At 42.7% G+C, this 72,089-nt stretch overlaps 1 protein-coding gene across 3 annotated transcripts; it reads left to right on the top strand.

The window, feature by feature from the left end:
• The first annotated feature begins 34,142 nt into the window (after positions 1-34,142).
• Positions 34,143-43,999, top strand: lhx2b (LIM homeobox 2b). 3 transcript variants are annotated; one of them, XM_086112353.1, is made up of 6 exons: positions 34,143-34,614; positions 34,947-35,109; positions 36,144-36,346; positions 37,211-37,581; positions 39,680-39,885; positions 43,306-43,999. In XM_086112353.1, exons 2-6 carry the CDS (start codon positions 34,990-34,992, stop codon positions 43,594-43,596), a joined length of 1,191 nt encoding a protein of 396 aa, XP_085968479.1. In that variant the 5' UTR covers positions 34,143-34,614; positions 34,947-34,989; the 3' UTR covers positions 43,597-43,999. The 3 variants fall into 3 exon arrangements, with proteins under 3 accessions (XP_085968479.1, XP_085968476.1, XP_085968475.1); XM_086112350.1 differs by having other exon boundaries at positions 34,143-35,109; positions 37,214-37,581; XM_086112349.1 differs by having other exon boundaries at positions 34,143-35,109.
• The last annotated feature ends 28,090 nt before the right edge of the window (positions 44,000-72,089 follow it).

Here is a 72,089-nt window from a genome sequence, read left to right as displayed (position 1 = left end):
TACCATATGCTGCCATTTGTTTAGTCAAATCTCATTTAAGTGCTGCAGATCTACCGCTCGGAGGCAGTGCTTTGCTACAACTTGGACCACTCTCCACAGACACATGGGCTGCTCATATCCCTCATGGCCCGTGTCACCCGACCAGCTAGAAGAGTCTCCAGGGAGTGGCTTTTTATTGGTTTTCCACATCATTTGTCTGGTGATTACTGCTATCCTCTCCTGAACCAGGGGAATAATCACAATATTTCAATTTAAAGAGAGAAGGCAGTAGGGGTAGGAGCTTGGAGACTAATGCTGTGAGGTGGGGATAATAGTGAAGCACCTTCTGGCAGATGTGATATTTGAAAAAAAAAACAGTCCCGAGAGGTACTGTATGTCAGAAAAGTTCCAGGATTGGTCTCACAAAGGATATATTTCAAATCCATACAACAAACAGCAAACTTTGCCCTTCGCACTTATCTCCTTGGTGTCTAACGCATCTTCCAAGTCATCTCTACCATGTCTTCATACATACATAAGAATTCTTCCAGGATCCTCCACAGCTCTGACATCACTGCCATTTTGATACTGTCCCCTCCTTAAAAATTGGTCTCCTGGATGACCACCATGAGCTTGGGAAAGAGAGGGAGGGAAAAAAATCACATGGAGCCTGTTCAGGTGATTTAGGAGGTAGCTGCAGCACAGATATATTCCATTTGCTAAGGAACTATTGAATGATCAGTGTAATGTAAGCACTTTGTCACGGGCTGTGCTGAAACAATTCTCGTCAAAGCAAGTGGTGTAGAACAAGTGAACTCCGGTTCCTCCAAAGCACAAGTGTCAAACTGAGATCCTGGAGGGCCGCTGTCCTGCGTGTTTTCCAAGTCTCGCTGTTGCAATACACCTAATTCAAATGATCAGATCATCAGCAAGCTCTGGGGAAGCCTGACATTGAACCTGTTCATTTGAATCAGGTGTGTTGCAACAGGGAGACTTAGAAAACATGCAGGACAGCGGCCCTCAAGGACCTGAGTTTGACACCTATGCTCCAGAGCCATAACCTGCCTGGTTTAGAGCTCCCCCTACTCCGACACACCTGATTCAATTGATCATGATCGTTTCAGGCTCCGACAGAGCTTGTTGATGAGCTGTTCATTTGAATCAGGTTGTTGAGGTTGTTGAGTTCCCGACCCCCGGTGAAGAATATCGGAGATGTTTTGGTTTATCCTTTAGGTCTGTGGCAAGCAGTCGCTGTGTGGACGATGCCCCTCACATCGAAGATACAATCAATATAACTTTGACTCGAGACTATCTTGCTGTATTCGGCCTTGGCAATTTCCGACTTTTTCAATGAATTCTTTTGTTCTCTGGGGTGGAGGAGATCGTCATTTTGGAAGACTCATGACACATCACTGGTGATGACTCTCCTAAGCAAGTCTAGTCTCATTAGTTTCATCGTCACTCGCTTTGCTCATTGCTTGACAACCTGACACAGAGGATATGGACATAAAAGCATGTGGGAGGTGGGGCTCTATGGAATCAGAAAACTGTGCTCACAGTTATATACAGGCTGATTGTTTTGAAGGGCAAAATTCATGGTTTGTAGTTTGGGTTTGGAATACAGTACAGTAAATATTCTCTAGTACGGACTCGTGTTTGCGCTGTCCAATTTGTCCTGATAACAGAAATTCCTCATTTGGGAAATGAGCATGGTACATGTCCTTTATGAACCCGCAGGTATGTTGACAAAATGCACGTGTAACAAAACAATCAATAAAATACAAAAATATACTGTCCAAAAACTGTTTATATAACAAAAACTGCAATACAGGTGTATCCCAAAAAAATCACAACAGTAAAATACATACAGTATTTTAATGTTTATTTTTTTCTGTCTTGGGAAAAAAAATGTGTATTTTGGATTGTTTTGTTGGAGGCATTCTTTGCCTTATTACTTTATTTTGATTTTGTACCCTACCTACTTCCAGCATGGCATACGGGAGACGATGGTTCGAATCCCGCTTGGGGCAAAAGATGAGCACATAACACCATCCAGTGTGGGTCCTTGGGCAAGATCCTTCACGCTAATGCCTACCTCATACAATGATGAGAGAGAGTAAAATGAATGACATGCCGGCTCAGACGTCGCCCGGCAAAACAAGGTCTGCGTCAGGTGCTGGGGAACCAGAGCACCTTGATGAAAAATGGGCTACTGGAACAAAGCGGAGATGGGCGAGATGCGATAACATGGCTCTGTTGGAATGCTACTACTCAAGCAACCCTAGTCAGAGGGGTTACATGCAGAGAATGTCGGCTAAATGGTTACTTCGAAACCGACAGTCACGGTTGACCACGAAAAAACTAGTAGCTCAGTGTTCCAACATCCACAAATGGCAACTGCTGTCACAACTTGAGATTGATGAGGTACAAGGCAGGTTCCATGGTGAAGGGCCCCAGGCTGCCAGATCAGAGGAGGAGGTCATACCAGAGATTGGGAGGCAAGCCCCAATGAATGCAGATGATGAGATTGGGAGGCCAGCCCCAATGAATGAAATGCTGAGCGAGGCAGCAACTGACCTGAAAGCTAAGATCATGGCGAGAATGAAACCGATTAGGTTTCTAGGTTCAGACAATGGGGAACAGAGGATGAGGTGCTGGAAGAGAGACCATCATGGGAGGACAAGGCCCTACACGGGATGTACCACCGGACCATAACTGAAGTGGCCGATCTCAAGAAGTCCTATCAGTGGCTAGAGAGGGCTGGCCTGAAGGACAGCACAAAGGCACTCATCCTGGCTGCTCAGGAGCAGGCCCTGAGCACCAGAGCCATTGAGGCCCAGATATACCACACCAGACAAGACCCAAGGTGTAGGTTGTGCAAAGAGGCACCTGAGACGATCCAACACATAACTGCAGGGTGTAAGATGCTGGCAGGGAAAGCCTACATGGAACGCCATAACCAGGTGGCTGGCATAGTCTACCGAAACATCTGTGCGGAGTATGGACTGGAAACCCCAAGGTCAAAATGGGAAACACCTCCGAAGGTGGTGGAGAATGACAGAGCGAAGATCCTGTGGGACTTCCAGATCCAGACTGACAAGATGGTAATGGCGAACCAACCAGATATTGTGATCATAGATAAAGGGCAGAGGAAAGCCGTTGCAGTGGATGTAGCGGTCCCAAGTGATGGAAACATCAGAAAGAAGGAACACGAGAAACTCGAGAAATACCAAGGGCTCAGAGAGGAGCTGGAGAGAGCCTGGAAGGTAAAGGTGACAGTCGTGCCTGTGGTGGTCGGAGCACTCGGGGCAGTGACCCCCAAACTAGATGAGTGGTTGCAACAGATCCCGGGAACAACATCGGACATCTCAGTCCAGAAATGTGCAGTGTTGGGAACAGCAAGGATACTGCGCAGAACCCTCAAGCTTCCTGGCCTCTGGTAGAGGACCCAAGCTGAATGAGGGACGGACACCACCCGAGGGGGGGTGAGACGAGGAATTTTTTTAAATATATATATATATATATGTAGCCGGGTCTTTGGAAAGACTGGACTGAACACAAAATAATTTTTATATGGGCTTTATTCCCGACTGAACAATAAAAGATTGTACAGCATTAGGATGACAGACTGAGATGTAAATTGAATTTTAAAAGAGTTCGAAAAAGGAAATGTATCTAACAGATTGAAGACCATAATAAACAACAGCAGTGGCTTGTCGACACTTTCCGGCATGTTGGGTGCATACAAAACACATGGAAAAACACAAATGATCTCCCCTGCTATACAGCTGTTCACACGACTCACTCGCGGCAGATTTCAAACTCCAAACCCCAATATTTTGCTCTGAATATCGCCACGGTTACAACGACAATCATGGGTGTATTAAGTGGGGACGAGCGGCATACACAGTTCAGTGACTATCTTCCTTCACATGACTGTCATCCTCCCCTCACTTGCTGGTCTAATTCTCGCTCGCGCTATATGTTCCCGCGTGTTTTTATCAAGCGTGCTCTTAAAGTGACAGTGCTACATTTGTTAAAAAAGGCAGCCTTCACTACAAAAGTCCAAGTATGGCTCACCTGGTTAAAAAAAAAAATGTATATATATATATATATATATATATATATATATATATATATATATACACACACACACACACACACACACACACACACACACACACAGTGAAACTCCTCTACAACGAAACCTACATGTCTTAAAATACCCACTAGTGTGAAAAAAATCATACATTGTTTTCTGCTTTCGCCCTACATCGAAAAGTCCCCGTTGCATAATATGAAATCCTTTTCACCACCCTTGCCTCGCAATGAGGTTCACAACAACGAAAACAAGCCTTCCGCAAAAGTCTAATCCAACCTCAGCCTGCCACAGCCACCGCTACTGTTAAACTCAGAAACGGCAACAGCAAGCACCACACTGGCTTACATATGCGCAGTCGTACAGGAAGTATTTGTTATTGTTATCACGTGGTTAGAAATGTCACTCGTAGTTTCAGACACAGTGCGGATATTTTATTGCTTGGTATAAAATGGCTACAAAATGGACCTTTGCAGACCAAGGCTCTTCACAAGGAGTTAAGAAAAGAAAAGCTTTTGAAGACGGGATAAAAGTAATAAAGATGAAAGATGGAGGAAGCAAAGTAAAAGACATTGTGCAAAAATTCATGTAAGTGAAAGTGAATGCTGATCCTAAATTTCGCAATTCTTTCCTTTTTTTTCTTTCGACGCTGGCTAAATGAAGTGTCAAATAAGTGTATGCTCATACTTATGCGCTACTGGAATAAAAATTAAAAGTACAGTACATATATACATTTCTTTGTGTGTGTTTGTGTTTATGTCTGAGATAACATTTTCTATAGTGAAAGTCCTCTGTTGTGAAAAATGTCTGGCTGCAAACATGATTTCGTTGTCGAGGAGCTTTACTGGATATGCACGCAACAGGCCTAGATACCAGCGAAAGGCTAACAACACTAGTTATTTGGACATAGTGATATACAGTGGTTTCAACGACACAAGGATGATACAATCTGATCAAAAAGAAGTACTCACCAGAAAGTTGAGTTGGCATTGAGTAATTGTCTCTGGCCCCTGGGCTGCGAGAGCCAATGATGAGAGGTTTAACAGGGTCGCCTTACCGGTAGCCGACTAGCTTTTGTAGTGAACAGGGACTGCAATTTGTAGATAACTGGGCCGCTTTCTGGGGCCGACCTGACCTACTGAGGCTGGACGGCCTTCACCCTAACTGGGAAGGTGCCATCACTCTTTCTATAAACATAGGTCACTGTTTGAGCTTTCCATGACAGTCTACATTAGAGCAGGCCGGGTTACAGGTGATTAGCGAGCCTGCAAGAACAGGTGTGGAGTCTGTAAGGCTAGAGCTAACTAGAATTATGATAGACTTTAACCACATACAGATTAGATTAGATTAAATAAGAGCAACAATCGGGTCCCCGAAACGTATATTTATTGTTCAGCGAAAAGGTCGGTGCTGATGGACAGTCTGCGGCTGGATGGATGCATGGATTAAGGAGCCGACGGTGAGAAGAAAGGAGCGTCAGCGCAGAGCGCCGATGCGTATGTGGAACTGGGAGTCGCGGCTTGGAATTGAAGCGGACTTACATGAGACAGGAGAAGAGAGCCAATCTCTCTTTTCCGTTAATGGATGCGACAGCTTCTTGTTGCTTTCAAGCTTAGCTTGTAGCAGACGTGTGCACATTGCAGCATGACATCTTTGATCCACTGGTGAAAAGGACACTTTGATTCGCTCCTCTTTCATCTATAACTGCTTCAGACAACAAAGTGTATGCAGGAAAGTAGTTAAGATTGCACGGTTGTATGTGTCTCATGTGTTGTCTTGTATTATTTTGTCATTTTTTTTGTGCTGCCCCACAAAAGAGTATTTGCTCCAGAGCAAATTTTTAAACCACCTCCTTGAGCAGGGTTAAATTTGGGTTTAAATTTAAAGTGCTGAAGTTTTTTTCTCGGACTCAAAGCATGTCCACACTTTAGGAGAATGGTTGGAGTCTGTCAATTTTTTTCCCCCTCTTCTTCCATTTTGTTTTCCATTCACATCTAACAGCAAAGCGCCAGGCTCCCACTCCTGTCTCCGCCTGGTCATTGTTTGGCTTATGTTCCTCTGGACTGATTGTAACTGGGAAAGTAAATTCCTTGTGGGTTATTTACATACTTGACCAATAAATTTGATTCAACATGTATCCTCCCAGCGACCTGACTCATTTAATTGCTGGCCAACAAAAAACTTAGGTCGGACAAACTATATTGTAGAGTTATCCACCTACTGTAACTGGGGGAAATCTTGTTTGGCCAACAGGTTTTGAGCGGTGAGGACTCGACTATACGAAGCCCCGGACGTGCCAAAGCAAAAAAAAAAAATCAAATAAATTTGTGCACATGCTGTAACTATTATGTATGCACGAGGAACTACTTTGTGCGCATGAATATATTTTATATATAATATATTTTGTGCACAAAAATAGAAAGTGTGCACAAAGTAGTTGTTCATGCTCATGAAGTAGTGGTGGCTCCTTGCAGGTCAATTGAACAAGAAAATCGAACGCACCTTCGTTCGAATTTGAAAGGTCGAAGGAAAGCTACATAATCCACGAGGACAGAATGATCAAATTTTATTTTTACGAGGAAGTTGTGAAAAGCTTGGGATTGCAAGGAATCATTATCACAGAGAGACTGGGAATAGGCTGTTGACAATCAGCTTGCTTTCCCGGCAGAGGTATAATTTGGATGTGGGGATCGATTTAATCGTTCAGCAACTGCAACACTCTGGGCGGGAACATGGAGATCGGTGGATGTACTGTATTCGAAATGAATTTTTTTGTCATACTATCATGACTGATTGCTTGTATAAAATAAAATGTCAGATGCAAATATTTGTAGCGTTTTGAAGACACCATTTAGGTCAGTGAGAAGAGAGTGTTGAATGTGTGCTCGATTTATTTAACTTCTTGTACAATAAAATATCAGCACTACTTCATGTGCACGCTGTAACTATTTTGTTTGAGGGTCTAACTACTTCATGTACACGAAGTAATACATGAAGTAGTTAGACCCTGCAAACAAAATACTTCGTGTACACGAAGTAGTAATTGGTGTGCATGAAAAAGTAATTAGTGTGAACAAAAAAGTAGCTTGTGCGCACAAAATAGTTTTATTTTTTAAATGGAATGTGTGGGGCTCCGTACGACTATGCCGTTGCTCTCCCCGCATTTAAAATGTAATCCTGCAAAAGAATCGACATTTTAATTGAATGTACCCTCACTCTCATTCCATGTTTTTTTTTCCGGAAAAGTAAAAGAATACAGTTACTTTTTTTTTTTTTTTTTAAATTCCAAATATGTAGTGTACTGTAGTCTGTTACTCCCAAAATGGCCATGGGCAAAACCTTGTGGAACTGTATGGAGGAAGTGGTCAGAGAGAGGAAACACATACCTAAAACTTACCTGCCAGGAGTGCTGCCCCTGCAACCCACAACCATATTTTTTAAGTTGTTGTGGTCTATCAGAATATGAATGCAAAATGCTACTCTAAATAACTCGTATAAGAAGTATTGTACAACATCCTCTGTTTAACAGGATTTAAATGTTTTTTTTCATTAACTAATAACCTGGACGAATGATTTAAAGGCAAACCAGAAAACACAAAAAGATCAAAACGAATATTGAAGGACGACAAATCTATTTAAAGAGGAATGTCTGGAACTTATGCATTGACTTGTAAATCCCATTGCACCATTTCAAGGAGTTTTAGCCAGAAGAGCTTATCCTCAGCATCTATCCTCTCTCATACCCTACTTGGCAAGAGTGGAAACAGACTGCAATAAACCAGGGAATTGATGGGAAAGTTCCCAAGGACTGTTGAAGTCCCATGGAGTTTACTAATTAAATCTCTCAACCAAATTGCACAATGTAATGTGCTTCCGAGTAGCTTACCTTTTGGCAGACACGGTGCTAAATTTCCTGTTGCCTGTTAAATGGAATTATTTCTACATAGGTTTATATATGTTGTATGTTTACACTTTAGTGATGTCATTTCAAGTTTACAATGAATATTTTAAATGACGTTAAATGAATGGTCAGATCACTTAAAAGAGAGAAAAATGGTAACTTCTGCAAAGGGCATTTCATGCAATTTATGACCTGAACTGAGTTTAGAATTGACTTCCAAGTCGATTCTCTTCCGGGGCTAGGGAAACATGATATTGTTAAAAATAATAACAATTCAATTTCGAAGTGAAAAAAAGTTTATTTGCAAATTCATATACTGTAATGAATTTACGTTGTGCCTTTCATCTGCATTACAAGCATTTATTTTTGGAGTGAAATTTGGCCCTCCAAGTGCTGGTGGAAATCGAGGGGATACAGCAGCAAAAGGGATGCAATTATATAGTCACGAAATAATGATTAGACCACTGATGTTTCTTCAGTGTTTTGCACAATTTTAATTGCCTGGTACAGCTGAAATTTGTTTGGGCAAATACAGTATAGTGATGACCACAAACATAGCACAAAAAGTTTAATTTAAGAGCTGATATCTAGCATAGACATGTACTGCCTGGCAAGCGGTCTCCAAGTGCCCACTTCCCAGTGGTGATCTGTGATGGCCAACTTCAGGTCTGCTTGCTGTTTTTTATTCACATACTTTGCACACTTCGACCTTAACTCCAGAGCGTATCTGCGTCCGCATGTCACAAACTCAGTCTCTCACACACGATTTTAAAAGGTATGAGAAGAGAGCGACTCTTCCATGATAGAAAATAAAGAAACTCCAAATACATAAACGATAAAATAATCAACAAATGAATAAGTAAAGGGCGGCCCGGTGCTTGACTTGTTAGCACATTGGTCTGCGCGAATATTAAAATGTAGTCTACCCATCCTTGCGCAGAATTATTGCGCATCCTGCCAGACTTGTACTGGGCGCGAAAATAGAGCCCGAATAGATAAAACATGGGGGAAAAGTACGAATAAAGGAGAATGTTAGAAGAGCTATTTTAACAGTCTGTTCGCACGCAGGTGCCTGTTTGAAATGTCAACTTTAATTTGTAATTTGATTTGATTTGATTTTTGCTCATAAAGTGTGTCAAGTTGCTGCAACCACATAATGCTCAATCTCCAGTGCAAAAGCTGTCAAATGGCAGGCTATGCATTTCGATTTGTCTTCATTCCAAGAGAGGACTGGAGTGTGTCAGCCTATGGACCAGAGGGAGGAATGCTGTTGTGATCCACTCATAGCCTTTGATCCCTGGGATGACCTGCGCCACTGGCTGGACTCTGAAAATGAACACACCAGAGACATGTGGGGCCCAATCCATCACTATTGAGTGCAGCAGTCTAGCACTGTTGTTGTGTCCTTGTGCATGTGCTCTCAGAAACACACATGGGCACAGGACCGCAGTCTTACTTGTCAAATAAGCCACATAAATGGATGGTTTTGCGACCTACTAATAACCTACTGTGGATGTGATGAAAGAGTTGTGTATGGAGCACCCCCCCAAAAACAAACAAACAAGAAAAATAAACTATACACAGGTTATACCAGCTTGGACAAGCCAAATAATACAAATGTGACAACTCACAAACAACTACACTGACAAAAACTAGTATATAGATTTTGTTTTTCATTTTGTTGACTGGTTACTGATAGAGAAATCTACGAACAAAATTGTATCATGTTTAAAGTTTCGGTTAATTTGGGCATGTCTGGACATACTCAGTGCAGAGGCGTCGGCCGTTTGGGCGGAGGGCCTTTTCTTGAGTAATCACGTCAAAGCAAGGGGGGCGAACAGATGGAAGAAGACTAGATTCAATCACAGAGTGGGAATGAACAAATTGGGAACAAAGAGTTGTTGAATACCAAAAGACAGTTTGGGAACAGCTGTCACGCCCAGGTGATCATTTGTCATCAGCAAAGTCTGTGACTTGTGTATTCGGGTAGATCAGATCATTACCGAGAGGCCGGCCCGGGGGGCGCGGTATGCAAATCTCAGGGGCAGTGTTTTTCTTGTATTTTGCAATAAAAGTTCGAACCGGCGGAGAGGGAGCCGAGTGTGTATCATCGGAGCAACTGAATTCTCTCTCAGAGATCCGCTCCCGGCGATATTGAAGACAATTCTCCTGTGTGCCAAGTCATTTCTTTAACTTTGTCCGAGAAAATCTCTGACAGAAACTTGGCGTTGTCAGCAGGATGATGCGCTTGTTCGAACGGATTTGAGCTTGTTTGTTGGACTCTCCGATTTCCTCCGGTGGACGATCCGTGGCTGATAACGCATTTTGCGCCGTCGAAGCCGACCAGACTCCGTGGAAACTTCTTCCCTGAAGGAGCCAGCCCCGCACCGGACACCGTGAGGAGCGAGCAAGCGCCATCATCCAACGGACCTGGGTTCAGCTCGGCATCGGGACAATTGTCGGAAAAAATAAGGTCAGTCGGCCTGGTGGAGAAACCGTTGCGTAGTCAGTTATCTCCACTGAATGACGGAATTAGATGAGTTAATGCCGAAAAGGAGTAGGCTAGCTCGAGTACCGTTTTGTGGTTAGCGGTACAGGGGAAGTTCGATTCCCGTGGACACAAAGCCCAAGCACATCTGTGAGAGCATCAGCTCATTTAGATATCGTTTCTCGCTAAGCGTAAACAGTAAGGAAGCGTTGCCTTCCTGCAGAGGCTGACCACCTCGGCGTATGTTTGTGTCTAACGTTGTATGTGTATATTGTTTTGTGTTCGTGCGTAAGTGTGATTGGGGATCACTCTATAGTGGTAATGTATCCCATATAAACCTCAGTGTGGGTACGTACTGTTTCAGTTCGAAATAATAGTCATTGTTTGCTTCGGCGCGGGTACGTTTCGTTTCGAAAAACAACCCAGAACTAGATCGCGACTTTCGGTAAAATACCCGTAACACGTCTGGTGGTTGCTAGGCAACAACATGGCTATGCGGAAGCTCTATGGCTGCTGGCGATGGCCGCTTCCACCTTGGCTCACATATAAAGACTATCTGATCAGAAAGAGATGCATAGGCACAATGACCTGCCAGCATGTTCTGCTCCACAGACTTGCCAGGTCCAAATTGGAGACTGGTCTTCTTCAAGGTGCTGAAAAAGACTTTTCTGGGACAGTGAACGCTGGAATGGCCCCTTTCAAGTGATTGCAGCAACAAAAACTGCGGTCAAGGGCGAAGGACGCAACGGCTGCATCCACCAGTCGCAGTGCAAGCTCCGTTGGTTCAAGGTTGAGGGGCCTAGCGATGCCAGTCCCAGGAAGGAAAATCAGCACCCAAACACCAGTGCACTGACCTTGCGGGCCGCCGAAAGACCACATGAAGGAAGTCACGCGTTGCCTGTGCATCATCAGCATCATCATCATCATCGACCTAGGTGCACTCACCGTGGGCACACAGGCCCACGAATGGAGTAACTTGCCTCATGGGATTCGACGCTGGGAGGCAGGAGGCAACAAACTGACAGGACGATGATTGGTTTACTAGAACCTTATGTAAGCCCGTATGACGACTTCACAGAAAGGCATTGCAGATGTGAATGTTTGATGTTTTGGGTTGGGTTACTCTGTTTGATGTTTAGATTAGATTTCGATTTTCATTTAATGTATAGCCATTGCCCGGGAAGGGTTTTCTGTCCTGATTTTGTCACCCCCCCAAGGACAGTTTTTCTTTCCACTCGTGCAATTGCATCTCAATGTCACCTGGGCATTTGACGAAACTTTAATTATGATAAAGAGGTGGGAATGATAGAGAAATCTATGAACAAGCTTGTATCATGTTTAAAGTTTCGGTTAATTTGGGCATGTCTGGACATACTCAGCGCAGAGGCGTCGGCCGTTTGGGCGGAGGGCCTTTTCTTGAGTAATCACGTGAAAGCAAGGGGGCGAACAGATGGAAGAAGACTAGATTCAATCACAGAGTGGGAATGAACAAATTGGGAACAAAGAGTTGTTGATTACCAAAAGACAGTTTGGGAACAGCTGTCACGCTCAGGTGATCATTTGTCATCAGCAAAGTCTGTGACTTGTGTATTCGGGTAGATCAGATCATTACCGAGAGGCCGGCCCGGGGGGCGCGGTATGCAAATCTCGGGGACAGTGTTTTTCTTGTATTTTGCAATAAAAGTTCGAACCGCCGGAGAGGGAGCCGAGTGTTTATCATCGGAGCAACTGAACCGTCGTTCGCTCTCAGAGATCCGCTCCCGCCGATATTGAAGACAATTCTCCTGTGTGCCGAGTCATTTCTTTAACTTTGTCCGAGAAAATCTCTGACAGTTACACAGAAAAAAAAAATCTGGATTCATTTTATAAGTAGATCACTACTCTTCCTAAAGATCTATACAGTATTTGGATCCAGATGGGTTTAATTCATGCAACAACTTGATGAATTAACATTGAGTAAATTCAAACCCCCCGCCCCTCCCATTTTTTTTCACTGTATGAATTCAGCAGGAATTGCAGCGACAGAAAGCGATACAGGATCCACAAAGTTATAAACAGGGGAAACGTTTTAAACAGAGGAAACAATTTGTATTTCTATTGGGTGTTTGTTGATAAAAGTGCAGCAATAAATCTCATTAGACAGAGCAATACCCAGAGCAAATTCAACCATTAGCCTCCGACATGTTTAAAGGAACACTTTAAGATCACTTCCTATTAAGGCTTGCCAGTAAACAGGCCTTTGAAATGAAGCCCTCAACTCAGAGCGAAGCAGCGTTGCAGACATCTGCCATGCCCAGCCAAGCCCACAGTAAACTGCAAGGAAATGCCTCCTCTGCTGCACGTCACACTGGATAACACTCTACACGTACATTGGGGCAAAACAGGCCCTTGGGATGGATGGTCTTGTACGGTTGAACACATGAAAATGAGATTTCGCAGTTAGGGTCTGTTGACTACATTTACAAGTAATAAATAACCCAACATACTTAATTTGTAGGAAGTGACTTGTCCCGCCTTAAATAATGATTGGATTACTTGATGTCAAACATCTACTTGCTTTACACTAATGTTCACATAAATTGACATACAGTATTACCCCATTATTATAATTATCAAGAGCACAGAGACAATGGAAGGATTTGTACATCTTTTTTGCAAATACCGGAACATGAACTTGAGCTAAACCGCTCATTGTCTAAAAAAAAAGAGTAGTTAGACTCGAATGCATTTATTGATGATGAAACTTAAAAGTGCCATGATTGGCTATTGACCAGTCCAGGCCCAAAGTCACCTGGATTAGGGTGCAGCTCACCCATGACCCGAATGAGGATAAATCATAAACCCAACGGATTGGCCACCCTTAGGAGCGGGTTTTTTCTTCATTGAAAAGAAAGATGAATCATTGCGCTTGTGCGTGCATTATCATCGTGTCAATGACATTACTATCCATCCATCCGTCCATCCATCCGTCCATCCATCCATCCATCCATTTTCCAACCCGCTTTATTCTCACAAGGGTCGCTGGGAGTGCTGGAGCCTATCCCTGCTGTCTTCGGGCAGTAGGCGGGGGACACCCTGAACCAGTTGCCAGCCATTCGCAGCGCACACATAGACAACCATTCGCGCTCACACCTACGGACAATTTAGAGTATTCCATCAACATGCCACACGTTTTTGGAATGTCAGGAAATCGGAGAATCCAGAGAAAAATCACGCAGGCACAGAGAGAACCTGCAAAATCCACTCAAGGAGGTCCGGAGCCGGAATTGAGGCCTGCACCACTGCACTGCAAAGTAAATATCCGCTTCCATTGCTCAACTTTGCCTTTGCACCACTGCAGTCTGCAACCATTTTCACAAAACTAGATTTCCACAGCGCTTACCATCTCGTCGGAATTCGAGAAGGTGATGAGTGGAAGGCAGCCTTCAAAACACCGTTAGGACACTTTGAATACCTTGTCCATGCCATTCGGTCTCACTAATGCCCCAGCAACATTCCCAAGTTTCATTCACGATGTTCTTCGCGATTTATTTAATTTTTGGGGTTTATGATTGAACGGAGTAAGCTCAGGCCCCCGGGCCTTGACTTTGACACTTGTGATTTACACAGACCCAAAAGGACCTTGCATACATATGAGCAGCCAAGAGACTGAATTCCGGACAAGCATGTTGGGTGATGCTTTTTACCAGATAAAACTTCGTATTGACCTATCGCAAGGGATCCAAGAACATGAAGCCCGACATCTTGTCTTGAGTACACCACCCTGCGGAGGAGACCCAAAGAACATCTTACCGCACAACTGCATTGTGGAGGCTTTGTGGTGGGAGATAGAGATGAAGGTCATGGAGTCTCAGGACAGAACCCAAATCCCGACTGGAGGCTCTGTCCTTCTCACCGTTGTAGATCGCTTCTCCAACTTGTCCACTTCAGGGAGAAAATGCAAACTCCACACGGAAAGGCGAGAGCCCTGATGACAAACCCCTACCTCTGTGAGGTGGATCCTTTGTGTTCTTCATTTTCTACCAGTGAGATGGAGTAGCACTAGATGTGCATGATGATGACAGTGTAATTTTGGAAACGGAATAATAAGATAAGATATCCTTTATTTGTCCCACACTGGGGAAATTTACAGCCTCCAGCAGCAAGAATGTAGGCAGAAAGAAGAAGAAAAAACAAACAAACACCGTTCAATTAAGTGCAATATAAATACAAAATGGATAAATCGCAGTGCTATTTACAGTTGTTTTCCACATCATTTAATTATTATTAATATTATTGTTGCTATTTTTATTCAGCAGCCTGACAGCAGTTGGTAGGAACGAGCGTCGGTATCTCTCCTTCTTGCAGCGCGGGTGTAACAGTCTCTGGCTGAAGGAGCTACCTAGTGCTGTCAGGGCGGGCTGGAGAGGGTGGGAGGGACTGTCCATCATAGCTTTTAGCTTAGTTAGCATCCTTCTGTTGCCCACCTCCTCCAGAGTGTCAAGGGAGCAGCCCAGGACAGAACTGGCCTTCCTGACCAGTCGCTCCAGTCTCTTTCTGTCCCGGGCTGAGATGCTGCCTGACCAGCAGACAATGCCATAATGGATGGCCGAGGCCACCACCGAGTTATAGAAAGTCTTAAAGAGCGACCCCTGAACCCCAAAAGACCTCAGTTTCCTGAGTAGGAAGAGTCGGCTCTGTCCTTTCCTAATCAGGGTGTCCGTGTTTGTAGACCAGTCCGTTTGTTGTTCAGAAGAACACCTAGGTACTTGTAGGAGGTCACCCTCTCTATGTCCATACCCCTGATGTTCATCGGTGCTGGTGAGGACTGTTTCCTGCAGAAATCCACAACCAACTCCTTAGTTTTCCTAGGGTTGATCTGGAGGAGATTCTGCTGGCACCAGTCCACAAAGTCCTTCGTCATTCCCTTGTACTCCCGATCGTCCCCCTCTGTAATGAGGCCAACAATCGCAGAGTCATCGGAGAATTTCTGAAGGTGGCAGTTTGGAGTGGTGTGTCTGAAGTCCGAGGTGTAGAGGATGACAGGCATAGCTTTCTTTTTACACTTTTTTAAAAGCAAAGTCAGTTATCTTTCCACGTATTTTCATTTTATGAGACTAAATCAACCTGTCTGCAAAAAAACATGTAAAGATTTGTTTGAAAAATAACTTCATCATGACTACATGGTCACATACACATCACCTTGCCACAAGGCACAGGAATGACAGTTTGCAACAAGTAGATGTAATCCAAAATTGACAAATTATCTTTGGTGGATTTATTGCAAGTTACCCTCTGCCAAATAAACTGTTTCAGACAACCATTTATTCATGAAGAGGACACAAATTACAAATGTCAACCTTGTCTTTGTACTTTGAAAGTGGATTTTCATAACTCCCCCCCAATAAATGGCTGATTAAAAAGACCGTGAAACATCAAAGCGGTTCACCCTCCAACAGAAAGGTTAAAAGTTGAGCCTGAACAGTGTTTCGCTTGCATTATCCCTGGCTCGATTCTCATTAGCCGCTTGTTTTAATCAGATGTGCCATCAATTAGTTTGACTTCTCAGTGTGTTTGATGCTTAAAAGTTAGATCTCAAGGACACAGATCCCCCCTATACCGTACTCACGTTAAAAGCAGACGATGTGTAGATCCTTTCTGCACTCCAGATTCTGTTGTTTTTGTCACACTCAGCCAGAATGTGATTAAAGGTCAAAAATGAAAATGGGGATCGAACATGAATGTCTTCTTTTTTGTTACAAATGACTGATCATGACTCCTTATTGCCCAGGTATTTCAAGAAATATTTATTTTCAAGGAATACATCTTATTAAATTAAATTTTGTATTGATCAATAAACCGCAGAGGTCGTGGGTTCGATTCCGGCTACGGCCTCCCTGTGTGGACTTTGCATGTTCTCCCCGAACCTGCGTGGGTTTTCTCCAGGTACTCCAGTTTCCTCCCCCATTCCCAAAATATACATGGCAGGCTAATTGAATACTCGAAATCGTCCTTCGGTGTGAGTGTGAGCAGAGATGGTTGTTCATGTATGTGTGCGCTGCGATTGGCTGGCAACCAGTTCAAGGTGTGCCCCGCCTACTGCCCGAAGACAGCTGGGATAGGCTCCGGCACCCCCCGCGACCCTTGCGTTGACAAACCGGACTAGAAAATGGATGGATGGATGGAAAAGATACAGTAGGTAGCATGACACTCGGCTGTGGGTTATCTTCATCGGAAGACTTGGTTTTACACTGAGACTGCAATTTTCATGTGTGCAATTTGGACTAAATGCTAGCTTTTACTCCAGTGCTGAGATTGCGTTTGGCGGTTTTCTGTTGCCCTGCCACCCTATTAAAACCTATTTAATCATCAAGACTGTAACAACTGATGCTCGAATCAAAATCCGACAATCTTAGAATACGTCAATTACATTGTATAATTAATCTTACAGCTACAGTCTTTGAAAATGTGAGATTTCATCCATCCATCCATCTTATCTGGGGCCGGGTCGCGGGGGCAGCAGCTTTAGCAGGGAAGCCCAGACTTCCCTCTCCCTAGCTACTTCTTCCAGCTCTCCCCGGGGGATCCCGAGGCGTTCCCAGGCCAGCTGGGTGACATAGTCTCTCCAGCGTGTCCTGGGTCGTCCTCTGGGTCTCTTCCCGGTGGGACATGAGCACCAGGGAGGCGTTCAGGAGGCATCCGAATCAGATGCCCAAGCCACCTTATCTGGCTCCTCTCGATGTGGAGGCGAAGCGGCTCTACTCTGAGCCTCTCCCGGATGACCGAGCTTCTCACCTTATCTCTAAGAGAAAACTCATTTCGGCCGCTTGTATCCGTGATCTCGTTCTTTCGGTCACGACCCATAGCTCGTGACCATAGATGAGGATTGGAACGTAGATCGACCGGTAAATTGAGAGCTTCGCCCTTTGGCTCAGCTCCTTCTTTACCACGACAGACCGATACAACGTCCGCATCACAGTATACGCTGCACCGATCCGCCTGTCGATCTCTCGCATGTGAGATTTCAAAAGGGACAATGGGTGAGGGGGGGCAACATTTTTGATCAATTTGTTTCTGACAGCATGTTGATGTCTTTCCAAAATCCACTCATTTAGTACTGTATGTTAATGTGTATAGATATCTACAAAAAGTTGAAATTGATTCTCGATTAGTGCCTCTTGAACCTTTTAAATAAGAGGCAGAGATGCTTACCACTATTTCACTGTGCAACCAACATACCTGAAATCATATACAGTACATTATATAGGCTATTATACAGAATTCTCTTTGTGGTTGAAATGTGCATTCCACATTGAGTAGGAGACATGGATAGTAATTCTGAATTCCCAAAGTGAGTTGGAGGTCGTGCTTTGAAAGAACTGGAGGGTATGTTCCAATGATAAGGGGCTCACACTCCTTTCGCCTACCTGGAAGGAGAGTTGGACTATTGTTTAACCCATCAGATTGAGAAAGAACAGTGAGGTTTGGCCTCTCTGCTAGTCAATGGGCCTTCTGTTTATCTCAAAAGAGTTGTCATCACCAAATAAATTCAGCTGGTGTCACCAAACAAATTCAGCTGGTGACTCTCGCTACCGCTGTATTTGTAGACAAGCAATGAAAAATAAAGTCAATTTCCATAATATGCCCTGCAACTCTGGGCTCGTCCCTCCAGCGATGGCCACAGAAAGTCACTAGCATGATTTGTTTGGCACAGTTTTTACACCAGATGCCCTTCTTGACACAACCCACACCTTTTTTATGCAGACTTGGCTCGCCATAGCTGGGTATTGCAACACTGGCTGGAAATCAAACACACACAGTCTGCATGAGAGTCAGTGCAGCTGTAGAGCCAGTGAAATATGTTGTCCTTTAAAAAAAAAAGTTTTAAATGTGTAACTCATTACATTATCACATGCTAACAACAATAATAATGGTTTAAGGTAGTGGAGGCAAGGGAACCTGCTATCGGAGACAATGCCGTTAGTAACGCACATAAACAAGATGTGAAGTCCAGGTGAGCCAGGGTGCCAACAATGACAAGGGATACAGAAAATGCTTTAACACAGAGCTAAAGAGGAAGGAGGTATCTTCAAAAAATCAGCTGACAATTAACGTCAAAGAATAATTGATCAACCACAGTCCACATTTTTATGAAAAGGATATTTAAAATGCCTTGTTTTAGCAATGTGAGAAAAAGGTTCCCTGACAGTATGCTGATTGAATGTTCCTTAGCTTGGTAGCAGAGGCCAGAGAAAAGCCATCTGAGAGTTGAGGGAGCCGAAGGCTGTGCTGTCAAAGCCTTGTGATGCCTGGTGTCTTACACCCCAAGCAACTCTACTGTGATCACACCCAGCCACCGACTTACAGGCTTTCAATGAGAACAGGAATTGGTGAAGGATGATAGCAAGTGTACATGAGATTGTGTGTGTGTGTGTGTGTGTGTGTGTGTGTGTGTGTGTGTGTGTGTGTGTGTGTGTGTCGCAGAGGGTGCAAAGGAGAGCGCAGGAGGTACTTGGTTGGGAATAAAGGTCGAAATCCTTGACTGTGAAAACTGTCATAGCAGGGGACGTGCAGAATCCGTTTGCCTAATAATATATGATTGGAGTTCTCTGGAGCATATAATTTAACACCTCAATGCCAAGGGAGATGAGTGAGAATTGAAGGGAGTACACCTTGACAAAGGCCATTCTCTTGGTTTCACACTGGCAGAAAGCTACCGAGCAGGGTGCTGATGCTAATGTTAAGGGTGGATCAGCGACCAGGCCTTTGAATCAAAAGCTGTACAAAAAGCACAAAGTCACATTCAAAGCCAGTTAATTTTATCTACCTCTACATATGTATACTGCTGGAGGTTGTCCATCTCTGGCTGACTTGAGAATTTCAGTTCACGAATCTTTTAGCATGTTTTTTTTTTTTGTTGGTTGAGTCGATGAGGCAGAGTACGAGCTGTCATTTTTTTTTACAATTAAGCAGACTATACATAAGTGAGGTTTAATATTATAAATGTGGCTGAAGATCTATACATGCAATCAGACTGCTGATATGACACAATTCTAAAAGTCCCTGTGCTACAAAGCTAGCATTTGTAATGTAGAAATTATTTTTAATTTTTTTCCATAAAATTTGCAGAAATTTGTCAAGCCCAACTTCGGACTCCCGATATTTATTTACGTTTAAATAAATGTTCACAAGTTCACAAGTAATAGCCATTCCGTTCCAATGCAAATGCTGTTTCCATGTTTGTGCTGCAGCTTTACTGCGTGTCTGTTTGTGAGGGCATGGAAGGGTGGGGTGAGTGTTTCAGTTATGTGCACATGGCTTGTTCACAAATAATCTCTGAGCATGCAGTAGTTCACTCCGACCGTTTGGAAAGCAAAAATAAATAAGTAAATAAATAAATTAAAGACTTGCAAACAAAGCCAATATATCCAAAAAGTGCAGATTTCGTTGGCATGAAAAATGTTATTGTGAAACTATAACATTTCTTTGCGTATTCCGATTTTTTTGGTTGCAAATTTTAAAAATGTGTTTGCATTTTCAGAAAGTTTTAAAATTTTTGTTACATGTTCTAAATGTGGCGGCCCAGTGGTCCAGTGGTTAGTGCGTCAACCTCACAGTGCAGCGGTACCGGGTTCAATTCCTGCTCCGGCTTCCCTGTGTGGAGTTTGCATGTTCTCCCCGGGCCTGCGTGGGTTTTCTCCGGGTACTGAGGTTTCCTCCCACATTCCAAAAACATGCATGGCAGGCTGAGTGAACACTGTAAATTGTCCCATGGTTTGAGTGGGAGCGCGGATGGTTGTTTGTCTCTGTGTGCCCTGCGATTGGTTGTCAACCGGTTCAGGGTGTCCTGTCATGAACAGTTTGAGAAGAAGACCCCAAACGACTCAAGGAGAAAAAGGGTTCCAAAAACACACTATTAAATGAAGAAGTTGGGTTCAATACACAAGTACAACAAAATGTCGACAAGGCACAATGAGACATGAGGTTAAATGCACGAGGTAATCGGGTGTGACCAGACACAGGAGTGGGAAAGAAAAATCGGGGCAGGTCAAACACATCCGCACGCACACATGACATTAGCAGAGAGTGATTTTGATTTTTTTTTCCAGTTTGCCGGGAACTGTTGTCCAGCGCAACTGTAGGAAATTTCCTGAAAAGCAAATACTGGCAGTGTTCTAGAGCAGCTTAACTCATTCTTATTCATAAGGTCGACTGGGCACACAGCTCTTGACTGGCTCCAACCCAAGTCATTCACTCCGTTCAGTCATGGGGTTTTGGAGGACTTTTGCTGCTGGGATTGCATTCGAAACAAAACTGCTGCTTTCTTTTGTCTCCTTTCTTCCCTTCCTTGTACTGCGTCTGAATCTATCCCGCATCTGCAAGACGGATTAGGCCGATAGGATGAAGGTTGCATTATGTCCTGGGGGGGCTTTACTGTAAGGTTCGCCACCAGTTCTCTTTCCCCTCTCTCTTTTCCCACTTAATATACTGCTTCACTCAAAAGGAGCTAAATCTTTGTTAATAGAGAAACGACGAACTCACTGGGAGTTAATCAGAGTCAGTGCAGAGCAAACAATTTGCATATGAATTGGCTGTGGCTGTATACCGGGTCTTTTTATGTCGTTCAATCCACAATGCCTCAGGCCTCTGTCTTGCAAGGCGTCACGCTGCCGTAGGTACATAATTCTGGAAAAATATCTGTACATTCTCAGGGGGAGGAAAAAAAAACGAAACAGTCAACAAATGTAAAATTGATCTTGATTTTAATGCGGTAAAATCATGACAGATCTTGCATGCATGCATTGTTATCAATCGCAATCTAATCTATCATTTAAACATTTGCTCTTGGATATGACCCTACGTTTAACAAAGCTTTGTGCTTCTCAATGTGAGATGATTGTTGTATTAAAAAAAAGACCTGAGTTTAATGTGGAATGCTAAAAGATGTCCAGATATGGTGCCAGGCTACATAGTGGTGTGCTAATAAATTGGTTACTTTGGATAGTGGTATTGAGAGTGGGAGGTGAAATGACCTTCAGAAGAGTGTGAATCTGATGTGGAAATGTAGTCTTAGTTGGGTTTATCTATTTGAGAAAAGACCTTTTCACTTGTTTTGTTGGTTTATCCCCTAAACCCCATCTCACCCCCCAGCCTAAAAGCTTTTGACATCTTCATCTTGTTCACAGTGGGCAGCCTTTGTTTGTTCTGCTTGAAAAAGCGACTGGGGCTCAGACCCCCCCCCCCCCCCGCCCCTCTCTGTGGCACAAGTGTAGGACTTTGCCATGGCAAAGGGGGGGGGGATTTCTCTTTCCTCCTACCCCCTCCTTTTTCACATAACTACAATATGGTCATTGTCTACCAGTGAATAATGTGGCCACTCGGGCAGCATGGACTGCTCCTCGGGCTTTGACTGTGAACCAGCTCTTTTCTTCAGCGTGAAAGGATTCTAATCCATGTAAATATAAGACTCCGGGTACAGCTTGGCCACGGTGAGGAGAGTGAGAGGGAGGAATGGAGGGGAGGGTCAGCAATTTAACCTTTGACCCAACAAATAAGAGGCATGTAAGTTTTAGAATTACTCTCCAAAGAGGGGCTCCTGTGGCAGAATGAGCTTCTTTTGTAATGCTCGCAGTCTGGGGCTGATTGCAGGGGCTTGCATGGGAGCATGGTGCAAAGCAAAACCAGGGCACAAACAGTTGTGCAAAACTTAACAGCGACAAAAAGACAATGCTAATTGTTTATATAGGGATGAAGTATGATTATTTGCCTTCCGGGATATAGCGCTGATCAGGGAAGAGTCTTGATTCATCATGTCAAAAATGAGGAACTGTGAAATCGAAAATATATTCCCATTTTGAGTTTCGTTGCACTGAACTGGCTTCGGTCAATTTCTTGTGTTTTCTTGCTCGTTCTAATGCCATAAAATATGAAGGAAGTTAAGGAGTCAGGCTAGTTAGATGCAGCGGAGTCAGAAAAAGAGAATTAGAAAAGAGACTCAATAGTTTTCATTAGTTAGAATAAAAATGATTTGGCCCTTTGTAACGATTCCCTTTTGTCCGAAAAGCCAAAATTAAAAATATTCTATGACATTTGTAATAAATATGCGTCACCTTCAACATCATTTTTGTGCGAGTGTTTACATGAGTCAGTAAGTCACCTTGAATGCAACGCAGTGGACTGCAGTCGACTTTGGGCACCGATTTCTGTCGATTTTTTGGGACCTTGTCCTCAGCTAATCATATGTTTCTTATGCACTTTCAATAGTGTTTAGTTCATAATATGCAACAATAGGGGTGGGGCTCCCGCTATTAGGAAAATAGTAATACATTTCAAGGATGTTGAACAGACATCCTTGAAATGTACAAGGACATACATTTTAATTGAGAGACGAATGTTTTATGTCGTTATTCTCAACTCTCAACTCAACTGTATTTATAGAGCACTTTCAAACAGCCATCACTATTGACTATCTTCATGTTTTTGCTCTGCTGAAATCAAGTTAACAAAATACAGTGGTCTCATTCTTGTTTGTCAACTTGTATTTTGGAATGCGGCAACACACATGCCGGCATCCTCACACATTTTTTTTTTTTTTTTGCGAGACCTGCAAAACCTTTTTTTACCTCTTGCCCCATTCTCTCATATCTTCCCAAACTGTCCATTGAAAAAATATTGAATAGGCAAACAAACATTAGCACCAAAAAGTCATCCAAAGCCGGGAAGACATGTCATAGCTTAAAGCCTCTGAAAACAGAGGCAGAGCAATTAAGGCAGGGGTGTCAAAGTCAAATGGACGGAAGGCCAGATAAAAAATTTTGCTGCAAGCCGAGGGCCGGACTGATCGAATGTTCATTGAAAATTTTTTAAATGACCACATATAGTTTATTGAACCAAAGTTAATTGACTGAAAACCTAACAAATACATTCCAATATGATCAGATAAATAAAGCAACATTTTCTTATGGCTCCGTCAGTAAACTTTAATTTACAACTGGCACAAAAACAAATTTCCTTTGTATAAAAATACCCATAACATGAATGAAAGAAGCCGGTATTATTCAAGGCACCATCAGTAGCCCATATTTTCTCTTTTAGCAAAAGTAGGCTAAATTTACATACAAGAAAAACAAATAATAGCAATTTTTGATCATTTACTTGAATAAAACATTTTTAAAACATAATTGGATTTAAATACAATAAAATAAAGTGCAAAAATGTATTAACCAAAAACAACACTTCAAGGAGAAGTAACATACAGTGAAAGCCAATATTATACTTTAATTTTTAAACTTGAAGTGAGTAAAAACTCTTAATATGTGATTGCACAGTAATATTCACTTCCTTGAGGCTGAGGCCGATACTCGGTGGTGTCTTATCTTTTCTACAAGGTCATCAATATTTGGGGTCAGGCTCTGAGCTGAGCAAATCCTCAAAATTGAGTGAAGGTGTTCAGCAGTAAGTCGACTTCTGTGTGATGTTTTGTTCAGCTTCATCAAAGAAAGTAGTTGTTCACACAGGTATGTGCTGCCAAACTTTCGACAACGTTTGATCAGCCTGGATGTGCAGCGGGGCCACTGTGTCGGGGAGGAAACGGGCAAACTGCGCAGCACCCACTGCCGTATCTTTTTCATGCATAGGATGTAAAGCCAAAAACTCCTGTCACGCTTAGGCTGGAGTCCACTCCGCGGATGAAAATTGACAACTGGGCAACATCAGAAACTTCAGCGTTCTCATCCACAGCCAAGGAATATGCGATGACATATTTTCCGTTTTTCACAAGCTGCTCTTTTAGATAAATGGACAACTGCTCTACTCGCTCGGCAATTGCGTTTCTGCTCATGCTCAGGTTTAAAAAGAGTTGCTTTTTTTCGGGGCAAACTTCGTCACAAACTTTAAGTATACAGTTTTTAATGAAATCCCCCTCTCCCGTCCATGTCCATATTCTTGTTTTTGTTCGCGTGTTTCGTTTCACGATGTCGTCTCAGATTACACTCTTTCAATACCGCCACACTTTCTCCGCACAGAAGACACACAGGTTTTCCAGCTACGTCCATGAACATGTACTCCGACTCCCGCCTTGTTTGAAACCCCCAGTTCTCAGTGTCCACCTTCCGTTTTGCCGTTTTTGAAAGCTAACGTCACTGCTATGCGAACGACTGCTGCACTAATAAATATTGAAAGCCGACTGCTACACCGTTGCATTGTGGGAAATGTAATACTGGTGCATGTAAAAGACCTGCGGGCTCCTGGCTTGCTGCGGTCCGCGGGCCGGTTCTAATAATAAAGGAAGATCATCCCAGGGGCCACTGAAAACATTCTGGCGGGCCGGATCTGGCCCGCAGGCCGGCAATTTGACATATGGGAATTAAGGGGTTTAAAACAAGAAAAGTGACAAATGAAGGTTGTATTGTACACACCTATGCATATGTATGTACACAGTACGCATGTAACATCCATCTATTCATTGATCCTCTTATCTTCACGAGGGTCACGGGGCGTGCTGGAGCCTATCCCGGCTACTTTTTGGCAATAGGCGGGGGGGACACCCTGAGCCGGTTGCCATTCAATGATGATAATATTTAAAATAAATCTTACTCATCCAAACAAATTGAAAGAGAAGCAAGATTTATTCCAAGAGACTGATCGCGTTTGTTTCGGTTTTGAAACAATGGTTCCAGTTTTGTACAATATTAATTAATTCCAGGTTCAAACTGTCTATAAACATTAGACCAAAATTCTGGTGGCAAAATTCAAGTAACATTTTATAGTCGCAACAGAAATTTAAAAACAGGGTCACCAATTTCAGAATCAATACTCTTATATAGATATAAAGTTAATACAACGATGACCATATTCACCTCCACAAAATAAAAAAATATTGTACCAATCGTTTTTATACATTTATAGGGGAGAAGAGTAGGATTGGGCATATGAATTTTGTTGGTGATTGGTGAGAGGTTTTAGAAATTTAGAGATGCAAAACTTTCTTGGATTCTATAGGCAAGCACTCAGTGGCCGCCCGCAGCTCGAAGGCTACCACCACTGCTGCTGTCAGGGCAGCAATTAGTGTTCGGCCGCTGATATGGCCAAGGTTAGTGGTAAGATTATTTTGTACGTTAACATCGGCTGTCCCTGATCAAAAAGAAGATTATTCAAGTTTACGACAAACTTTGTTTACACTAAAATGTGATTCAGTGTGCTTTAAATGTACTTTTTAAGTACTATATTTGTATAAACTTTAAAGATGTATGCTTAACTATATTCATTCAGTCATTCATTTTCCAAACTGCTTAACCTCACTAGGGTCGTGGGGGGTGCTGGAGCCTATCCCAGCTGTCTTCGGGCAGTAGGCGGGTACACCCTGAACTGGTTGCCAGCCAATCGCAGGGCACAGATAGACAAACGACCAATTACGCTCACAATTACACCTTGGGACGATTTAAAGTGTTCCGTTAACCTGCCATGCATGTTTTTGGAATATGGGAGGAAACCGGAGTACCCGGAGAAAACACACACAAGCACGGGGAGAACATGCAAACTCCACACAGGAAGGCCGGAGCTGGAATTGAACCCAGTACCTCTGCACTGTAAAGTCGACGTGCTAACCACTCGACTACTGGGCCGCCCCGCCTAAGTATACTTGGCCTATAAAAGTATGCAGAGAGATACTTGTAGTATACTTTTAAAACTTAATTTGTTCCAATTTACAATGAAAAAGTACACTTTATATACCATACTTATTCTAGATTATACTTTATAAAGCATATATACAACTTTTTCATAACAGGCATCAATGAACAAACAGTAATTCTGAATAATCCAACCAATCGCTATCAAAATTTATATGCACATCCTTACTCTTGTCCACTTAAACTTATAAAAACATAAAAACAATCGGCACAATACACCAGGGGCTCCACGTTGCAGTTACCCTCTTAACTCCATGTTGTGCATGCCCGACTCTCAGGTCCGGCCGTTCATGCAGCCGTAGCAGGCCAAACACAAATTCTGTCCGGTTGTCATGAAACTGAGAAACAGCTCCAGAACACCCGCACGTGGCCCAACAGAGGACATGTGGTGCAAAAAATGGATGGATGGATATACAGTATGGATGGATGGACAAGGAGGCTGCAACTATGGAGATGCTAATCCATGTGATATTTTCAGAGGTTGAAGTGAGCATGTACAGATGTCCACATAAATGCTGGTGCCGATTTGTTGCCGTTTTTGGAAATTATTTTGAATGGACAAATATAGTCCAGTTCTTCCCGTTACTCTCACCAAGACACGTGGGAAGAGGGAGTGGGGGTGCGGCTGTATTACTGACTAGAAAGGGGTGTTTTGAGAGTAGTTGGTTATTTACTGATTTCTCTGTAACTAATCGCTGAAACTGAAAATGCACGCTAATATGTTCCTGAGCAAACAATATAAATCCCTTTAAGATCACAATTTTTTTCAGGTAATTTAGCTAGAAGCCCAAACTGAATGATTTCAGAGACATTCCTATTCCTATAGCTGCAGGTGGCAGGCAAAAGAGGAACGCATTCCTGGAGTCTGTGAAAATTAGCAAAAGAACACACTGAATCTGGTCCAAATTTTTTAAATTATTTAAAAAAATGTTATCTGAAGAGAATTGGCATGGGAGAGAAGGAATATTGCACAGGAATCTAGACCTGCAATGCATGGACACTAATGAGTGGAAAATTGAGAGTAGTCAGGCTAATACCACCCCTGTTTTTATTTAACTTTATATTCCCATATTCTCAGTCATAGACAATACATTTGCTCATAGTCTACCACTCAGAGGATAACAACTGAACTGTGATAGTGTCGGGGCGCCATCTGCCTCGACCACTTGAATTCAGTCAAAGAGAGAGCCTTGGACAGAGCGATACAACAGATCAGTGGAATGGAAGAATGCACATAGCAGTCGTTCCAATAATAGTTCCAACGGCGACATGCAAACGTGATGTTGTGCTACAATCAGTGGGAATAAAATAATATTAATAATATGGACAATTACGATAAATGCAACCTTGTCGGCTGCTGCTCTGTAGCCTGGAGCAGTGAACACATTCTCCTGGGAATCGTCTTTGACTTTTGATATAGTAAGCAGCAGGGCATCAAAACGCTTTATTATAAAGGAATTAATTGTGGTGTAACAGGAATTTTGATAATGGAAGAAGCAGTGGCAAGTGCTGAGGGACATTACTGCTTTTGCTTTGGAAGTCTCTTCACAACTCAATTTTGGTGTAAATTAGTTTTCAAACTTGTTTACTGATTTCGACGTGTTTTTATTTTAAGACCTACGGTGCGCCATGGCTCTGTGGTACAGTGGTGGTCTCCTCACCCAAAGGTTGTAGGATCGATCTTCAACACGTGCGACCAGGTGGAATTGTCCGTGAGCGAGATACTGAACCCCCAGTTGCTGCTGATGCTGCATCATCGGTTGGTAAATGAGGAAGCAGTGTTGAAGCGCTTTGAGTACTTCAGGTAGAAAAGCGCAATACAAGAAAAAAGCCCATTTTCCATTGTACAATGAGCAACCTGCGGCGCGCTTTCGCGACACTGCAAGGTCAATTTATGATTCTATGATCATCATCGAACCTTTCCTCTTTGGCCTTAATGATACCCTGGAGACATCACACAAAAAAGTATGTTTTTATACACTCAGGGTTAATATCTGGTTGGATCCCAAAGCAGGGAAGCATTGGATGCAGAAGTCTCAAATTGAATTTATTTAACCAAACAAAAATGGCACACGAAGCACAGAAACGAACCAGAAATACAGGTACTAATTTAAGTACAACAAATCTGAATTGAAAGTAATAAATAACAAAATAAACACACTCAGCACTGGTGATGGGTCCTGCGCATCGACAAGTCGCGCATGCGTCGAGTTAATAAAAGCGAAGCTGCCATGGTGGTGCGCATATCATTTGGAGAAAGTCATGTGACCAATGCAACTGCTGTGACGCTCAATCGCTACCTGTTACTGAGGCACTTTAAGGAAGCGCATCTGTCAGCGGGGACCGTCTCTGTCTAATGAATCACACATCTTTTGAAGTTCAATTCGTCCCTTCAAGTCAGTGTGATACGGATCCCAAAAGAAGAAGAAATAATTCCATCTTATGGTAACATTTTGATCTCATATCAGCGGCTGTTTCACTTGGCGCGCCTTCTACAGGGTGCAAGTGGTTTACATTTATTTACGAGACGTTTAGCTCAGTGGTGAACATGCTGCACAGTTTTGTTACCAATGGCATTGTGAGTTAAAAACGGCTGAGATATCAGAAGTTAAATTTACAATGGTCTGCCTTCAAATTATAGGATTATTTTTTCGCTTCAATTTTGGAACATCAAACTTCCACGCATTGGATTAAGTCAGGGGTCGGCAAAATGTTGAGCCATATTGGACCCAAATAAATAAAAAACAAATATGTCTGGAGCCTCAAAAAATAAAAAGCCTTATAATGAAGGCAACACATGCTGTATGTATCAATTTGAGCTATATTAGCCTGCTATCAACATGACTTAGTTGGCTACAAATACACAACGAGCATTCATGATTAAAAGTTTTTTCCCCTGCAGTTCATCCTGTAGAGGAGGGTGCTCAAACTTTTTTGACGGAAGATCTACTTTTCAAACAACCAACCTCCCGCGATCAACCCGTTACCGCACATGCGCACATATGCACACACTTACACACTCATGCTGTAATGCAGCAACAGCCATAACAGCCGCTAAGATTAACAAAGCACGGGACGCACTTTCGCAGCGTGCTAACTATCGTAGCTCACGTGTACCGTTTAAAAATGCTTCTCTTGACCGCCCAGATTCCCATTCTTAGCAAGTACCCTCAGTGAATTGTATATAAAAGGCAACTGCTTTTTTTGTTTGTAGTTTTTTTTTTTTTAACAACAGCCCCCTGACTGACATCTCGCCCTGCTAATAGAAACATGTGTCGCAGGCTATGATGCAAATATTCGTTGACGAAATGTTGACATTTAAAATTTATTTGACACATTTTTACAGCATTGGAAAACGTTAAGAATGTTTGTGTCATGTTTGTCCTCTGGCAGAAACCATATTAAAACAAAAAATATATATTTCCCTCCCATCTTTTTCCATTTTCAAGCATTTTTTATAAAGCTCCAGGGAGCCACGAGATGGCGCTAAAGAGCCGCATGCCGCTCTGGAGCTGTGTGTTGGATTGGATTGGCCTTTATTGTCATTTGCAGCTGTAAATTGGGAATTTCTCCATTGTGAAATGAATAAACGTTTTCTTATTCTTATTCTTAGAAAATAAAACCAAAACAAACCAGAATCTATGAATAAGGAGTGCGACTATGGAGAGTATTGAGAGGTCTAGAAAACAACACTCGAAGTACTGCAGCAAGCAAGGTCAATAATCCAACGGTGACTAGGCAGTCCTTAAAAACATGGCCGCCTTGATTGGTTAATACTGAACAGGTGCGCCTGCTGGATGAAAACGCCCTTCACGCCAGCTGGGGCTGAGAACAAAACAAACAGACAGACATAATACATGTATTGTCTGTTTTTTTCAAAAACATTTTAAACTGAGATTAAAATAGAAATAGGCAAATAACAGACAATAAAAATATAACCAAGCAGTATTGTAGGTTGCTTGCAGTGTAAGATCCAGCATGTTTTGAGAAGCAGAGTGACACAGTGGCAACAGTGGCAACACAGTATCAATACAGTTTGCCCATTGAGGCCTCATCTACCCATTACAACTCACAACAAATGGAACGATGACCCGGCAAGGATGCATGACAATTGACCTCACCATATCGACGGAAACAGAAGCAAAAAAGACAATGATCCGACAAGGACTGAAAGAAGTCAAGTAACTAAATACAAAACAAACTGACGAGACAACGAAGAACACTTGGATAAAACACGAGTGGCTGAGGGAGCTGAAGAGGTAGACACTCGGAACCAAGTTGATGAGCACAGGTGGAAAAAATAAATAAAATAACAAGCAAGACATGCACCATGAAAAGTAAACAAAAACACAGATCATGACACTACACTGTTATTGTTTTATTATCATTGCCATCACTATTGTGCATGCCAAACCAGAGGCCTCAGTCACCTGATAGGTTCAAACCCACACTGTTCTTCTCCCTCCCATAAGAAACTTACCTTCCCATTATATCCCGAACGCTGCACTTACAGAGAGGAGGCTGATGGATGTGTAAGGGGCACCGAGTGTGATGTTTGAACTGTTGTGTGTTTATGCTTATGAAAGCTTGCTTATATGCTTGTACTGTATTCAAAGTGTATGCGATTGTGCGGATGGCGTGTGTACAGTGATTAGGTGATCCGTGACTTCCCTTTCATGTGTTTTTAGTCCTTCCCGCTTTGTTCCCCTTCTTAATTACGAGCGGCGCTCTCCTCAGAGAGCGTATAACCTTCTCCCCCACTTCCACAGCAGCATCCCATTAAGGCCACACACCCGATAGCCTGCCACCTTTATGCAAAATACAATTAAAAATGTGGGCAAGATCAAAAAGATGCCAGGAGCCTGACGAGGATGATGTTTTCTGAGAGATGCAGATTCGTGCTATTGATGGCTGCGGTGTTTGTAAATCATTATGGGACAAGGAGTAATAAGCTGCATCAGCATTTTAGTCGTTGACAAGCTCAAGCACCACCCCCAACACATGCAGGCATAAGCACACACACACACACACACACACACACACACGCATACACTTTTCCTCAAAGTGTTTTAAGAAAGCTGCTCACGCTGTTTATTAGTTTCACAGTGGTCATTAGGGCTTGTGCTCTCTGGCTTGTTTTTAGATTTACCCAATTAAACAGTTTTACGGGTTACTAAACAGAAAGTGCATATCAGCTCATCTTTTTTTGAAACTTTTGTCAGATCAACTCACAAAAGATTGAAGCAGTTTCCCCATGAGAAAAAACGCCCGTCAACTGGGTCTCCTTAGTTGTTGTGGCATTTTTGTTGACGTTCGTATTGAACAAACCTTTGTTGTTGAAGTAATAGTAATAATGACGTGGTAATAACACTCAACCTCGATGCGAACAAGGCTGCATCAAACTTATTTCTTTTCCAGTGAATAAAACAATAGTCATTCTGGTGCCCTCTATGTTTAGCCTTGCCTCAATGCAAAATACTCCAGGTGTGTGTGTGTGCGTGTGTGTGTGTGTGTTTGGGAGTGTGGGAGTTTTAGTTTTCAAATGAACTCGTGTTATTTGTGTTGGGTTGTTCAATATAATTCAAATAATTTACTATCGATTTGTTGGCAAACAAGTTATATTGGTGAAGACGAACGAATGCTTATTTCAGTCTTTCATCCAGACAGCTGATTATGCGTAAACTGTCTTTTCATATAATCTCAGGATTGTATTTAAAAATAGGAAATATAAAACATTATTCATTCATAGGGCGGCCCGGTAGTCCAGTGGTTAGCACGTCGGCTTCACAGTGCAGAGGTACCGCGTTCGATTCCAGCTCCGGCCTCCCTGTGTGAAGTTTGCATGTTCTGCGTGGGTTTTCTCCGGGTACTCCGGTTTCCTCCCACATTCCAAAAACATGTATGGCAGGCTGATTGGGCGCTCTAAATTGTCCCTCGGTGTGAGTGTGGGCGCGGATGGTTGTTTGTCTCTGTGTGCCCTGCGATTGGCTGGCAACTGATTCAGGGTGTCCCCCGCCTACTGCCCGAAGACGGCTGGGATAGGCTCCAGAACCCCCCGCGACCCTAGTGAGGATCAAGCGGTTCGGAAAATGGATGGATGGATATTCATTCATATTATTAATTCATATTCCATGCTCTTAATTTGTGGGGGGGATGGAATAAAGGTCAGGTGCTGACTCTCAAGCCGGCCAAAAGTTTAGTCCTACATCGTGCAGACACAAATTCGATTGAGAGTTTATCTTTTTAATAATGTTTTACACACTGTGGCATAGAATGCGACTGATGTGATCAACTATGTTGAAGGGAGAGAGAAAGGAGAGAGAGAGAGAGAGAGAGAGAGAAATAGAGCGAGAGTGAGAGAGAGAGAGAGAAATAGAGCGAGAGTGAGAGAGAGAGAGAGAGAGAGAGGGCTTTAACTTTTTAAATGTCGTGGCACTCTGAACTGCAGCGCTTCTCAAGCTTGATGCTGCTGTTCTGTTGCGTCTTACATCCAGGTAGAAACCTGGAATCGACAAGATATCTATCATCACCATTTTAATCTGCGATATCGCCCGTATAATCTCGGTTGTTAAACGTGACCTTTTTCATCCTTAGCTCATTTTAAATTGAATCCTCGAAAACATGCAGACCTGACTCTAGAGGTGCAAACAAACGCCCCACACCCTTTAAGGCCCTACACGGCAACTTAATATCATATTTCATACACGCCTGCAGACATGCCCTCTGCAGCAATGTTTAATGTATAAAGACAGACATATAGCGGCTGGAAAATCCAGACGATAAATATGCATGTATTCAATTAGGGGTATTACACCAGGTGGTTTGAATAAGGCTTTAGAACCTTAACATCATATTTGTGCTGTAAAACCCCACAATAGCCTAAATGCCAGCTTTTATGTGGAGGACATGGGGACAGCGGGTGTTTTGGAGAAAGGCTGGGGGGCAGCAAATAATTTGAAAACACTCGGAAAACTGTGAATTGTGAATTATAATATTGTTTCAAACGAGAAATCGGCAGACCCAAAATTACTCTCAATCGGTCTTACTGTATTTTTGGCGTATACAGCAACCTTTTTTTAGACGTCATTTTGGAAGAACAAAAGGCAACGCGATGATGTGATAACCTATCGTTTTAGCCCAGCGTGCCCGATCAAACCTCTCCTTGTGAGCAGTGATGACCACGTCCACTCGTCCCCGCCCAATTAAGAGCGGAGAGCTAATTAGAATGAGTGGATCCGTTCCTCTCGACGGTGCAGTCCCTGTTGCTAAACCAACTGCTCGCTGTCTGCTCACAAATGCACAAATGACAATTAAATCCAGTCCGGAACGTGACAGTTTTTTCCCCCTTCCCTTTCATTGGAAGGGTAAATTTGCGGGGCCGGGGGTGGGACGTCTAAAATATTGAGACATCCGATGATAGCTACAGATTATACTTATTAAGATATCCTTTATTTGTCCCACACTGGGGACATTTACAGTCTACAACAGCAAGATTGTGGGTAGAAAGAAGAAAGAATAAAAACAAAGCGTTTGCATGGGCCCTGTTGTTTTTGATTGCTTTAACATAAACCTTAAATAAAAATGTAAATTCCAGACGATATAACGAGTGGTGGGGAAGAAATGAAAAATTAATCATCAAGTAAAGCTGCCAAGGCGAGGTTGTTGGGAGCAACTTGTAGCGCAGATGTGCGTCATGAGACCAAAAGGTCCCAACAGACGTCTTCAGTGCGCACAGCCCGACTCTCTTATTTCTTCGCAGCATTTGAGCTCCAGTTGGCGGTGTGTGTGGCGGTCCAGGCAAAGCGAGACAAGACGTGAGGCTCCCATGCACTCAGCCTTCTCGGTTGTTCGAGTAACTCGGAGCACTTCGATGACGGCGGCCCAGCCAATGAACTCACCCGGCGCGTCATGACGCGACCGGGCCTAGTTGATAAGGAGCAAGAGTCCAAAGTGGACGTGAGAAAGAGGCTCGGCGGTTGAGGAGGGGGTGGGGAGGGGTGTGGGGGGGGGCAAGAAACACGTATCGACAGCTCCTCCTCTTCTTGTACGCACATGTTATGCGGCCTCTCTCTGGCAGGAGACATAACAGCAACGTAAACAGGCAACCGTGAATAGAGAGGGGGGAAACGCTCGTCTCAGGGGGAACTCCATGATGCAAATCATTTTTTTAAATTTCGTTTTCCAGTATGTCACCTACATGTAGCTTGACATAACATTCTGGACCGGTGAACCAAACGGAGAAGAAGGAAGCTCCTCCGCGCGCCCTTTTATCATTTGGATTCTTTTTTATGTTGGTTGATTTGTTTTCTTAATTGGGAGATGCGGAGAGTCTCCGCTACTCATCTTCAAACCTGCACAGAGTAAATTTGTATTCTGGAGTGGAGGGGAGGTATTTTGAGACTGTCGAATGCTGAAATCTCAACTCGCTGGCTTGGTGGCGGACACATCGGAACCAAGAGCAACATAGCCCGGCCGTTTGGTACGTTTTTATTTTCAAGCAGAAATGATAGAAAGATTCGATGGTAATAGAAAAAATATACATCACGACGGAGACAAAATTCATAATCTTCTTTGTTAGTTGCGAATTACTTCTCTTATTGAGAATGAATGATATCCAGGAAAGGTTCTCCATCGGCAGACGATAAGTAGTGAGGAGAACACGTGTCCAATTTCCCCTCATTTTTGCCTCCCTGATCTGGATTTTCAACTTGTCACGTCAACAAGGAAAAGCCTGAGAAAATAAAGGACAGAAGCGCAAGTGGCTTTTTCTTTTCTTTTTTTTTTTCTTCTGATGGACATCTTGGCTTTTAGATCCGAGGAGAATAGTTATAATATTCTCCCATCGGCGGCAACGATGCTTTTCCATGGCCTCCCCGGAGGCGACGTGCACGGCGTGGTGGAAGAAATGGACCGGAGAGGAAAGAGCGAGTCAGCGGCCATCAGCTCAGCTATCGATATGGGCGAGTCGGAGACGGTAGGAGCCATTTAGTTCATCCCTTCGGCTTGTTTACAGCACACTGCGTGGCGGCCTTTGGACATTTGACTGCAGACAGTATCGAAAAGTATCAAATAATTGATGTTGTAGTGCTTTAGTGGTTTTGAGAGGAGCAAACTTCCCTCACGGACTCCGACATCGAAAGCAATGAGAAAGGCTAATCTGGGGGGGAAAAAAATACTCGCATCAAATCAGGATTGGCCAGTAAACAATACAAATAATGTACAACAACAACAACAATATTATTATTATTAATAATAATAATCGTAATAATAATAATATAAGAATCAATCAAATGTCAAAAAATGGAAAATGACTCGTTACATGTGTTGATTTCAGAAGGAGAAACATTAAAGGCCAAAATTGAAACGATCACAAAAATCATTTGTCTGCGAGTAATTCTTTTCAGTGAAATACACAGTTAACTTACGTCTACATTTATATCTTCTTTCACGAGAGCCCGACACGAGCAACTTCACAAAGCAACTTAATTTCAAATTGTAGTCGTTAAATGGAACGACGCATTCAATTTGAAATGATATCTAAATGAGAGCTGTGCTGTTTTGTGAATTATCTGCTTGATAATAATAATAATAATAATAATAATGATAATAATGATGCAGCGTAGAAAACATGACTGCAGTCAACATTTGCTCTTCCAATAATGATAATAATGATTATTATCATTATTGTAAGAGCAAAAAGTTGCAGTCATGTTTTCTACGATGCATCATTTTAAATCCATTTACGGCATGTTTAATTTGTATCCAATTTTTGTGTTGACGGGGTAAGAATTCGAGGATTTGCCGTTTTAAAATCAAGAGCTATTATTCTTTTTTATTTATGCATAATAATAGTGAGGATTGAATAGTGCTAAAATCGAACATGGAACGAACGGATTCCATGAGTTGTCCTTTATATGATATGGTCCGTTATTCAGGAGATGTTGCAAAACCTCTCGACTTGTCTGACCCGCTGACTGTGTCCTGGTGTGTGTTCCGCGCTGGCCACAGGCCATGCCGTGCCTGACAACGGAGCGCGTGGCCCTGTGCGCAGGCTGCGGCAGGAAGATAGCGGACCGCTACTACCTGCTGGCCGTGGACAAGCAGTGGCACATGCGCTGCCTCAAGTGCTGCGAGTGCAAACTCAATCTGGAGTCGGAGCTCACCTGCTTCAGCAAGGACGGCAGCATCTATTGCAAGGAAGACTATTATAGGTAGGAGGGCCCCGCGGCCACGCTGCATGACACATCAGACTACGCGTGCAATTTATTCAATTTGCCCGAAAGGCGGCATTTCGCTTTAAATAACTTATACTTAACTGTATACAGCCATACTGTTGAAACTGCTGCGTTAAATACATGCATATTTTGGTCAAATCTTCGACCCAATAAAACAACAAAACAAACATTTGTTGGCAAAACAACTCTAAAGAATTTGGCTGGCTTGATACAAAACAATCCAAAGTTTGATCAAATTGACCCAAGAAGCGTGTTGGTCCAATTCTTCTTCTCATTATTCTTATTATGAACCAAAAGTGGGTTATTTTTGACCCAGCAGTTTTAAGGGTGTAGAAAAAAAACGATAAAGGTGTGATTTAAACGATTCTACCGTTAATTTGAATCCACGCTTTGGGGTTGTTATTCGCGTGTGGTGTTTAGGCTGAAACACACAAGGGGAACAACGAAAGGGAATACTATACCAAAAATACAGAAGAGACAGAAACAGAAACAAAGTGAAAGTCAATTTACTGGAATGCCTTCGCTTAACTTGACAGGTCACCTTTACGCCAGTCCAGTAATATTTTTACACTGAAAAAAAACAAAGCAAGCAAAAAAGAAAGAAAAATGTTTTATTAACCCCTAATGTTGTATTGTTGTTTTCAGGGAAAGGTAGATTGTCTCAAACTGTATGCATTCAAAATTCCCACCGTGTTAAAGACGAGGCGGAAACGCAAAACTTTGGTTTCTTCAACGCGCAGTGGGTGTCGCGTCCACTATAGTTGCTGTCAGAGCAATCACGGGCCCTCCACGAACTCGTGTGCGTGTCCAGCCGCTGATGGGGTTCTGTGTTGCCCGCAGAAGATTTTCGGTGCAGAGATGCGCTCGGTGCCATCTCGGCATCTCGGCCTCGGAGATGGTGATGCGGGCCCGGGACCTGGTCTACCACCTCAACTGCTTCACCTGCACTACCTGCAGCAAGATGCTGACCACCGGGGACCACTTTGGCATGAAGGACAGTCTAGTGTACTGTCGGCTACACTTTGAGACTCTCATCCAGGGAGACTATCAGACGCATTTTAATCACACGGACGTGGTTCCACACAAAGGCCTGGGCCCGGCCAACACGCTCGGACTATCCTACTTCAACGGCGTGGGGACAGTGCAGAAAGGCCGGCCCAGGAAGAGGAAGAGCCCTGGGCCCGGAGCGGAGCTGGCAGCATATAACGCAGGTAAGGGGGACACATGGGGTGCTTTGAAAAAAAAAAAAAAAAAGTTCAACAATTATGCGGGGAGAGCGGGTTCTTTAATCTTTCGTCCAGTCAAAGTAAAATTTCACAACGCAACAAAATCTACAGTCTTATGAATTTATATTTTAATTTGAATGATATTTTGTTCAGACGCAAGACGTGGTAAAGCACGCTTCCCTGTTGTGACCTAATCCAATAATTGACTTTTTTTGAGGGGGCGGGGGTCCCCCTGCATGTTGTTCAAATGTATTGTTTGAGGCGGGGTGTTTCCGATTTTGTGGTTTCGTTGAAGTCGTTTTCAAACCTTTCCTGTTTACTATAGTTCGAGTTGTTCCCGAGCTCAAACCTCTGCTTTCAAAATAGCAACAAAATTGATGTTGAAGTCGCATTATGGACGTCAGTGATGAAGTGTTCGTAAGGCCGAAGGAAAGTAAAATCGTTGATAAGGGGAACCGGATCATAGAATAAATTGCGACATGCGTATAATGCAAACATAAACCGGAAACACATTTCTGAAAACGAATTTTCACCATGATTTTAATGACAGGGGCATTTTCACGCGAAGAGTCCATGTTTACCTTAACAACAAATGAAAAACTACCATTTAAAGTAAGCATTTGCTTCATTATGTGTGCTGTAGTTAACTTGTCCTCCTTGAGATTAAAAAGGGAACTTTTTTGATGTTCCGCCAGTTTTCACCCTTTCCACTTGTCTGACTTCATAGACATCTGCAGACCCCCCCACCTCCCACCCCACTCCCCCTTCCGACACACACACACACACACACACACACACGCACCCACACCCACACACACAAAGTCTTTTTGCACTGGGACGAGGCCAAACTTGTTACCAGAAAGATCATTACGCTTGTCAGAGTTATTCACTGGAAACGACATCAGGTTCATGCAGCACTACTTGCTTGGGAGGCTCCCAAGTTAATGCCTCGGTTTTGTCAGATTCAATATGTAATATAACGTAACAACATAACAACAGACAGGCTCATCTGCGCACACTCACATTCAATTTAATTACCATTATACACGTGTGCTTGCGGTGTGCGTTTTCGAAAAAAAACCCCCAAAGGTTTGTTGAAAAAACATGAAATAAATCATAGATGATCCATGTGTAAGTAAAACTTTAATTGGGAATTTTGATTTTGAAACAAGACGAGGAACTATATCACAAATTGAAAAGAACCTTCGATGAGAGTAAAGATGCAGCGCGCCCTCTTGTGTTTTCAACCACAAACCACATCCAACTTCACCTGTTAGCAGAGAACATACGAGGGCACACGTGGCCCGCGTGCGCCAAATTCTGAACACACTCGATGAGACTCGCAGTAGCAGGACCAGATCGCATTCCCAGATTGCTTCCTGATAAAAAAATATTCCAACATATGCTTTTTTTTTTTTTGTAGAGGCAGCATTTGTTCTGCGTGGTGTGGCTGTACTAATTAAAAGAAGTGTTATCATGATTCTTTTCACTCGCTTGATATTCATCATTTGCAGCGTTATGATATTGAACACGAACTGTTATGCACGCAGCAACACTTCGGCCATTGCCAAGAAATTTGCAGACCGGGACAAATAAGCTCGAGTATGTTGCTTACTCAAGCCTGGCTAGCACCTCCTCCTGGTAAAGACGGACAAAGATGGCGTGTAACAAGGTTCAGAGGATGTGTGGCTCTAACCGACGTCGGTGGCACTGTACCAAGTTGGAGCTGGTTAATTTTGGAAATTAAAAATACTGTAATTCAAGTGCCTCCCCAAATATTATATTCCCACCTCGCCCACCTCCTCCCCGCCCTCTCATTGCCATAAATACTGCGCACGTCCATTGTAGTCTTTGGTGCCAAGCTAAAGAGGATGTTGATGAATGAATTCCTCTATGGCACAAAATATCACATTCGCTGATGTGAACAAGTGTGTTGTTGCAGCCGTCGCAGTCCTGTAAAACTAAAAGATGCGGTTTGATGCCTGAAAGGAATACAAAAGAATCCGAATGATGATGATGAATGTTGAGATCACTGTCCCCACGGTGTAATAATCTTTTCCTCTTGTTCCCTGCTGGGCTGCAGCGTTGAGCTGCAACGAGAACGACAGCGAGTCCATGGATAGGGACTCCCAGTATAGCTCCAGTCAGAAGACGAAGCGCATGAGGACGTCCTTCAAGCACCACCAGTTGAGAACAATGAAGTCCTACTTTGCCATCAACCATAACCCAGACGCCAAGGACCTCAAGCAGCTTGCCCAGAAGACAGGTCTCACCAAGCGGGTCTTACAGGTGAACACGCACTCACAGAAAGAGAATGCAGTCAGTTAGGTCAAGAGGTGTTTTGGAGAGCGATGGTTTGAGTTTTGTTTTTGCAATTTTGCTTTTTATACACCGCCACATATTCAGACACCCGAGCCCAAGCGAAACCTCTCCAAGATAGAAACTCAGAAGTTGGGGTTGTCCACGGCTTCCAGTCTTTGGGTGGCCACTAAATTTCAGGCACTGTACTCTGCATACAATGGCTTGAATTCATAAAAAAATACAATCACAAGTCTTCACTCCATGATGTCTCAATCATCCATTTTATTTCAAATACACCCAAATTGTTGGTAAATCAGAGCAAAATCAGTCAATAATTGGAAAACAACTGCAGGGTAAAAGAATGGAAAGAGATGCTGTTTGTGTTTTGTCCTAAAAAAGAAACAAAACCAGCTGACCTTTGACCTTGTCTCTTGCATTGTATTTACTCATCATGCGAGGAAAATTGCACTCTGAACATTTGATGTGACATCCATAAAAAAAAAATGCTGTGTATAGTTAAATGAAAGTTCCATTTTGTAGCACAACTGACAATTTTCTGAAAGGGGAAGCACGATATGTGTCAAGGGATAAACGACGAGATGAAGAATGAGGGATAAAAAACAAAAGCTGTTTAATGCAATCGAAGAGCGATTACAGCAGAATCCCACAGACAACTGGTAAAATCATCACGGGGACGAGACCATTTCTCAATTCGTCCTACTGTTTTAATTAACGCATGTGGAAGACAAAGCAGTCGTTTTGCTTTGATCCTTTCAAGTTTTCACGCCTGCGATTGCAGCTGACGTGCTGCTCCCCCAGCTTGTTTCCCCGGGCTGCAAGCATGATTCCATCACTTGCACTCAGCGGCACACAGGCTGGTGATGAATAACAGGAAAATTGTCAATTTCATATGAGGAATATGAGGGGGAAAAAAAATAAGGAAAGATGACTTAACTCTTTCAGGGACAGCGGTTACTGAAGTGGACAGCTTATCATATTGTCGGGTTACAGGTTATCATTATTGGTACAAGAAAGGGTTAATTTCACCGGAAAGATGGACTCCGTTACCTTCCAAAAGACAGTTATATATGGGCTGGTAGATGCGGAAAAAAATGGGTGTGAATGTTTTTTGCTGTACCATGTGACTTTTGATGAGACTTTTTCGAAAAGACGCACATTTACCTTCATGTCTGAAAAGTATCAGGCTGCACTCTGACAATTATAAATTGTCTTTGTACGCCATTGCCTTTTGCTGCCATTGACTGGCAACCAGCCAAGGGTGTACCCTGCCTTTTGTCCCAAAGTCAGCTGGGAGAGGCTCCACCTGACACGTGACCTCTTATGAGAGAAAGCGGTATTCAACGTGAGGATGATGACGGATGTTTGATGTGTGCTCAATTGGAGTTATCGTACACAGACTTGAACATCGATCCAAAATGTCAAGATTTGTTGACAAAGATGAAGAAATATTGATCTGTTTTCTTGAAATTGGATGGCTCATACCAAAAAATCATCCGTTCAATTGTTTTACATGTCGTTTTACTTTCATTTAATTCCACTCTATGTCATAGAAAAGGTTGTTTTGAGTTACAATGTGTAGCGGATTGCGGCTCCATGAGGATTTGGCCTTACCCCCTTGCTGTCGATTCATTTTCAACTTTAGACTTTTCGATGTAGTGAATTAAAACTGGGCGGCCCGGTAGTCCAGTGGTGAGCGCGTCCACCTCACAGTGCAGAGGTACCGGGTTCAATTCCAGCTCTGGCCTCTCTGTGTGGAGTTTGCATGTTCTCCCCGGGCCTGCGCGGGTTTTCTCCGGGTAGTCCGGTTTCCTCTCACATTCCAAAAAACATGCTTGGCAGACTGATTGAACACTCCAAATTGTCTCTAGGTGTGAGCGTGGATGGTTGTACGTCTCTGTGTGCCCTGCGATTGGCTGGCAACCGGTTCAGGGCGTCCCCCGCCGACTGCCTGAAGACGGCTAGGATAGGCTACAGCACGCCCCGCGACCCTTGTGAGGAAAAGCGGATCGGAAAAAGGATGGATGGATGAATTAAAACTAGCCGTAAAGTCAGGTTGCTGTGCTGAAATTTGCAAGGACTGTGCATCAGAGCAACGCTGCAGGTCTCAGACTGGCCTTTTTACATGTTATTTCATTGTTTATTTGAGTAGGGAGCGATGCTACGACATAAATCAGGGATAGGCAACTCGGGTTCCTCGAGAGCCGTATCCTGCCTATTTTAGATCTCTCCCTTCTCCAACACACCTGATTTCACAATTGTTTTAGGCTTGCTGATGAGCTGATCATTTGAATCAGGTGTCTTTGGAATAGGGAGGAATCTAAAACAGGCAGGACATGGCTCCCGAGAAACCGGAGTTCCCCTGACATAGACAAATGAAAAACAGATACCATTACGACATTTAACTCCAATGCTAATTTCTCAAGTGCCTCCTTTTCAACTTAATACAGGCATTGCATTATTTGACGGTTGTCATCTATCACTTTTGGGATTAGGTAAAGCGACTTTGTATCCTTCAGAACATTTTCCGCAGCGCTTCCACTTTACTAAGGACTAAGTCTGAATAATTAACACGACCAAAGAGTTTTTTGCCTGCAGTTAGTTGGCTTGAAAAACGATTGGGTCATGTGTGCAATGACATCCCATTTGGTCAAGTATTTCCCATTTGTGTGTGTGTGTGTGTGTAATTGTGTGTGCATTGCCTCAGGTGTGTGTTCCAGACGAGGCTTACCATACAATGTGAGCAAAGATGTTACAGAAAACTTAAACAATATTGAGATGCTGAAAAGCTTGAGAATTAGTTGCTAATTGTGTGTGTTTTTATATTGGCCCGATTTTTTTTTTCTTCATTATTTGAAAATTGCATGCTGACTAGGACTGATTTGATTGGGCCACTGCTTATGGATGCTTGTGCATTGACTGGTTGAATGGGTTAGCATTTTGAAAATTAATACACTTTCCCACTTGACTCAACAGTCTGGCCCTTTGCGTCACGCTGTATCGGATTTTCATTCATCTTGGCCTTGCATTGTAAAGGACACCCAATTACAGGACACAATCTCAGCAACAAATTGGTTTCTCCATTTGATTAATTATCAATTATTCGTTTTTTGTGCTGTTGTAAGTGACAAGGTGACAGGGATTTATTTGTGAGGTGATCTTGGTTGGAAAAAAAAATCATAAATAAATAAATATGCGGGCATGCTGGAACCTTTTCCATTTGTCGTGGAAAAACCTTCAATTTTTTTTATGATTTTTATTTATTTTTTATTTTTTTAAATGTCTTTCTTTTTCTGAAAGAAAAAATGTTGTGGACCTTTGTGAATGCGATTCTCAAATCCACTCGACTATATTGCAAATGATTTGATTTAACAAACGTATTTGTTGCAGGTCTGGTTCCAGAACGCTCGGGCCAAATTCAGGAGGAATCTTCTCCGACAAGAAAGCACCGGTGCAGACAAGACCTCTGACGGCTCCACATTGCAGGGCGGCACGCCGTCAGGACCGGCCTCTGAAATCTCAAATGCTTCCATGAGCCCCTCCAGCACCCCCACCACCCTGACAGACTTGACCAACCCCACCATGCCCACAGTCACCTCTGTGCTCACCTCAGTGGCAGGCGGCATGGACGTCCACGAGTGTAGGAGCCCGTCACAGACCACACTGACTAGCCTTTTCTGATGGACGGAGCCTGACCGCAACCATCCCTTCCACCCTGCTGTACCGAAAACAAAGTTGAACGTTAAGATTAGAAAAGCAAAAGAAACATTTTTCTTTTTAAAAAGAGAGAAGGTTCAACATTTTCTCTGAGCCCTCTGGAGACTTTGCAGTGAGGCAGCCAAGCCTCACAGATGGGACTCTTGTTGTTATTTAGATGTTGTCTTGTTGAGAACTGAGAAGACTTGATTTGCATTTTTCAATGTTTACAGAACGTGACAAAGGGGAGAAAAAAAATGCTTAATTTTTGGAATTCATTTTCCAACTCAGTATTTATGTTGTTGTACCACAGTCGTCGTTAGATGGGTTGTCTTTTTTTTTTCTTTGGGAAAATCGGAGATTAAATACAGGTTACAATACCCTCCTACTGCAATGTGCCTGTCGTCTATTTAATCTCACTGACATGCAAGATCGGACATGAATAGTTTGCCTCGGGAGAAAAAAAAATGGCCTTCATGGCTTCCGAGTGTGGGTGTCTGTGTGCATTGTTTTGTGTTTACCCTGTTTATTTTCCAGCACCACTTTACAGTAATACACATCCTGCAATGTTTGAACATAAATTGCTTGTGCTTGAGTAGAGCTGTGGGAAATGAATTGCCGGTAATGTCTTCGTTTCCCTACCTTGCTGAAATTTGAGCTTTAACCAAATACTAAAGTTGATCTCACATTACTCGAGATGACGCACAACTAAATGTCGGCACTGATCCCCCGCTGCAATATCACTGTCAAAGATCTGAAGAGTTTTTAATATGAATGCAAACTCAACTTGAACAGTCCTGCGTGCTGAATATTAGCTGCGTGAGATAAAATACACGTGTAGAAATTAGAGGAATTATTAAAACTGTTCCATAGAATTGGTTAGTTCCTTAAAGGAAAATGATGAGTTGAAATACCTTGGGGGCATGGGAGCTTTCAAGTCTTCAAATCAAGTACTTTTTTCAAAATGTATTTTCTGAGCCGGTAAAATGCATTTTTGGGTGGCTAATTACTGAATTTTCTATCGTCCCAAAAAGTCAAAAGACTTGAAAAAAAAAAACAATTATAGCCAAACAAAACGGACACATTTCTTGGAAAATCTGTTTGAGGGATCAAATGTGGCCAGTTGTTCCCAAACAATTTGGAAGGCAAACTCAATGTCATTGTATTGAATACATGACTGAATAAAACACAAATACGGTCAACTTATACACCAAAAATATATAGAGAGAAAAAAAATATATAGAGCACAAGTAAATCTTTAAGTTTACAGTAAACTATGTATGCCATTTACAGTAAACCGCAACTTGCCAGTAAAAGCACACATTTTCTCCTCCTTTTCTGAACTGCTTCCAAGTACCTCCCAGCGTCTCTTGTGCAAGAATGAATCATCCCAAAAATATGTGTGGCCATAAAAAGGTTTAGGAAATCACATTCATGCAAAAAAAAAAAAAGATCATTCATGAATCCCATGTTAGATATAAATGATCTTGTAGCCTAATCTTCAAGCAGAACAGCGAGCTAAACGTGCCTTTGTTTAAAAAAAAAAAAATCTTGTTCATTGGGGCATTTGTGCCAAAGCTAAATCGCGAAAGTAGTTGACAGCCCACCTGAAAGGGAAATCATTTAAAAAAGAAGAAGGGGGAAAACATGCATCCAGTATGCGAATGTAAAATGTGTCTCAGGGCACCAACGAAAAAGATTTTAGTTATTCTAATTGGAGGAATATCTCCCACTTAAGATATCACTTTAAAAATGGTTCAGTTGAATGCTTTAACAAAGAGGCACTGCGTAATTGAGGGGTGGACTATTTTATCACAGTAAAACATCCATGCTCCCAGTTTTGATACAGCTTGTACTCATTAGGGTTGCGGGGAACTCGGGCAGATCCCAGTTAACAGCAAGCCTGAGCCATGGCACACCCTGGATTGTTAAACAGTCATTCGCCGTGTACACACTGGATAGACAAGCAACTCACATTCACACAAATGGGCAGTTTAGAGTCTTCAAGTCAGTGAAGAAATATGTTTTGGGGATGTGGGAGGAAACAGAAGGACTTGCAGAAACCCAAGCAAGCACAGGGAGGACATGCCGCATCCACTGCCCTTCCAACAGATATTTGAATTAGGATTTCCATGACTGTGAAATAGATGTGCGAACCACTACGTCCACCACGTTGGGGCTATAAAACATAAATTGCATAATTACATATGTACACGATCCTCCCCTAAACTGTATAACAATTGTGTATAAGAATATGCGTGAACCGAAATTTTGCTCCATGCATTAAATAAATAAATAAATAAATAAAAATAAATCACAACAAAGGATAGCATGCTCCATTTGGATACCGTGAAATCCAACAGGTCCAACAAAACGTGGCCAAGTATGAATGCAAAGGCAGGGAGGAAAAAACGCAACACACACAGGATAAGCGGTGTTGAAAATGGATGGATCGAAACCAAAACCATAAACTATTTTCTTTATGCAATGAACTGCAAATTATTTTGTGGAAAATGTGGATTATTATGATTCTGATTATGATGATGATCATTATTATTTTCTATCCATCGATCCGTTTTCTGAACTGCTTTATCCTCACAAGGGCACGTTCGAGCCGATCCCAGCTGACTTCGGCAGTAGGCGAGGGACACCCTGAACCAGTTGCCAGCCAATCATAGGGCACACACTCGCACCTCGGGACAATTTAGAGCGTTCAATCAGCCTGCCATGCATGTTTTTGGAATGTCGGAGGAAACCAGAGTACCCGGAGAAAACCCATGCAGGCATAGGGAAAACATGCAAACTCCACAAAAGAAGGCCAGATCGAGACTCTAACCTTGCACTTCTGCACCGTGAGGCCGGTGTGCCAACCAGTCGTCTACCGTGAGGCCAATTATTATTATTATTATTATTATTATTATTATTATTATTATTATTATGATCACCATTATTATTATTAATATTATTGTTATTATAAGGCAGCACGGTGGTGACTGGTTAGCACGTCTGCCTCAGGGTACAGAGGTGCAGGGTTCGATTCTGGCTAAATTGACCCTAGGTGTGAGTGTGAGTGGGAATGGTCACTTGTCTCTGGCTGGCAACCAGTTCAGGGTGTCCCGCGCCTACTGCCCAAAGACAGCTGGGATAGGCTCCAGCACGCCCCGCGACCCTTGTGAGGAGAAGCGGATTTGAAAATGGATGGATGGATATTATTATTATTATAATTATTATGGTTATTTTTTTTTTATCTTTAAAGCAGACCAATTTTTCTGTGTATAATTCAAAAGTCAAATGATTTTCAAGCAGAGCACATCTAGTGGCTGGGGACAGGTCAGCTTCACTGAGTCATATAAAAGGGTTTGAAAACAGTTCCCAGAACTGTAGGAGTCATTTTATGTGTACACACATTAATTAAAGGCTTACTCATTCTCAGCCTTACTCATGCAGTATGCTGTTGTGGGATAAATGTGCCAAAAAATGAAGTAACTGATCCAGAAAACATAAGCCCCATTTCAATTGATTTTGATAAGAATTATCGTGAAACTACCATATTAACCCTGGAACACCTCCGTCAGTGAATGATCATATTGGTGAGCCCGAGTTTGCACTTTTTGTGGTATCTGTAGTATTGGTTCGAAAGTTAATGTTCAGAATTTAGCTGTTCTTGTACAAATCTTGCTTTAGATTACAATAATCCGACATTTATTTCTAGAATTGCATCAGCATACTGTATAGGTGTATTTTGTATCCATCCATCCATCCATCCATCCATCCATTCATTCATTTTCAACACCGCTTATTCCATACAGGGTCAAGGGCAGGGGTGTCAAACTCATTTCACATGGTGGGCCACATACGGTCTCGGTAGATATCAAGTGGGCCGGACCATTATAATGACGCCATACTTTGCTATAAATAACCAAAACAATATGTCTTTACTTTGTTTTGGTATAAAAAAGCACAAGAACATTAGGAAAATGTTGAAATTTAATGAACATATCTTTTACAAAACATTTAGGGAAGCACCTTACATTTCCTTCGACAAATGTGCAATTTACTTTTATCATTCACAAATATGCGTTGCAACTGATCCCACTGATTGTACAAACTTTAAAAAGTAATTGGTATTGAAAAATATAGTAATGCACTTTAAGATTAAACGAGATTTATAAAAAAAGGAAGTTTGAAACCATTTACACGTGCATATAAAATCTAAATGTAATCCCTGCCTACACCTTACAAACTGAGGAGAGTGCTATTAAATGTGTAAATGTGAGAGTGCTATTGATAGCATCTGCTGTCATGGGTCTGTCTCAGTGACGGACTGAGGCTGCTGTTGTCTTCTTCTCTAATCAAAACATTGTCCCCTAGCGGATACTCAATGAATTGCACCTTATTAAAAATATTAATTCTGTCTTTTATGCATTTTTTTTCACTTTTTATTATCCTGCGGGCCTGATTGAACCTCCTTGCGGGCTGGTTCCGGCCCGCGGGCTGTATGTTTGACACCGATGGTCTAGGGTGAGTTGCTGGAGACTATTCCAGCTGACCTCGGCAGAAGGCAGACAACCTGCCGAACTGGTCACCAGTCAGTCGCAGGGCACATAATGAGACAGACAACCATCCACACCCACACCAACATCCACACCGTCACTGAGCGGGAACTGATCCTACGCTGCCTGCAAACAAGTCAGGCAAGTGTACCACTACACACCATCAGTGACTTCCTATTCTGCATTTTTTTTTAAATCCTAAACACAAACAAATATCTTCTATGGGGATGAAAGCCAAGCAGAATAATGCCATAGAGTGAAACACTCATTGATATTACATATGTCAACACTACAGAAAACAAAAGACAGGTAGGTAGTTGATACCTAATAACAGGATCATCAGCCTGTGTTCACTCTACAGAAATATTGCCTTCAAAAAATGGCCGCAAACAAAACAGCTACACTACAAAAGAAATGGAAGATATGCCGACGCTAAGACACGCTTGGTCCAAAACAAACGAGGACCTAATACCGCAAGAAACTGAGACAAATACAGCGTATAACCTTTTTCGTCAAAAGCTTCAAAAGGTATATGATAAATATTGCACATCAATAAAATATTACCATAAACTCAAGTACTCCACAAAATCGAGGATGACAGATGGTACTGTATTCAAACTGCTTGTAAAAAGAAAACTGTACACTTCTGTACAAAATATTAGTTACCAGCAGAACCAGAGGCTGAGCGAAAATACAAAACCTAAAAAAGTGACTAAATTCAAAAGAGAAAATACAGTGTAGGAAGTACTTTTGCCACAAAATAATAAAGGATGATAAAAACAACATAGAGAGCACATGGATGGTATTTAAAAAAGTTAATTTAAAAAAGTTAATTTAAATAAATACCTTGGATTCAAAGTATCCAGGGACACTTTTTGGTAAACATAGGGACAAATCTAGCAAAAAAAATAAATTAAAAAAACAAAAACAAAAAACTAAGATCAGCAAACCAATCAAATACTTGGACCACCACACACAGAGTTGTTGATTCTTTGGTTCTGCAGGTAGTGACACAAAAAGATGCACTGGATATTTCAAATCACGCAAAACTTAATATTCAGCTAACTTGGATGACAAAGCCATGTTTTCAGTCGAAAGGACAAGAGATTATATCGTTGGACCACTCACACTCATCTTCAACTTATCATTTAGCAAGAAGATTCCTGGATAGAATGAAAATAGACAGAGTTTTACCTACATTTAAAACAGGGGAGCAACGGTTGTGTGCAAACTTCCACTGCTCTTGCAATTTTCTAAATTACTGCATTGAAAAAATTACAAAATAACGATCTTGAAAAATAACATCTTGAGTGACGGCCAATCTTAACCCTTTCATGCACCTTGTAACCTGCTAACATGATAAGCTGTCCACTGTGGTAACCACTGTCTCTGAAAGGGTTAATATGACAAAAAATTACGATTCATTGCAAAGTTAGCTCTTAAAATGATTTCAAACAACCATAGTACAACATTTGCATTTTGGGCAATTAGCTAGTACTGTTTGAAAGGAACACACACACGCACGCACACGCACACGCACACACACACACACATATACGGTATATATATATCACACATATATATGGTCTTGAAGGACACTGCGCAAAAGAAAATGACTGTAATATTGCGAAATGTTGCAATATCTAATTAAAAAAACAATGAGGGGGGTTTTACCATCAGGCAAACTGTACGGCACTTGTGAAATTCTTGCTTGTTAAATTTTACAGAGCTCTGTTTTTATATTGCCTGTCATATTGGCTTCTCTCTCATGAAACCTTCAGTACGCCACTTTTTATGAGTGTGTGGGTACATCTGGCGAACGTATTTGGCATCTGACGATTCTGGCTGAGACACCAAACAGGAGACCCAAAAGTCCTTCGTCTCAATACTGAAGCCTTGCCTGGCACGAGCAAAAAGCTATGTGGGGAGAACAGGCTCCTGATCAGAATTGTCTGGTTTTGTGTGTGTGGGTAAGACATTGACCCTTGTTCCACTTAAAGCCTGCTTGCTTGTAAGTTTGGTGATTGAAGAATTTAAAGCCTCTTTTACTATTCCAGAATGTGTCTGACTGTGTGTATGTGTGTGTGTGTGTGTGTGTGTGTGTGTGTGTGTGCGTGACATGTTAGAGTCTTATGGTTTCCCATGCTATTGAATGCATCACGACCGTCTTCACCTGCTCAATTAATTAGCTCACGCGCAACACCTGGCCACGCCGTATCATTGGTCATGAACAAGTCTGTGGCGGGGGTGAGATGCTCTCGTTTCAGTGAAACGCCCTGAGCCCATCTGAGTCTGGTTGGCTGCAGTGTTTGCTGCCGCTGAAATAAACTCTCTCTTAGTGATGGGTCCATGAGGCCTCATGAGGCGTGTCGACACAATGACACACTGTGTTGATACTGTACTGATACTGTGTCGCTGACCACTGCCACCTGCTGGACCTTCAAAATCCCTGCAGCCAACCCACTTGACAGACTGAACAAGCTGATTTGATGATGAGTGTAGTGTAGCTGCTATCCTTTCTTAGCTGTGTGTGTTTAATGCACAGCATGTTTGCATGCATGTATGCACTGAGGATTGAGAGGAAGAAATTTCATCTATGCTGCATGTCATACATAAAGCATATTTGACAATAAAGATGACATTGACCCTTGACAATATCATTCACATCCATGCATTCATATTGTATCATTCAATGTGTTTCAATAATGTGAAAATCATGTGAATGAGGATGCTTGTGGGCTTTGTCTTCACAAATTTTGATTTAGAAAAATAAGATGCTCCAGTGTTTTAAATTTCAGTCTGTTGCGTTTAATGCATGCTATTTCCCCTGTTGTGGAGAACACACACACACAATGGAATAAGACATGTCAAAAATCCGAGAGGCACTTGGAGAGACAAGGAGATTTTAATAAATACCTTATTCTCCAAAAGGAGATCAAAATGGCTCTACACGGCAGACAATTTGTATTTGTCCGGAAGCTGCTCCATAATATGCACGTACTGTAGCAACGTCACTCGAGTGAAGCGCGTCTCAGCAGTCGATAGTCTGCTGCTCTCTGCTGTGAGCGCGAGCACATACTCGCGGTGCCGACCCAACCCACGCCACATATTAAGCTTTGAACTGCGACAACAGCTAAACTAGCCTAGCCGATGTAATGATGGTCAGCAGACAAGGTTTACGTTTTATGTGACTTTTAATAGCAACGTGGCAGAGTCATCAAACATGCGGTGTACTCACTCGCAGTCACTTTCTGGAACTCCCCCTTATAGGCGGGACCTCTCAATCAACTGGAGTATGACGTACAGTACAAACGTTCATAAAGCACTTCTCATATAATAATAGCCTATTATATGACACGACGCTCGAAGTCAGACAGACACGTTTTTTTCTGATAATCAGTGTTTTCCGTATTGCCCAAACATATATTTTTATTCGAGCGAGGGTGAGGTCTGGCTTGTTTCAGCAATCGGCATCGTGTCGCCAGACGCACTTCCTTAGGATACACTGTGCGAGTCTAAACTGCACCGGTGCAGTTCACGTGTCAATTAGCAGCCTGGACTGTGTCGACGCAGCCGATGCAGTCTAAACTGCGCCGGTGCAGTTCACGTGTCAATCATGACGTAATGAAGCAGCACATGCACCAACACGTGGTTTGCTCTGTGAGCCCAGCGCATGCGTCAACGCATCGGTGTCGCTGGACCCATCACTACTGAGTCTCTCTCTATCTCTCTCTCTCTCTCTCGATAAAAGTCTATACATTTTATTTGAGAACTTCGGCTGGTAATTGGTTTCTCTTTTGTTGTTGCGTCTTGTTTTTTTCTTGATTATTTTGTTGTTTGGGTGAAATTTGGTTTGTTGGGTTAACCCTGTGTTTGCGGTGGTTTAGTTTTGTTCCAAAGCCGACAGTTATTTCAGCTAAATGTTGTATTTTTGATCCTCACCGCTGTATACAAAGTGCCATACGTGGAGCAAAGATCATATATACAACAACAACAAAAATACAACAGTAAATTAATAACAAAGACAGAAATCACAAAAAAAACCATTCACACTAAAAATCAAGTCTCATGCTTCGTCAAAAGGCAAAGAATAAAAATGTGTTTTGAAAGTTTTTTGTTTGCAGAGCACATTCTGTAATTTTTGCAAAAAAGTAAACCGCGTGAAAGTCAGTTCAGAAAGCAAACCTGACCACGACATAGGGCATGTCACAGAGCTGGGCTGCTACAGCGTATATCAGTTGAATATGCTCAATATTGCTTTTCTTCATCTCAGTCGTTTTCTTTCTTTCTTTTTTTTTTTTTTTAAAGTCCACCATTTCATTCCTCATCACACAAAGAGCGTTGTTGGAGTCACATGGTGGTCGAGTAAGGTAATGTCTGGGCTGGCAGACTTTGAGTGCCCTGATGAGTGCTGAACGAGACGACCACGTTATTCTTGGATCGTCTGAGAAACTTGTGCCATTTAATGGAGGGGGCCGGGGGAGAAAAGGGGTGAAGAACTTGAATGTAATATGTACTGAAAATGAGCAGGGTTCCGATTAACGTTCCCTTGGTCATTATATGGCCATTTAGGCCAGCTTTAGCATCTTGCCCTTCACCCGTAGGGCCTCTCCATCTTTGGGCTACAAACTAATTAGCATGAGGAGGCTTAGCTAACACAGTTATGCCTCTCCCTCTGATCACATTCACTCAATGGCCGAGGATACATGGAGCGAAGACATTAGAGTGATTAATTAGGCTTTGACACAGCGCCAAAGGTTCTCAATTTAGTGCTGTCACATCAATAAAAAAGGCATCTCCTCCGTTGCATGCCGGGTGACCTAAAGGAGAATGACGTGGGGGTATTACCAACAATTAAGACCAATTAGTGGGAGCAACCCTCCAATGAAAAGACACACATACATACATGTCAGAATGCAATGATGTTACCAACCGACTTTGACAGAATTTGTTGACTTTTCTGGATATAAAGGAAAGTGTACATCTGGCCAAAGTATTTTATTGAAAAGTTTTGCGTTGCGTGTTGTTTTTATTATTTTGACTTCAAAATGGTGCCGCGAGAGTGGCTGCCTTTCTAGCAGCTCCGATATTTTGTTGTTCTACTTCTTCCTTTCATAACTTTGCTGCTGTGAATTGGGAATTTCTCCATTGCGAGACTAATAAAGGTTTTCTTATCTTATCTTAATTTCTACTGTATATGTAGGAGACTGGACTGTCTCAGAATTATTTATACATTTGTTGTGTGTTCACAAACACCCCCCAACACTACAGCTCACTGGTCTTGGAGCTGCAACATGTAACTGGGGCTTATAAGATAAGATAAGATATCCTTTATTTGTCCCACACTGGGGAAATTTACAGTGTACATTATTGAGTCATTTATGCCATTGTCGTAAATTGACATTCATTTGACAAACTTTGACGTCGACATTTCATACATCACAGCAATGAGCACACCAGAGGCACCATCAGTGGTGAGCTGCCCAGCAAACGTGGAACAATAGTTCACAAACATCTGTCTGCTTATTGGTTGTACAATGCCCTTCTAGGTCAAACGTGCGGGAGTAAATATGAACTGCTAAATGATTTGGTCCAAGGACACCAAAACATTAGTCTATGCATGATTTATTTTCATTTCTATCTGCCAGCTGCTGTCAATTGTATTTCAAAACAAATCTTCTTTCATGAAAAACAAAAAAACAAAAAATCAATTGAAATATTTTCCCCATAAAACCTTTATGAACTGGAATGACATTTGTGACATACAACAGTCATTTACCATCAAAAATAAGGTCACATTGATGACATAAAATATTCAAGTCTGAACTTTAATACATAAAAGGTGATTTGCTTGCCAGATGGTCCTATTGCATCATTTTTAACATCCTGTCAGTGTAAAAGGTACAAGATCAACCACTGTGAAACATGAAGCTGTGATTCTTCTCATTTTACCTAAGAGTCAATGTATTTTCCGTTTCTTCTGTTCTCATGTAATGGCTTCTCTGAATACCCACCAAAAAGCCAAAGGAAGAGCACAACAAACTGTCAGAATTACTCACTTGATTTCATGCTGAGGTCTTGCTGGGTGTGTCTCATTTGATGAGTTTCACATATTTTGGTCAAATGCGCACCACTTATGCATTTGACCTTCCGCTGCATAATGTAGTTGATATAATAAATACTGTGTGTGTGTTAAATTGAATTCAGGCGGCCCAGTGGTCGACTGGTTAGTACGTCGGCCTCACAGTGCAGAGGTCACGGGTTCAATCCTAGCTCCGGCCTTCATGGTGTGGAGTTTGCATGTTCTCCCCATGCCTGCGTGGGTTTCCTCCCACATTCCAAAAACATGCAAGACAGGCTGACTGAACACTCTAAATTGTCCCGATTTGTGAGTGTGAGCGCGGATGGTTGTTCGTCTGTGTCTGCCTTGCGATTGGCTGGCAACCGATTCAGGGTGTCCCCCACCTACTGCCCGAAGACAACTTGGATTGGCTTTAGCACGCCCCGCAACCCTTGTGAGGACAAGCGGATCAGAAAATGGATGGATGGATGAATTGAATACAATTGTTAATGTTGTGGAAATCAACATTTGATCCGAGCCCTCTTCCTTCCCAAATCAGACAATAAGATTAACGGCAATGGAATAGCACTCTAATTCTTTTTCCTGTGGCTGGATCATCTCCTTTAATATTCTCACAGCGTAAAACTCAGATTCTCCACAATACTCATCCGTCCTCACCTTGACACACAAGGAGGAGAGCTCATTTAATCCAATCCAGCCATCCCCATGTCTGCTGGAAAGACTGCCTAGAGCAACCAGAGAAGAAACACAGCTTCATTATCCTTCTTCCCAAGTGACAAATCCTCCCTGAATGGAGCAGAATGTAAAAGTTTTCCAGGGACAGGCCTGCCTCGTGCTCTATTTAGGTATACAGCGGAGTGCTGTCAGGGCAGAATGTGAGCCGCACGGCTGTGCGAAGGAAGTTTGAGGATGTGAACTTTGCATGGCAGCTCATGGAGTGGATGTGGGGAGTTGCCAGGTTCTCCCCCTGGATGTCGGTGGGAATGCAGCACAGGCAGCTGTCAGCAGCGAGGTGGCATTTCCTGCTCTGACACTGACAGAAGCTGTCTGCAGGCAGCAGGAGCGCAGCCAGACTGACACGTCGCTTATTCGCAGATGACGTCTGAGCCGAAGATTGGTGTCACTGGCATTTTGCTTCACCTAGCAATGTAAAAACTTGCCTGAAACCTAGCGTGAGGAAGTGTTTGCCGAGAACACATAAAAAGTGGAATTGAATCCCCCTGAGCAAACGGGCAACCACCTGGTCATATAACACATGCGCAGAAAAGATCAGGAGAATGTATTTTCTCACATCCAGTAGCTCCACCCAAACATGTCTTAACCCTGCACTGACAGCTGACTCCAAAACGAAACATTCTTCAAGAAATGTGCTGCTGACGCCATACAACTGATTTTTCATTTCATAGCTTTCACAATATTTGTCGATGCAACATTGAGCAAAACATGTTTTTCAGGAACAACCTACGTCCCTCCTTGACTATTCTCTCATCACATTTATAAATGAAACATTCATATCTTCAAGACAGTAAAGCATGATTTATCGATGATCCCAGCTATACATTTACGATACGTACATGCACCGCACGATTCTTTCAGTCTTGACTGAAAAAGATCACCCCTCAAAAGGATGAAGTGCCGGGATGTCCAAACCGGATCCTTGAGGGTCCCCTTTCCAGCATCTTTGATAAGCCTCCCTCCTCCAAAACACTGTATTCAAATGATCAGGGTCATTATCAGGCTTCTCCAGGGCTTGCTGATGAGCTGATCATTTGAATCAGGTCTGTTGGAGTAGGGAGACGTATAAAACATGCAAGACACCGGCGCTTGAGGACCGTAGCTGGACTTTCCTGATGTCGTGACTTGTTTGAGCGTGTACGATGAATAGGCAGAACAGGGAAATCCGACGGCCCATTTCAAGGTATTGATGGGGAAACACAGCAATACTGTAAAGTCGGATAAATATCTGCCATTCCCATCTTTGTGTCGAGTCTCCTTTTTGTCAAATCAGTCCGGTTAATATTAATGCAAGGTACCATTTTAGGAATGGTTGTGATGTCATGTCATTGACTGGGATTTTCCTTCCAACCAACAACTAATGAGTGATATGCTGGATCGTTGTCGTCATGTATCTTAAGAGCTGGACTTGTACCTCAAATCCATTGAACCAACAAATCCCGAATCCAATCGAATGGATTATTAATTGTACTTCCTGTAGACGGAGCAAATGTGTCTGTGCGCATTTGTTATGGTTCCAGAAGAATCTGGAATAGAATCGGATCCCATAAATGCAAATGGAGATAATATCGAATGCAAAATATAGTTTTATTCAAGAAGAAATAACGAAAGAAGCAAAAACAAGCAAAACAAGGAATTACCAAAAAGAGACTATGAGTGAGAACGTGGACAGTCTAGAAAAATCAAGCACTTGGTACGAGTCATGAGCAAGGCTGAACTTATCAGATAACTGGTGCCGGCTTGGCGTTCCTTTTAAACAAATGAATAATTATGACAAACAGGTGTGGTGCTGGAGAAGAAACAGACAGAACCAAGACAGCATTAGCTGCCATTGGTGTCTCGAGTTACAATATTATAAGTTTGCTTTCATACAACCGGTGTAACCAAAATGTGTTTGGATGCACTTTTTCTTGATAAACTACAGGGTATATATATATTTTTTCATCCGACAACTACAGGTACATTTAAACACATGTCCTCATAATAATATATATTTGTCTTTGTCTGAATTGATTCAAATCTAGATTTTTGTCACCATTTTTTAAAAATCCATTTAAAATTACAAACTCTGCCACCCAATTAACTCAAATTAAATGAACCCTAGCCATAATTTCCATCTATGGTGTTTGCTATGTAGAATTGCTCGGTGGAATTTGAGGGCCAAAAAAGTTGGCCCAAAAGCATTTTTATGATAACATCCAAAGGTCCAAAGTGACTACGTACTGTATTGGTGTGTCCAAATATCAACAGGAGTAAAAATAATACGTGTCATAAACTGCAAGTGTATTTTATAGTTTATTTCACAAGTCAACTGACAAGTGTAACTATACACTAAAAATGACTTTTGTATATTGCTGATAAATATTAAAAACAAGTATCCTAAATGTAATTGTTTATGTAACACTTGAGAAATATGAGTAAACCTTTGAAGACATCAGAAAAGTTCCCAGGTTGCTTTCAAGAGCTGAGTTCTTTTGGCCATGTGTTTCATCTAACAAGCACGCAAGTTAGGTGAAAGTGGAGATGTTTATCTTTGCAATGGAGTCCTATTTTTGGAGACACGGCATGCTGGTGTTTTGTCAATGCAGCAGTTCATTGGTCAGCATTTTCTTTATGAACTGAATGCGGATATTAAGACTTTGACTTTATTTTTTAAAACAGTGCTATAATTCATTATTATAATATGAATTATATTGAAACTGAATTGAGCATGGAGGTCTGACAAAACACATTTAGTCCATGCTGTGAGCCTTGTTGTTGCTGTTAAAAATTTGACCTATTACAAGACTGTATTTTGTTAATCAGTTTATAACTGTAAAATGTAGTGGGAACAGAAAATAAATGACAGCACTTTCACACTTTACTGTAAACAGTGTTGCATCATGGGAAGTAGGAAAAAGAGAGAGGCAAGAATATTCTTGTGGCCGCCATTGTTATTCGTCACCCTGAAGTCAGACTTCACCGGTCAGCCACCATTGGATAACTTCAACTCTAAGTCTACCACAAAGATATAACTTGCCAGTTAAGTCAAATTTTTTTGGACCAAACAATGTCTTGTGGAAATTAATTTAGTGTCTTTCTTTTTATGGTCCGGTGGAAATGTTCGTAAAATAGCCAACCATTCATGTTTCTCTAGCTAGCAAGAATATGTAAATGTTAACAACCCCTTTCATTTGCATAATTCACACATTCTTTGCTGATTTAGAGCATTAACACAATATCAATGTGGCTAGTTTTATTTTGTGATAGCCACTTTGCACATCTATAAGTGAACTAAACCCCAGGGGCAATTTACTCCTCACCAGGCAGCCCCCAGTAGCCCCTGCTTAAAATAAAAAAGGTGGAGCAAAGTATTTCCACATATTTTTCAATGCAGTTATTGCTGAGGGCATGCCACCAGACCTATCTAGCGAAAGAGAGAAAAGTTACAAACACCAACTGAAAATAATTCCTTCTATTTTTCACGTTGTGTGTTTAATTGAGAGTTGCAATATAGAGTTCATGACACTGAAATACCAGAGTTCCACGCTTCCAGAGCTTCCCAGTCATATAAATGTGACAACAAACATGTATATCGCACTTCATTTGTCACAGCTTCAGTACATCGCGTTTTTATTCCAAAGTATTGTATTCAGAAAAGAGTGCTGAATGACTCTGAGGTTTTGTACATGCCTGTATGCATGATTGCATCCTGGTGCGACGTCGACCAATGACAGGACGAGTGGATTTATCCAGTGAGATAATTGGCTGCGCATATTCGCAGCCCCGCCCAGCACCTTCCCTTTTGTCTCGTCACGCCGTTGTCTCTCTGATCATTCACCTGCCTGTCTCTGGCATACTCTCTCTTCTGTTGTGTTTGCCATGTGTGCCCCACCACCGAGCCCAGACACAGGTCCCGTCGACCCCCGCCACGGAGCGCAGAGGGGTGGAGAAGGCACGGGGCCCCGTCCGACAGCCGAACAGGCAGGACGCCACGACAGCGCAACCAAGGACAACCGTGCGACGACCAACGGTCCAAAACCATAACGAATTGCAACAGGAGTGTAGGGTTTCTCCCATGATGAGAGTAAACCGCAGAAACGGCACTAAACCGTAAAAAAAAAAAAAAAAACGCAAAAAAAAAGAATAATTGCGGGTGAGCAGCGGCAGCCAGACGCGCCAGCGTTCACTTCAACCCAGAAGTAACCTACTGCCTGAAGACAGCTGGGATAGGCTCCAGCACGCCCCGCAGCCCTTGTGAGGATAAAGCCAATTGGAAAATGGATGGATGGATCGATTGAAGTAAATATGTGTACTGCTGTAGTCTCTGTCTCAAATATGTAAAGTATAATCACTGTTTACATATTTTAAGCATGCTGGTTCCCAAATACACATACACCCACATACAAAAATTCCTAGGTTGGGGGAGCAAAACTTCTTTCGCGTTTTTTCACTTATGGGGGCCGGGTCCCGGTCCCCATAAGTGAGGGATCACTGTACATGGTTAGCAGATAGTCGAGGCAGGAAGGCCATCAGGAATTTCTGGAAAATATGTTAATTTTCACGAATGGATGTTGTATTTCCAGGCCCATCATGGCCCTTGAGCCCCTGAAACAAATACCTTACCGCAAGTGTCTTACAGGAATTCTCACACATTATCATTTCTCCAAAAGAGCCCACAGATGAATACGATGCTGCGTGAAGAAACATCTTTTCAGGGCTGGCTGTGCCTCTGTCCTCATACGATCACTTGAATCTCCGATACGAACAAAATGTAGCTGGCACGCTGGAATTCATCCAGAGTTAAGACTATTCCACTCATACAATACAATTCCGCTTTATAATTTCAAGTGGGACTTTGTGTGACTATACACGCACAAAAACACGCAAAACACACGTACACAGACATACACACATTGTACTGCAGTTTTTGTTGTTTTTTTCCTCAAGGACACCTATGCACACGAAGATACACATAACACAGACACAATCACATGCACACATCGACACCCAAGTACGCAAGAGGTTCAGTTGTAGTTTCTATTGAAGCAGAGTTTCTCATTGGTCGTACTGTACATGCCCAAAGTCACCATTTAACCATGGCCAACGTTGTTGACTTTAAATACTGTATAAAAATGTATATGTGTGTGTGTGTGTGTGTGTGTGCACATATATATATATATATATATATATATATATATATACTGTATATATATATATATATATATATATATGGCGGCTGGATAGCTCAGTTGGTTTGGCATACGGGAGACGGTGGTTCGAATCCCGCTTGGGGAAAAAAAAAAATTAGCACATAACACCATCCAGTGTGGGTCCTTGGGCAAGATCCTTCACGCTAATGCCTACCTCATACAATGATGAGAGACAATAAAATGAATGACATGCCGGCTCAGACGTCGCCCGGCCAAACAAGGTCTGCGTCAGGTGCTGGGGAACCAGAGCACCTTGATGAAAAATGGGCTACTGGAACAAAGCGGGGATGGGCGAGATGCGATAACATGGCTCTGTTGGAATGCTACTACTCAAGCAACCCTAGTCAGAGGGGTTACATGCAGAGAATGTGGGCTAAATGGCTACTTCGAAACCCACAGTCACGGTTGACCGCGAAACAACTAGTAGCTCAGTGTTCCAACATCCACAAACGGCAACTGCTGTCACAACTTGAGATTGATGAGGTTGATAGGGAAATCTATGAGCAAAATTGATCATGTTTAAAGTTTCATCTTAATTTGGGCACATGGAAACGTTTGGGTGCATATCCGGCACCCCCCAAATGCCTGTGCATAAAGGCGGTCTCCAAGCCTGTGCATACCTGGCCGGAGGGCTGTTGAAGTCCACAATTAGCACGTCAATGCAGGTGGGCGATTACGGGGGAGAGGGCGAAACTCGGTCACAAAAGGGGAATGAATAATTCGGGAACAGCGGTTGAGCAACAAAAGACGAGATGAGAACACCCGTCGCGCCCAGACGACATTGACCATCCGCAAAGTCTACAACATGCTAATTCGATGCAGACCAGCCAGAAAAGGCGCCAATGTACTGGTGGTTCAATGTTTAAAACAGGTAACCAATCACTACCGAGGAGCCAGACCGGGGGCGCGGCATGCAAATATCGGGGGCAGTGTTTTTCTTGTATTTTGCATATGTTACAATAAAAGGTCGAACTCGCGGTGGCGGGACTTTGAGTGTGATCGCGGAGCAACTAACCGTCGTTCGATCTCAGAGATCCGCTTCCGCCGATATTGAAGACAATTTTCCTGTGTGCCGAGTCATTTCTTTAACTTTGTCCGAGAAAATCTCTGACCGAGGTACAACGCATGTTCCATGGTGTAGAGCCCCAGGCTGACAGATCAGAGGAGGAGGTCATACCAGAGATTGGGAGGCAGGCCCCAATGAATGCAGATGATGAGATTGGGAGGCCAGTCCCAATGAATGAAATGATGAGCGAGGCAGCAACTGACCTGAAAGCTAAGATCATGGCGAGAATGAAAGCTGGGCAACCTAGAAACCGATTACAACGGCTATGTGAAGTACCACCTGAAAGTCTCATGGAAAGTGTGAATGCAGCACTGAGGGCGATCCCTACCGTAACGATCACGGAAACCAATGAGCTGATATACGCTTCAGCATCAGTGTTCCTTGAGATGCTTGGCTATAAGACCAACCATGGAAGCCATGAGATACGTTACCCACCATGGAAAAGACGGTTGAAGGCTAAGATCAAGGCGGCTCGGAAAGATGTAGGTCAATTGAGGCCGATACCCGAGAGGTACATCCAGATGACCATACCTGTAGCACTCGAAACTGCCAAACAAAGGCTCCAAGCCTTGTCCAGCCGCCTAAAGCGGTACACGAAAGAGAATGAGGCCAGACGAATAAACAGGCTGTTCGCAACACAACCTGCGAAAGTGTACGCTAAGTGGCAGGGTCCTAACAACAGAGCTGACCCACCAAGACTGGAAACTGAAAGGTACTGGAAAGGCATATGGGAGAAGGAGGTTGCACATAACAGCGGTGCACAATGGCTGGTGACCCTGAGAGAGGAGCACAGCAACCTCCCTGAACAGAACCCAGTTACCATAACAGTGGCAGACATACAGGAAAGAGTCTCAGATATGAAGAACTGGACAGCACCAGGCCCGGACATGGTCCACACCTACTGGCTAAAGAAACTCACAGCACTCCATGAGCGCCTAGCAGCACAAATGAACCAGCTGCTGAGGGATGGGACTCACCCAGGATGGCTAACCGAAGGGTGAACGATCCTGATCATGAAGGATCCCTCAAAGTGTGCAGTCCCATCCAACTATCAGCCAATAACCTGTCTCTCCACAACATGGAAGCTCATGTCAGGCATCATTGCAGCTAAGTTAAGTGGACACATGGATCAATACATGAGCGAAGCACAGAAGGGCATTGGTAGAGATACCAGAGAAGCCAAACATCAGCTCCTGGTTGACAGAACAGTCGCACAAGACTGCAGCTCCCGACGTACCAACCTGTGCACAGCCTGCATTGATTACAAGAAAGCCTATGACTTGTAATCACCAAGACAGGCACATGATACCGCCTCAGAAATGGAGCTACAATCAGTCACCTCCTCTACATGGATGACATAAAGCTGTATGCTAAGAGCGAAAGGGACATAGACTCCCTGATCCACACAACCAGGATCTACAGCAGCGACATCGGGATGTCATTCGGGCTTGAGAAATGTAGTCGGATGGTGACTAAGAGAGGAAAGGTAGTCCGCACTGAAGGGGTCTCACTCCCTGAAGGAACAATAGCAAACATTGAGGACAGCTACAAGTACCTCGGTGTACCACAAGCCAATGGCAACCTCGAACTGGCAACAAGGAAAGCGGCTACGGCCAAATACCTCCAGTGAGTGAGGCAATTCCTAAGAAGCCAGCTCAATGGCAAAAATAAGACCCGGGCAATAAACAAATATGCCCTGGCAGTGATCAGATACCCTGCAGGAATAATAAGGTGGCCAAAGGAAGAGATTCAGACCACGGACGTTAAGACCCGAAAGCTCCTAAAAATGCATGGAGGGTTCCATCCCAAATCCAGCACCCTGAGACTGTACGCAAGCCGAAAGGAAGGAGGCCGGGGACTAGTGAGTGTGAGAGCCACTGTCCAGGATGAAGCATCCAAGCTCCATGAATACATCAAGGAGAAGGCTCCAACGGATGACATACTCAGAGAATGTCTCAGACAATGGGGAACAGAAGATGAGGCGCTGGAAGAGGGGCCATCATGGGAGGACAAGCCCCTACACGAGATGTACCACCGGACCGTAACTGAAGTGGCCGATCTCAAGAAGTCCTATCAGTGGCTAGAGAGGGCTGGCCTGAAGGACAGCACAGAGGCACTCGTCCTGGCTGCTCAGGAGCAGGCCCTGAGCACCAGAGCCATTGAGGCCCAGATATACCACACCAGACAAGACCCAAGGTGTAGGTTGTGCAAAGAGGCACCTGAGACGATCCAACACATAACTGCAGGGTGTAAGATGCTGGCAGGGAAAGCCTACATGGAACGCCATAACCAGGTGGCTGGCATAGTCTACCGAAACATCTGTGCGGAGTATGGACTGGAAACCCCAAGGTCAAAATGGGAAACACCTCCGAAGGTGGCGGAGAATGACAGAGCGAAGATCCTGTGGGACTTCCAGATCCAGACTGACAAGATGGTAATGGCAAACCAACCAGATATCGTGATCATAGATAAAGGGCAGAGGAAAGCCGTTGTAGTGGATCTAGCGGTCCCAAGTGATGGAAACATCAGAAAGAAGGAACACGAGAAACTCGAGAAATACCAAGGGCTCAGAGAGGAGCTGGAGAGAGCCTGGAAGGTAAAGGTGACAGTCGTGCCTGTGGTGGTCGGAGCACTCGGGGCAGTGACTCCCAAACTAGATGAGTGGTTGCAACAGATCCCGGGAACAACATCGGACATCTCAGTCCAGAAATGTGCAGTGCTGTGAACAGCAAGGATACTGCGCAGAACCCTCAAGCTTCCTGGCCTCTGGTAGAGGACCCGAGCTGAATGAGGGACGGACACCACCCGGGGGGGGGGGTGAGACGAGGAATTTTTTTAATATATATACCGTATTTTCACGACCATTCGACGCACCGTATGGTTGGGCGCAGTCTCATTAATGGGTGCTATTTCTGTATTTTACACATAGACAAAACGCACTGTATTATTGGACGCAATTTTAAAGTAGTAAAACATACGCCAGCTTAAACATACGGCATGCATGCGCGCACGCTAAAAACACGTTAGCTTGTAGCATACGGTAGCATGCCAAGACATACAGATACAAGCTAAAAAAAACAAGATTGTAAAGGTGTTCAAACTGGCGAGTGGCTCTCAAAGGGGTCTGGGTTTGCCCATTTTGACCCCTTTGAGAGCTGGAGCGACCTAGCTCAGTGTTCAATGCTAAACGGCAGCTTACCTAAGTACGTTCGCCTCTCTGGGTTTACTGGCAATGAGCTATAAGCAGGTTTTGAAAAGTTTCTCAGTGAACCATTTCTGCTGAAATATGCATTCCTCCATTTATACTTGGACCACCCATTGATGTGGATCTTCGTAAAAGTTTGAGTTTCCACAGGGCCCATGTGGTTCCCATCAATGTTTTGGAAAAATGTGTTCAAGGGGAAGGTTCTGATTTTCTAGCTGATAGCAATATTTAAATGTAACTTCACTTCAGTCCTACCACTGCCCCCGCAAGTCTCTGACCAAAGCCAAGCTGAGACGTGTGTTGTACGAATGTGCACGGTAAACAACTCAATCTTAACTGCTCATGCTCCAATGCTTCAAACCAAAAATGCGACAGGTTTGATATTGTTTTTGACTTATTTTTTCTAAAGATGATTTAAATAATATTTTCCTTTCATGTCATACAGTCGGCTGTAATATGTTTTAGGCTTTTTTTTTTTGGAAACGCCAACCTTTCCCTTCAAAATTACTTATTTCAAGTACCGTATTTTCACGACCATTCGACGCACCGTATGGTTGGGCGCAGTCTCATTAATGGGTGCTATTTCTGTATTTTACACATAGACAAAACGCACTGTATTATTGGCCGCAATTTTAAAGTGGTAAAACATACGCCAGCTTAAACATACGGCATGCATGCGCGCACGCTAAAAACACGTTAGCTTGTAGCATACGGTAGCATGCCAAGACATACAGATACAAGCTAAAAACACGTTTTTGAAAAGGCAACGGAAAACTGAGTTCCGTTGTATTTTATTTAGCCATCGTACAATGTACTCACGTTTTTCGATCAATCATCACCCAGAAATCCATCAAAGTCCTCATCCTCTGTATCAGAATTGAACAATTGTGCAAGTACCGGTAATCCATCAAAAACGTCGTGTTCCCTCTCGTTGTCAGTCACTCTCATTGCCATGTGGCTCCACAGAAATGATGCCGGCTTTGCCAAAAACTCGAACAACAGTGCAAGCAGACACGTTCGTCCAAGCAGCCACAATCCATTCGCAAATTGTGGCGGAACTCGCCCGGCGCTGCCTCTCACTCTTTGTAAAGTTGTGTTTGCCATCGATCATTCATTGTTCCCATGCCGTTCGCAACTTTACTTTGAACGCCCGGTTGATGCCGATGTCCAGCGGTTGGAGTTCTTTAGTCAAGCCTCCGGTAATAACGGCAAGCTCAGAGTTCATTTGCTTGACTTGGTTTTTCACCGCTGCTGTGAGATGGGCACGCATGCCAAAAGCATAACCGATGGCTTGAAGTTTGAACTGAGCTTCGTAGGCGTGTCTCTTTGTAGAATTTATTTTCGGGGGTTCTTAGAAACCAAAACCGAAGTTGTTTTGCAACAATGCACATAGCCACACTCTATACAGGTGTTGGTACCTGCTTGTCGCGTCCCTTTAGCGTCCACTTACATGCCCACCCTTCACTGATTGGCGGACTTCTTCCCCGCATGCCTGTCACTCACGTCTGCCTTTTCTCTCTCTTTCTCTCCATATATGTATATATACACGCCCACCCTTCACTGATTGGCCGACTTCTTTGCCGCATGCCTGTCCACAGTCACTTCCGCCTTTTCTCTATATAAACAGCGTGTCGGCTGTCAGTCGGGTTTTGGAACTCAGCGCATAGACAAGACGCTCCGCATCATAAGGTGTCCTGTTCATTTTGGAGAAAATTTTAGACTTTTAATGGCGCCTTATAGTCGTGAAAATACGGTATATATATATATATATATCCATCCATTTTCCGAACCGCTTGATCCTCACTAGGGTCGCGGGGGGTGCTGGAGCCTATCCCAGCCGTCTTCGGGCAGTAGGCGGGGGACACCCTGAATCAGTTGCCAGCCAATCGCAGGGCACACAGAGGCGAACAACCATCCATATACACATATACACTCACACACACACACTTATTGAACTTATATATACACTCACACACACACACACCTGTGTTTTCAATTGTGGGATCACGGCTGTTTTTCTTAATTTATTGTGTCTCTGCGGAGCACAAAGTAAACCTCATTCTGCAGGACCAAATAATGAATGAAAAAAATGACCTTCTGGGAAGATTTTAGTTTGGGTTTTTTTCATTTTGACAGCAATATGTATGTATGGTGATTGTCTTTTGATCTTATCATTCTTACACTTTATTCTTTTATTTGTAATACAATATAATAATAGTTGTTGTCTTTGAACATTAGCAATAATAAAATAAACATAATAAAAGACAACAACTATTATTATATTCTATTACAAATAAAAGAATAAAGTGTAAGAATGATAAGATCAAAAGACCATCACCATACATGCATAAAAATCCCAAACTAAAATCTACTTCTCAGAAGAAGGTCATTTTTTTTCATTCGTTATTTGGTCCTGCAGAATGAGGTTTACTTTGTGCTCCGCAGAGACACAATAAATTAAGAAAAACAGCCGTGATCCCACAATTGAAAACACAGGTGCAACACACACATAAAATAGGCAACAAACGAATACCGAAAGGGTCTCGTTATAAATAAAGTTAGTCAAGAAGCCAGGGAGCAGTGGCACATGATTGGAGGGAAAGTGCACATAAGAAAGGTTACAACCAGCCAGCTGGCCATTTATCTTGTTTGGATACAAACTACTTGATTCCCCAAATGAGCGGTGAGAAACCCTTTGACACCAGCACTTAATCACAGCCTCTTCACCATTATAAATCAGTTGAACTAGTGACACCTGAACTTTATTCTGTGCAAAATGTAAAGGCCACGGGCATAGGATCCCGTTATTAGTTGCACGCTGATCCATTGTGTTTGTTCATTCGGGTCAGAAAGCAGGCCATGGGAGACAAGGCACATGAATCACCTTCGCAGTTGTGAGTGCTGAGACAATCATATGACACACCACATGGGAGAAATCCAAAGCATTTTTCCCCATCTTCTATACACAAATTTCTGTGATGTTCTGAGTGACTTCTAAAATAGCTTGTGTCTGCCAAAAACCTCTCAACTGTACAACTGTTGCTCAGAGCCATTTTTAGTGCCTGAAAAACTAATTCGCAAGGATAAACTATTTCCTCAGTGGAATCACGGGTCAGCTGAAGTTTATCTCACTTGACTTTTGGTGAAAGGCTACTACTGTAAGTACTACACCCAGGCTAGCCAATCACAGGGCACGACCATTCACACCGATTGAGAATTTACAGTGTTCAGCAAATGCATGTTTTTCAAAAATGTCGGACGAAGTGCACAGAGAAAACCCACACAAGCACAGGGAGAATATGCAAATGCCACTATCGAGGGCCACAGCTGAGATTTGAACCCTGAACTTTGCAACTGTGAGGCTGCAGGGCTGATTGCTCTTTCACTCTGCTGCCTGTTGGAAACCTCCCTTAATGTCAACATTATAGGGTAAATTATTGTGAGCGTGTCTTAAAGAATACATTTAAGGTTTTGGTTTGTGATTTGGTTATCATTGTTATGACGAATTATATTACAAGTGCAGAGGGCGCAGCAAATTTTGCAAGTGTTCGGCATACTGTATTTTACGAAACTGAAGTGAATTGTACTGTATTTTAGATTATAAGTATATTTTTGTGATGACTTACAGATGAGTACCGGTAATGGCAATGAGGAGAAATATTAAAACCACCACAAAAACAGAAATTGACATTCCTTTGGAAACAGATGGAACAGATTCAGTTCAGGCCAGAGGCTGACATTTTTTTCGGGTTTGACTCCCATCCCGTGGGATTCCCGCGGGATGGGAGTCAACTTTACCTTTAATCATGAGATTGCGACAGTACAGAATAAAAACTTCACGGCAGCAGATGGAGGTGAGATTACTCCAGGCCACCCTGACAGCACTGGGCAGCTCCTTCAGCCAGAGAGTGATACACCCGCGCTGAAAGAAGGAGAGGTACCACCGCTCGTTCTTGCCGACTGTGTCAGGCTATTGAATAGACAGTCCTGAAAACCTGGACTCATCCCCACTCACCCATTATTAATATGCTATTTATATTTTATATTTATATTTATTCATTTATTGTCTTCTACTTTCTCCCTTTCATAATTTTGCTGCTGTAAGTTGGGTATTTCTTCATTGTGATACAAATCAAGTTTTTATTATTTTGAGTAGGAAAAAAAAAGTTCTACAAAAAAGTGTTGTTTTTTTTTTGTTTTTTTTTAAGATGCTGACCTCCAAAATGGCAGCAGTACGGGAGCGAGAGTCATGCTGAACATGGGATGGGATTCGTTTTCACCTATGGTCTGGGATTGGGGTGGTATGGGATTTTTTTTCTGTGGGACTGGGATGGGACGGGGGTGAAAATCAACTTCTGTGTCACATCTGTGGTTGAACCAATCCCAGAAAGGATTGCGGTTGACCATCAAGGTTTCACGCTGCATGGAAATGTCGGAGGTTTCCGCTGTATTTCTGTGATGAATCAAAATCTTTTGACACAGAAACAAGCCCTCGATTGACAAAGGTTGACTCAACTTTCATGGTATCCAACAACTCCGTTGCGCTCCACGGCAATTACTCTACTTTCATGATCATCAGCAAAATTAGGTAAAAAATGGCTGAATTAAATTTCATTCGGTGTGCTTTGGCATGAGCCAACCTATAGGAGAGTGTTTTGGAAAGCTGACATTTCATTTAGGCTGAACAATGAATGATTGACAGTCCCCGTTTTCCTTCAGACAGCAACGTTGACCGCGGAAGGTGAACTTGTTTTTTCCAGATCCTTCTTTAAGGCACAACATGCTCAAAACAGCTATTGTTAAAGTGTTCTAAAGCAACCAGAGTGATCAATCACAAGTGGTTGGAGACTGACAGAAACAGAAAGGCAATAACTGCAGGCCCTCACAATCGATATCATAATCCAATGCAAATGATGGATTATTACTCATTTCTTTATTATGAGGTAATGTACATACACAACAGCACTATTGTGCCAAAGGTTCCACGTGTGGATTTTTTTTTAATGAACTGCTGACATTCCTCTGTGGTTCTAATAGCTTTGTGTCACAAAGAGCATCACACTACTTGTCTTGATGTTTCAATGCCATGGTCCGTGAGTCTAAGGATTCTGAAAGCAGCTGAGGCCAGCTCAGCTGAAAAGCCTTGTTCCCAGCTTGTCCTTCTTTTATGCGGCTCAAACAATAGGCAGACCTCCCAGCAAAGCGGTTCGAATGAGTCCACTATGCAACCGCGCTCATTCATACACTGTACAACTTCACCTCAGCTAGGGTTAGTGGGGTTCGGGTAACCCGAACCCTTCACCCTCTGCTTTCAATACGGTCACCAACAACTGTGCTGTCAAGACGTGATGGTGTCCCATCCCATAAAAGAGCAGAGATAGATACATTACATGTTGGTTTAATTGAGCACAGAACACAAATAATCCGTAATGAACAGAACAAAAACAAGACGATGACTTTACAATATGAGCACATTTGATCAAAATATATGCAAACTGTGTCTGATTAAAATAAATACATATGGTGTGGTAGCTTTGTCAATGACTATTTCTATGCCATTTATACTAAAATGTTGTTTATGAAAAACATTTTTGCCAATGAATTAATTTGACCCCATTTGACCATGTAATAAACCAATTCATGTACTTGAGGGAGGTTCTTGGTGATTCAACTGTCACTCATGAGTGGCCAAAAGCTTGGTGAAAGGCTCTGCGCCGGATGAGTGGGGAGCGTCTCTGAGGCCCAAGCGGGTGGAGAAGAAAAGCCTTTGTTCAGGCCTCCCCTCTCGACTGGGCTTGGTTTTTTGGCTCTCTGGAAATGGGGCCACAGTAAACAAACAATACATCCTGATGAATGGATAATGATGCACGTGTTTACTGAGAGGGATTTCAGCCGTGCATTCTCTGTTCACTCAGCAAAAAAACAAAACAAAAAAAAACAAAAAAAACAATGTGGTGTCCAGATAAGAGATGTTCAATTCATTCATCTGTTGTTTGTTTAAAAGAAGAAAATACGATTTGAATCAAGATGGTTTGGTAAAACTTCTATTCTTGATCCTATGCTGTTATTATAAGTATCTTTACTACTATCAGCACCTAGCTAATACAGTTGGCTCGTCTTGAGGTCTGACATGATTCACTGACGTTGTTTTGCATGTATTCAAAGATTATTTTTTTTTTTGGTCAGAAAGGGGGAAGTTCCCCATTTACCGGGTTTAACAACAACAACAACAAAATCAGGCAGACAACACCAACAATTTTTGATGTACTGCAGACAATTCCATTTGTCAAAAACAGGCTGGAAGAAATTGTTCGTAGCATCCTACGGGTAGCACTTTGGGATGCTGTGGGTCATTGGCATGCCAGAAGAGGGATCGGAACAAAAGGTTGCGCTCAAATCCCTCTCCTCAACATCACAAGGACCTCTATCTGACATTCCCATGCCAGCGAAGCTTTGGGCTCTCGGGGCAGCCCACCAAGTCACTTGACTCAGGAGAGCCTCTCTCACAGTAGTTGAGGGCAATATCCTCCCTGGAGCTATTGAGCACAAGCACGACACAGGGTTCTTATTCTAGTTTTGAAGCACTCTGTCAGCTCGTTAAATTCTGGCCTCCCCATGATTCTTCTTGTTCAATCACGAGAAACTTTTTCAGAGAAAAAACTACCCCTGATGCTCCTCTCATAGAGGCCAAATTTTGGAAGAGGGAGGCAAATTTAACAACAGCAATTTTTTTCAAAAATGTTTACGACAGGCATTAGGGACAACAGCAAACCTAACCTGACAACCACGCCTGGTGTTCAGTTGTATACCTGGTGTGTATTTGTACAGTACTTCATCTTGAATCATGACTTTGTACAAACATAGATGTTTTGGGTGATGGTTACCTTTGAAGCGCAAATACAATTTGGCACACATTTCCAAGCCATGACATTGTATTTGTTAAATATAATATTAGGGAGGGGACAAATGGGGAAAAAAGAAATGCGTCAATATGTATTTGTGGTGATTTATTTCTGTTTGTTTTATTGTGTGTTCTATACAAAATATTATTTTCATAACTAATGGAAAATTTCATGCAATGCAGGTAGAAATGCTATATTGGGATATATAAGTGACCCAAAAGAAAGTTATTTTTTTTCTTTTCTTTCTTTCTTTTTGTTTGTTTGCTTTTACAATATTACAGTCAAACCTCGGTTTTCGAACGTCTCTGTTCTCGACCAAATAGGTTTTCGACCAAAAATTTTGAGTTTTTTATGCCTCGGATGACGACCGAATTTCGGTTCTCGAACAAACTGAATGCCTCACTTGACTCCTTCCTTACACGCTTCCTCGTGTAGTGTTCAATTACTGACCAGACGTGTTCAATAAAGATTTTATTTTTTAAAAATGGTTTCGGTTTTTGAACAAATCGGTTTTCGAACAGCCTTCTGGAACGGATTATGGTCGAAAACCGAGTTATGACTGTATTTACAATTGACCTCTGCTATTCAACAGGAATAGAAAATGAAAATCTGCGTAATATTGCAACATATTGAAACCAATCATTTATGTTATATATCACGATTTTACCAGCAGGCCCACTTTGGGAATATATTTTACTCCAAGTGGTCCCTGAGCTAAAATGCGTTTGACACCCCTATTGTAC

This window comes from Hippocampus guttulatus, chromosome 5 (genome assembly GCF_054856545.1).
Source record: "Hippocampus guttulatus isolate MCC_2025c chromosome 5, RoL_Hgut_1.0, whole genome shotgun sequence".
NCBI lineage: Eukaryota > Metazoa > Chordata > Actinopteri > Syngnathiformes > Syngnathidae > Hippocampus > Hippocampus guttulatus.
Note: the sequence above shows the minus strand (reverse complement) of the source record. Positions and strands in the feature narration are given on the sequence as shown.

What these genes read in the sequence shown, in the direction of transcription:
- lhx2b (XM_086112349.1), top strand. Translation starts at nt 34,927, where the DNA reads ATGGACATCTTGGCTTTTAGATCCGAGGAGAATAGTTATAATATTCTC. An exon ending in ATATGGGCGAGTCGGAGACG is followed by an intron (nt 35,110 to 36,143) that starts GTAGGAGCCATT and finishes CGCTGGCCACAG; the next exon opens with GCCATGCCGTGCCTGACAAC. An exon ending in TGCAAGGAAGACTATTATAG is followed by an intron (nt 36,347 to 37,210) that starts GTAGGAGGGCCC and finishes TGTTGCCCGCAG; the next exon opens with AAGATTTTCGGTGCAGAGAT.